At 40.6% G+C, this 72,089-nt stretch overlaps 3 protein-coding genes across 10 annotated transcripts; 1 reads left to right on the forward strand and 2 right to left on the reverse strand.

The window, feature by feature from the left end:
- Window positions 1–2,490: 2,490 nt before the first annotated feature.
- On the reverse strand, window positions 2,491–19,752 carry sytl2b (synaptotagmin-like 2b). Its single transcript, XM_030744446.1, is given in 21 exon segments — window positions 2,491–3,232; window positions 4,735–4,940; window positions 5,027–5,129; window positions 5,936–6,020; window positions 6,190–6,351; window positions 6,452–6,554; window positions 6,828–6,997; window positions 8,447–8,563; window positions 8,651–8,745; window positions 8,849–8,899; window positions 8,983–9,096; window positions 10,557–11,402; window positions 11,405–13,036; window positions 14,518–14,723; window positions 14,805–15,210; window positions 15,297–15,399; window positions 15,519–15,579; window positions 16,497–16,608; window positions 16,875–17,038; window positions 18,484–18,611; window positions 19,651–19,752. Coding segments are annotated over 21 exon segments (5,097 nt in total). The 5' UTR covers window positions 19,735–19,752; the 3' UTR covers window positions 2,491–3,083.
- Window positions 19,753–21,972: 2,220 nt separating this feature from the next.
- picalmb (phosphatidylinositol binding clathrin assembly protein b) lies at window positions 21,973–45,838 on the reverse strand. Of its 8 annotated transcripts, XM_030743686.1 has the most exons (24): window positions 45,254–45,838; window positions 37,086–37,228; window positions 36,878–36,953; window positions 36,677–36,779; window positions 35,588–35,681; window positions 35,290–35,401; window positions 35,059–35,165; window positions 34,928–34,969; window positions 34,408–34,419; window positions 33,789–33,874; window positions 33,545–33,668; window positions 33,307–33,440; window positions 31,859–31,959; window positions 31,511–31,663; window positions 31,039–31,122; window positions 29,455–29,547; window positions 29,134–29,244; window positions 27,574–27,690; window positions 27,432–27,462; window positions 27,230–27,329; window positions 25,254–25,313; window positions 24,518–24,622; window positions 24,038–24,143; window positions 21,973–22,842 (listed from the first exon to the last, which is right to left on the reverse strand). In XM_030743686.1, the coding sequence occupies exons 1-23, from the start codon at window positions 45,381–45,383 to the stop codon at window positions 24,051–24,053; spliced, it is 2,211 nt and encodes a 736-aa protein (XP_030599546.1). In that variant the 5' UTR covers window positions 45,384–45,838; the 3' UTR covers window positions 21,973–22,842; window positions 24,038–24,050. The 8 variants fall into 8 exon arrangements, with proteins under 8 accessions (XP_030599546.1, XP_030599547.1, XP_030599550.1 ...); XM_030743687.1 differs by lacking the exon at window positions 34,408–34,419; XM_030743690.1 differs by lacking the exon at window positions 31,511–31,663.
- A 21,052-nt stretch (window positions 45,839–66,890) lies between these two features.
- Window positions 66,891–71,515, forward strand: zpld1b (zona pellucida-like domain containing 1b). Its single transcript, XM_030745154.1, has 10 exons — window positions 66,891–67,029; window positions 68,003–68,223; window positions 68,337–68,518; window positions 68,922–68,994; window positions 69,774–69,871; window positions 70,164–70,244; window positions 70,535–70,706; window positions 70,790–70,895; window positions 71,117–71,146; window positions 71,343–71,515. The coding sequence occupies exons 1-10, from the start codon at window positions 66,891–66,893 to the stop codon at window positions 71,513–71,515; spliced, it is 1,275 nt and encodes a 424-aa protein (XP_030601014.1).
- Window positions 71,516–72,089: the final 574 nt, after the last annotated feature.

Genomic DNA, 72,089 nt, shown 5'->3' on the forward strand with positions numbered 1-72,089 from the left:
ACTGAAAAATTACAGGGTGGACAGGACAATGACAGGGTGAATAAAAATGTGTTAATTGCTGACATGAATAGATTTATTAAGAGCTTTCTCAACAAAAGTGAACATTACAGAATATAAATATGAACATTTATAAGCTTTTTGCATCACAATTAAGATATATAATAGGGTCTAAGGTGGCAAATGACAAATTGCTTCTCTGGGAGTCACTTCCTAAGTTCTTCATTGTATCGCACTCAAACTCTCTGCATTTTTGTCTTAACTTGTGTGACTGCTTGTGTCCAGTTTCCATTTGACTAACATAATCTTCAGAGGGCAGCACAGTGGCATGGTGGTTAGCACTGCTGCCTCACAGTTACAATGACATCTAGAAGGTCTGGGTTTGATCCCACTTTGGCCCGGGCCTCTCTGTGTGGAGTTTGCATGGTCTGCGTGGGTTTCCTCCTACAGTCCAATGACATGCACTTACTGGGGTTAGGTTAATTAGTCACTCTAAATTGCCCACAGGTGTGAATGGTTGTCTGTCTCTCTGTGTTAGTGCTTCGACAGGCTGGTGACCTGTACAGGGTTTACCCTGCCTCTCGCCCTGTCAGCTGGGATAGGCTCCAGCACCCCCGTGACCCTGAACAGGATAAGCGGAAGAGAATGGATGGATGGCTGGAATCTTGTAGCAACAAGGATGTTACTTTAAAAAAAAAAAAAAAAAAAAGACCTAAATTGCACTGATGCATTTCTCCCACAGCAAGTTAAGGCAGCAGGATACTCGTTTCTCTCTCTCTTTTTTTTCCCCATTTCCCCCCTTCTCTCTCTCACTGAGCTCAGGGATGCCCTTCTTTTTTCCAGTGTTTCTGTCTTTATGCCCTCTCTTCCTCTGTCTGGGGCAGCATCATGGTGTTCCCAATAGTGCCGTGCTGTCTCTGCTCCACCTGGGATCATTGCTCTAAAAAGACAATACAAAACTCACCAATGGCTGACCCTTTTTAGCAGTATGAGTCTAATTTGAGAAAAAAAGTTCAAAGAACTCTTAAATTATCACCATCTCATCAAAATATGTAAAAAAAAAAAAAGATAAAAGAAAATCCCAACTATACAATACAAAGTCCACCCTGTCATGTGGGGTTTGGCGACAGGGTGGACATTTTTTAATTAATTTAGTATCTAAGAAGCACATGATGGACCATCAGCTTTCAAAGTTATTGGTTATTGAAGGAGACCACATGCTGTTTTCAAAATATATTTAAACTTTCTGAAAACTTTTTCTATTAATCAGCTTTTCCTCTGACAGGGTGGACATGTTGAGGTTGACCACACCTAACTACCAACATGAAAATTAGGAAATATAAGTGGAGCTGCTCACTGTAGCTGCTGCAGCTTTTTCAACCTCCATTGAAGAAAGACAGATTCAGGGTGTTGATGTTACTGATTTCATTAGTTGGTCTCTTAAAGGGGCAATTAATCCACGATGACAGGGTGGACAGTAGTTTTCGGGACATGCACAAAATGTTAAATAAAATAATAAAAATTGAGACCAAAAAAAAAAAAAAAAAAAATCAAAATGGTTTGTTTTACCCAAGAATTTGGTAAGAGTAATAAGAACATTTAAAAAGTATTTTCATTTTGTGCCATTTACTGACTTATTACACTGCTTGAAAGGAGCAGACCAGCGTGTGGGACTTAGCAAAAACAGATACATCCAACCAAAGAAAATGGTATAAAATTAGTGAAATTCATTTTAACAAACTTGTTCTTGTACTGATGTGTGTGTCAGTGTATCCACATTTATAATAATACCTAAAATTTTCATTATTTTGAAACATGTTAATAATTTATTGATTCTGATGAGGACACCAAAAGGTACTTCATACTGATATTGACCCGCCTAATCAGCGCTGTGCCTCTGTTATTGATCATATTATACACACAGCTGTTAAATACAGAAAATGCCAACTACAGAAATCATTTTCCTGCATTGCTTTGGCGCCCTCCCCTGTGCGGCGCCCCTATGGATTGCATATAATGCATAACCACTTCTTGCACCACTAATTACACCTGTCTCACACACATTCTGTTCTGCTTCTACAAACTCCTCTATTCTCCAGTGCATACTGCAACTTCTCCAGGCCATCTCCATCATATCAGGCAGCTCTCACTTTACCAGTCAGTGCCTACATTTAAAGTCCCTCCTCTCACCTTTATACTCCTACCTTTTCTCCTGCCTGCTTCCCCCTCTCCTCCTCTGTTTTTGGCCAGCAGTAGCGTACTAGTACATTGTTCACCGATAACCAGAAGTTGAATCACTGGTGGTTCAAAATCTAACCAGATGCTGAGATATTTCAGAGCTTGACAAAAACACTGAGAAAAACTTGTACGTTAAATTCATTAAAATTTGCAGCACAATTTAAAAACAAAACAAAACAATAAATCAGACTTAAAATTATCTGTATTAAATGGCTTTTATTGCACTTGTGGTTAATATAATTAACATGATACTGCAACAGATCTCTGGATTTAATTACATTTTGAAAATACTGTCAAAATAATAGACTGAAAAGCCATGTTTTCTGAAGACTCAGCTAATTAAATGAAGGCTAAAGGTAGTTCAAAATGATACAACATTGATAACTTATAGTATATACTAAAAGGTAGGTTCCTTAAAAAGTCCATTACCTATGAAAAATACATTAACCAGTGTCTTACTAATGTTTGGCAAAGGACAGGTCAACGTGATGTTACTGTACATCATTAGAACAAAAAACTAAGGTCCTGAAATGATAAAAACAATGCTGAGGATGGTTAATCATCTTCTTACCATCCTGAATTTTGCCTTTTTTATCCTCATAGTTGTGTAAGAATATGGGTTTAAATACAGCTCACTCTCCAGAGGTTCCTCTCTAATTTTATTAAAGTGTTCATTCCACCCTTTTGTTGAGTGGCCCCACAGGTTTCTGTAATAATCAGTTTGGCTGGAATTTTCTAATATTTTTGCTCCACTGCCTTTCATTTATTATTAACATGACTTGTGAAATTCCTTATGAAAAGTTTATTTACTGTATTCTTGTCTGTAATCACGCTGCACTTGGACAGGCTCATTTGAAAGCAGTTTTTGCCGAGTTCAGCATTCTCAGTGGGAGCACGGCCTCCACCCATTCATTCGGGGAAGCCATCATGCGCTCCCATAGGGCCGCCTCATAAAGACTCGAGTCCATCCAGTCCACCACTGCTCCATAACTTCTGCCTACAGAGAGACACACAGCCAAACGCAAGCACTGAAAACACAGCATTGGCATTTCTTTCTACCAGTGTGAAACTCAATTTAATGTTTCACAATATTATATCATCTACATTTTATAGAGACTTTGTTTTTCTGCATACTTTGATCTAGAAACATTTCACCCACAAAACAGGTCACTGCCTCATTTCAATCTCAGCCCAGTTCAGGCTTCTGACGTCTTTTATACACATGATGATCAAAGTATTAAAGTATTAAATATTAAAGTTATTTCACATACATATATTATTTTACTCATAACGTAAACATAAAAGCTCCAACAACTGCATGACAGAAATTGTGTTCAGTTTCAATGCCACTGCAGCTAAAAACTATCCCAAGACAATGTAAGTGCTCACATTTATCTAAAACAGTACAGTCCTGCTGAAAGAAAGGGAGGGACTGTACTGTGAGTAATATTTATAAATAAATACACAATTAAAAAAAGTAAACTGGCTTTTTTCCTTAAAGAATCACAGAAAATGAAAAAATTAAAAATTAAAAAACAGCCAAAAATAATTATGACACTTAAAAAGCACAAAGGAAAGCAGAAATGATCAAATTTAAAAAACAACAGAAATGAAAACAATCATTCCCACGTACGTTATGGACACTTCATTAGGTACACCTTGTTAGTACCTGGTTGGACTAAGTTTTACCATCAGAATTGCCTTAATTCTTCATGGCACAGATTCAGCAAGGTGCTGAAAATATTCCTCACAGATTTTGGTCCATATTGAGATGACAGCATCACACATCATGCTTGAAGAAGTCAGAAGATGGGCACACTGTAGTCATAAAGGGATGGATGTGTAGTAAGGCTTTGGAATTTAAATTATGTTTAATTGGTACTAAGGGACCCAAAGTGTGCCAAAAGTATCCCCACACTATCACACCACTTCCACCTGCTTGAACCATCGATACATGGCAGGATGGATCCATGCTTTCATGTTGTTTATGCTAAATTCGGATGGTACCATCGGAATGTTACAGCAGAAATCAAGATTCTGACCCCACAATGTTTTTCCAGTCTTTTTTTGGCCTTAGTTTTCTGTACTTAGCTGATAGGAATATCACCCAGTGTGGCCTTCTGCTGCTGTAGCCCATCTGATTCAAGTTTTGACATGTCTACTGAGAGACGCTCTCCTGCATACTTTGGTTAGAGAGAGTTACTGCTGCCTTTCCATCAGCTCAAAGTAGTCTGACCTCTGACATCAATGATATATTTTTATACAGAGAACTGGATATTTTCTATGTTTCAGACCAGGCTCTGTAAACCCTAGAGATGGTTGTGTGGGAAAATTTCTGATCAGGAGTTTCTAAAAATTAAATGCATTGAGTTGCCGCCATGTGACTGGCTGAGTCAATATTTGCATTAAAGAGCAGATGAAAAGATGTACCTAATGAAGCAGCTGCCGAGTGTATCTCAGTTTGTGTATTTTAACACACTTTTCCCATCAGTATCCTACCTGTTCCGGTTCCAAGCCTCAGGCCCCCCAGCAGGTTGCTGGCGAGCCTGTCTCGGTCCCAGACAGTGAGCTCCACACATGCCTGTGTTAGATCAGCCTCCCTGATGCCGTCGTACACCATCGTGTGGTTAAACACTGGATCCACTGTCCTCCGCAGTACACGCGTCTTCTGGCGACTTTTCCTACTCGTGTCTGGCAGCATGAAGCTTCAAATGAGCGGGGAAAAGGAAACGTGACTGACACAGCAGAACTCCTTAAATGACTTTACTTGGGATGAATCAACTGTGCATACCACTTAACATATGGGTCGATGGTAGCCCTGATTAGAGGCAGATTCTTGCATTCTTTCACCCAAATGTGAATCTCTCCGGTGCTGGGACTGTCTTTAGTTATACCTTTAAAGAAAAAATCTTTTCTGTAAAAATCTCAAAAACTCAACCACACTGCAGTAAGAGGTCACAAGCCATTTTAATGCCGTGTTTGAATGTTGTTTTTCTGCCCAGCTGGCTGCATTAAGTACCCTAAAGTGGTGATCTGGGTTGATTCTTTAACGATCCATCTTCCCCTTGAATGAAATCATTTAAAAACTGCATTTCATATTTACTTGAGTTATGTTGGTCTGTTTAAAATTTGTTTGATGATTTTAAACATTTAAAATGTGACAAATATGCAAAAAAAAACACATTCGTGTTTTGTTTGTTTTATTAAAAGGGGGAGTTTCCTCCTTTCGTTATTTAAAAAAAAAACAAAAAAACAAATCCTGTCCAAACTAGCACTGTTGAAAAATGTATCCATCCAGATGAAATTATGTCAAGCACTGCCAAGAGCCTGCCAAAGCTAAAAGGTGGTGATATAGAAATGTTGGCCAATCAGAAACCTCGAAAAGAACCGATTCTTACATGTGGACCAACGGTGAGGTGAATTTTCCCTTAATATCAGACTGGATTGTAAAAACTCAGGGGAAATACTAATATCCAAGCAGCTGACTGAGTTGCAGAAAGATTAACAGCAACAGTATTTTGTCTAAAAAAGCCCCACAATTCAAACCTTTTTAACTCCTCTCCCTTTAATCCAACTTTCTTCTGATTGGATCTACGTCAAAATAACAGAGGCTTCGACCAACAGGTGGGTGAAGCAGCTGTGCTCACAGTAAATGATGTAAACCCATATTTTAAAAACCAGATCAGGATTACTTGCCGACCTTCGCTGTGGGTGATCTGTGGCAGGAAACGTATGGCTACTTTCATCTCTCCTCGGTCATTTGATGGCGCTAGAGTGGGTGTTGTCTGAGACGAGGAGACAGACAAAAATTTAATCATGTGACATGATATAACCAACTCAGACTCTGGAAAATAAATAAGCAGGCGGACCACATTTTTAAATAAACCACTGTTATGTAAGAAAACAATGCTGTAGATAAAGAAGCCTTTGTGTGTGTGCATCCCCCCTCCTTACTCTTGCTTTCAGGGCTAAGTAGTTCATCTGGGTGTGGTCAAAGTCCCACTTAGAGAGGTCCACGTCTACCTCACCCAGGAAGCTGTTCTTGCCAAAGGTGTCATGATGCCAAACGGAGAGAATGAGCGTCTGGGTCCTGAGATACTCCATGCGAACCCGATACTGTGAGGAAAAGAGAGAGCAGGCTGCTTTTGTTTGTTGTCACTCGAGCTTTACAGTGTGTCAAGATGTGTGCGTTGTCACAATATCTGCATTTTCTTACTATGAGGATCTCGTTAAAAGTTGGGTTTAATGTTTTCTTTTTTACAGATGTTTTCCTCTTTCCAAGGTTAGCTTTGTCAGGTGCCAGGTAGCTCTTGACATACCTTAAAAAGCAAGAAAACATAACTCTTACAGAAAATGAGGAAGTAGCCACAGTTAGGCACTATTTAGACACCTGCATTAAAAAGGTCTAACTTCACAGTATTAAAAAGCTTTGCAGCTATTCCTTCCAAATATGGCAACTTCTGGCTCCAAATAACATGGCAGCATCCACCCCTCATTATTAATTTTACAGTAACTTGCCAAATCCTGACAGGTGAACACACGATGCAGGAGTATAAAGGTTTTCTTTCAGGGGTTTATAATCGAGCACTCACGGGTCCGAGCGGCCCCTCTTTGGGTCGACAGCAGCCAAGTTTCGGCACTCGGCCACAAAGATGTGAAACTCTCTGAGCTTCTGGATGTAGTTGATGGAGAACTGGATGCTTCCCTGAACCTCCACGTTCGTAAAGTCTCCACTGTACACGGTCATCACACTTCCACTTAGCTGAGAGCATACACAAACATGACAGCAAACGTTGTTTATTATAAAACGCATGACCTGATAATGCATGTGCATGTTTGAGCTTTTGGTTGTTGATTTCCATTGTGGGTAACATGGGCAGCAGGTACTGAGAGAAGGAATGTGTGAGGTGAAAGGGAAAAAAAAAAAAATGAAGGACTTCTAGTTCTGCTGCATCAGTGCTGTTCTTAATTTACTTTTCTATACTTGACCATAATTAGTGCTGTAAACTCCCATCCTTAGCCTTGGGAAGTTGCTATGAACTACACTGAGGTGGGGGCGGTATAACAAATTTACATTTGTCAGACCTCACCTTTACAGTCTTTTCTATTAAAGAGCTAAAAAAAAACAAAAAAAAAAAAAACACATGTGACAAACCTTCCCATTAAGGATAAATCTAACTCAGGGTTGCAGCATTTGTGTGCTGTATTGAAACAGGCTCGTTGCAGCTCTCCAAGGCCAGAGAGGGGGTTAAAAAATAAATAAATAAATCACAACACATCTTCAATTTATGCTTGATTAAAAATGTTTTTTCAGTTTCACTAGCGAAGACTTGGAAGACCAGCCCAGTTTTGCTAATGTACATCTACTCACATCTGGTTAGCCTCCCCTGCTCTGCTGAGCTGCGGTGCACTGGTGCTTTGCAGTTTCTGGGATATTTCTGATTCTGGCTGTTATCCCATGCTGGGATAACAGCCAGAATCATTATTGATAGATTTATTTATACCACTCTTAACATTCCTCATCAGTTCCAAATACAATTGCAGATATTTTACTTGGCATATTATAGAAAGTGTAATAAAAACTGATGTTTGGTGTTCCTTATTTTCTGTCATACATGTAATTTTCTAAATAGCAGATGCTCATATTAAAACATGGCCAGAGTCTATAATAATGTATGAGCAGTGCCTATAAGCTGAATGCTCAGGCTTCAGGCTTGTTCTGTACCCTTCTCTCTGCTGTCTCTGCCACAGCTCTGGCTGCGAGCACAGCTGCCCCTCCCACCTGCTTGCTGTTCAAACCTTTTGTTTGCAAAGGGAAGCCTATCAGAAGAAAATGGACTTAAAAGGAGGAAGGCCTTAAACCAATAAAAGGCTTGTTTCAGATTGCAGATGAGTTGCAGGGCTCTACCAAGGCCTAAAATAATGAAGGATTTTTTTAAAAAAAACCCACTGTATTAGAATGCTTAAATAAAAATATAGAGCTGGAAACAAGCACTTAAGCGTCCTTGTAAGCCATGACATGTTTGACACTGTACCAGCAATAGCATGAAATTCTAAGTGGAATGCAGCCATCATCAGTACGCCTGTGTTTTATGAGAAAGGTCTCTCTGAGTATCACTAGTTAAACTTAAAGCCAAAAAGCAGTGTGTGTTTAACTGAATGGGAACCATACTCATGCATAAGCAGTGCATTCGGCTGTGTGTAAACATACAGAAGAGACAGACGGCATGCCAGAGGAGCTGGTGAGGTTAGTCATTGAGCTGCCCATTATTAGTCTTTCTTGGTAGTAAGTCTCCCCGTAGGTGGAGTCAGCAGCTCCACCAGCATCCTACAAACACAGCAAACAAAAAGCTCTGTGCTCGAAGATGCAGTGCAGGCTTTTTCCTACTAGATGAAAACATGCAAGTAGTTTTACCTCCTTTTGTAAGAATGAAGGAACAGATTTGCTCATCTTCTTCAGGTGGTCTGGATCCGAGAATAAGGCAGAGGAGGGTGATGGGATAGCAGAAGCTAAAGAGTGGTTAATTGAAAAGCAGAAGATTAAAATATTGGCTAATCTGCCAGTATGCTTGCAAAAAAAAAAATATAAAATAAGGCTTAAGGCAGTTTCTACCATCGCTAATACGTCTGAGATCAGAAGCTGGGTCCTGTCTTCTTTCTTGTCCTGTGAGAAACAGAATTAAGAAACAACAGTCATCCTAAATTATTTGTACACATGGAAAATTTGGGCTTGAGAGACATGCTTACGTGGTGATACGGATGCTGTGATATCCTCCATACTTTTAGCCAGGTTTTTGGGCCGTGCTTCTGCTCGTCGCAGCGCTTTTCTTATAGGATTTTGATCATCATTTTCATTTTCACCTGCATATCAGATTGATGGTTGTAAGGATGGGTTTTAACCACTGATACTGAACAGTGTATAAAGCAGACATCGTTTTACCTGTAAGTGCTCTTAAAAACTGGAACAATGAGTTAGGAGTACACCAATTACTTCCACCAAGGAGGTTCGGTTAGTTTTTTGTTCAGACTTAGAAGTTTTTAAGTCAATATGGAAATGGATCTGTGACATTACACATATTCACACCACACAGGGTAAATGTTGGTGAAACTTTCTTTGTTTTCTGGTTTTAATGAAGTTGCAACTAAACGTTGCACAGCCCACAAACTAAACACAGGTACAGTCTGTTTGCAGAGATTAGTTGTTGCCAACACAGATAACCCGACACGGACACGATGTCAAGGACACTGCTGGATCGCAGCCACACTGACAAACTGTATACCAGTCTGCACAAAGCAGGAGTATACCCTATATAAGGAGTTAGAGAAATGAGAAAATTTGATACATTTCTTTTCTGTTGATTGATTTAATCTTTGCAAAAATTTTGATTCTTTTTCACTGAAATACAACTTATGCACCTCATGTAAAATATCTGTGATAAATAATACTATCATTTAAAAGTAAATTTCAGTTTGCTGTTGTAACAGCGCAAATTAAGAGTAAAGTCAATAGGTACACAAATGTTTGCTTTTTTATTGTTACACTTTCCAAACTTTTGTTAATTTGGTGACTTTTTAAATGTAATGTTACCTTTGAGTTGTGTTTATCAGGGAAAAAAAAAAAAAAAAATCATTGGATGATCAGTTGTCCTGATTTTTTTTTTTTTTTTTTTTTTTTACTCATTTTGATTCATTGAGCATGTTTTGTGTCAGTGTGAAATTTTTAGTTTTGGTTTAAGTTTAATTTTGTAATTTTCCCCTTTTGCAACATTTATTTAAATTCAACTTTATTTGAAATCATATTTTCTTTTTTAAATATTTTCTGTAATGTAAACATTTGAGTACACTTTACTACATTATCCCAGTAGTATGAAAGTAAAATATTTTATCTTGTAGGCACAAGTGGAATAAAAATGCATCTTATGAGACTTCATGGGCTCTGTTATGTACTGTGCAACACAATGTCTGTGATTTACCATCATTAGCATTCAATGTACTTTAAAAACTTTAACTCCCTTTACGTATTTTCAGAAATAAAAAAAATCTTTCAGTTACGAGTAAACAGGACAGCAGTCTCCTTACAACCAGGAAAACTTTGGTTTCCCGTTATTGCATTGTTCTTTTTGCCCATTGGTTGCTGCAGTTGCTGTCTGCAGAGCAACCATTTCAAAAGGCAATGAAAGCCCAAGATCACTGCATACAGTCGCAATAATTCTGTCTAGGCGTGATGTCCAACCACTTTGTGTAAACTGTCTGATGTTCTTGCTTTGAGTTGCAGTAAAAAGTAAACGTCATGGTATTATAGAAATAAAATTGGTGCTCACGAGTTGAACTGTTCCTTGAGTTGGACCAGGTTTCTGATGTGCTGCTCACAGAGGACTCCTGGCCGGTATCTGAGCTGCTGTAGTTTGCCCACAGGGGGTGCTGACTCATCTTGTTGGCCTTCCTGCTGTGACGCTCCTCAGAGCTCACCGGTGTGCTGGCCCTCACTGGCCCACTCAGGTCAAGTTCATAACCAGACTTTCCCTCTGACCCCTCGTCCTTCACAGCCGGAGCGAGCGAGGTGTGCACGCTGGTCTTATCGGTCATCCCCAGGTAGTGCCGGTAGTCTCTGGGAACAAAGGCCCGTGCACGCAGAGTCAGAGCCTCGGTTTCCTCTGATCTTCTTGGCACTACGCCTTTCTCGGGGTTCTGTCTTTGCTTTCTGCTCTGAGAGTGAACAGGGCTTACATCCATTTTCAGCTGGCTTTGATCTTTTTCATCGGGAATGCTCAGAGCGAACATGCTGGTGGCACGACGCAAAGAATTACCACGACTGCTCGAGTAACTAAAACTGTCTTTCCTGCTCTTCGGAGAACGACTCTCTTTTCCTGAGCTGTTGTGTGGTTTTGAAGTTTTCTCCTCTCTGCTGGAATCTTTTGAGCTCTTTCTGGACAATCTCTGCTGACCTGATTCACCTGTGTTGTAATTAGGCAGGTTGTTTTTGCCATCACCCTGTGCTCTTGACCCTGACCCCATCTGTCTATCATGTGGCGACTTTGATCGATTCTGAGGAGGAGGAGATGATTTCATGACAGCTGGCCTTGTTTTCTCGACAGCAGAGGATAATCTGTAAATCTCTGGATCACCAACCTTTAAGTCCTGAGATGAAAGCTGAGCACTTATTCCCTCTTTCCTTTGGGGCTTTTGGATTTGTCAAAGGAAAATGATCCCTTGGAGTCTGATGTGGCCTCATCCCAGAACTCACGCAGAGTGTTAAACTGGGCCCGGCTCGTGCCAAGGCTCGGAGACAGCCTGTCTATTCGCTGATTCAGTGGTACAATAGTAAAATTTTGATGATTTTTGTCAGCGGTTTCCTCATCACTGCCCGATTCATTGCCAAGTGACCTCAGGTCGTACTCTGACTTTGTGAATCTTTTATTCAGTTTTGCCTGATTCGCTCCACGAGCGACTTTACTTTCTCCGAGAGCTTTAGGTTTGCCGGTATAAAACACGGGCTTGTTCCTCTCCTGCTCCCAGAAGGATTTGAGCTGCTTTATTCTCTCGGCTGTACTGTCTTGATTTGATGATGCCTGCCTATTTAGGTGAGGACTATTAGCGCTGTCTTTATTGGATGAGTTCTTTCTTTTTGGAGACATGCTCGAATGAATGCTTTTATCCTCACTTGAACCTCTGTGAATTTGTGCTTTTGTGGTGTTCTGTACATCATTCCCAGCTTGCTGATCGTCCATATACACATTGTTTCTGGTTAAACAGAGCTCCTCAGAATCTAGACTGCCCCTTCTTAGAAGATCTGTATCCAGCTGAGACACAGGAACAGTCTTTGAGGGCTCTTCTGCCAACAGGGGTTCTCTTGGTTCAGAAAAGCTGTCAGGTTTGACTAAAGAGCTGCTGTCAGACTCTGGACTGATGGCTGCCCTCGCCGGTGCTCTGGTTGTGCATAAAATCTCTGTGTCTGAACCTCTGCTGTTACTGGGTACCAACATTAAATAATCCGAGTTGTATGTTGAATCATCATTGTTCCCTCGGGTCAAATTAATCACCAGATTGTCTGCTTGCTGGCGGTTATTTAAGTGAACACTGTCTCTCAGATCTGTAGTGATTAGCAGCTGCTGCTCTCTTTCATCACATGGATTTGAAGTGTACTTATCATAAGTCTCCTGTCCACTGTATATTCCAGGAACAGACGGCATATCAGACCTTTTCTCTGCTGTCAGCTGAGAAGGTTTTTGTCCTTTGTCGCCAGCTGAGACCGACTTTCCGATGAGTATTTTAGGGCCTGTATTGCTATTCTCCCAGAACGACTTCAGATGAGAAATTTTAGGTGGTTGGCTTTCATCGACGTCATCTCTCACATCTTGTGAATGCATTCTCTCTCTGCTACCCGTCGTCACGTCCTCTTGTGCATCAATCACTTCTTTGCTGCCTCTTCTGTCAGCAGCTCTAAACTCTTTGTCATCATTAGTCTGTCTTTTCAATTGATTCCTATTTGTTTCAAGCGGTTTTGTATCACTTACGATATCCCCAGCATCTTTTATTAATAAATCTTCTGCTCTTAATTTACTGATTTCCACAGGTTTGTCAGGGCTCTTTGTACCCACTGGATCTTCTGAATTTAGCCAATCACTGCTGTCCGTGCTGCGGCTGAACCAGTCCAGCACCTTTGCAATGGATTCTTCATCCTCACCAGTGGGACTGGTAGTCTGAGTGGATAGTTTAAACACATGTGTATGATTTGACCGCTGGGTTTGTTGATGAGACTTATCAATGAAGTTGAGATCATAGGACACAGGGGGACCTGGATCTGAAAAGCAAGATGGGAAAAGAGAATTAGATACTCAGCTGTCCTCTAAGAAGCTGAGTATCTAATTAAGCTACAGTAGTTTAATAATTCATTAAGACAGTATTAGTGTACAAGGTGTGACCAAAGAGGGTTATGATTCACAGAGCAAGGCAAAAACCTCATCTTCAGTCGCAGCCATCTCCCCTTCAAGGTCCTCTCCTTGTGCACATCTGGACCGCTTTCAGCACTCCCGCTAAGTTTAAGACACTCCATAGAAGTCACATTCTGAACACTTGCCTCTGTGATGCTTGCTGAAAAGTCCCCATTTTGACCTTTCAACTTTTCATTTTTAAGTTGCAGGGAGCCAAATCTGGCTCCATTTTGTGCGCTGTAGGCCAGTGCATGATGTTGTCCCTCAGGTGCCCTGGTTATGTTACAGAAGAATTCAACATGGACAGTCTGACCCCAGGGACTGAATTCACAGCCCACAGTGTTGTCAAAACAAAGACTCTCTCCTGGATCAGCTCCTAACTTGATGTGCCACCTTCAGGCTTGGACAATGAGGACTGCTGTTTGATCTCATCACCAGCGATCCTTGATATGAAATTCGGCTCAACTTAACACAGATTTTGATGCTAACTTTCTGTGCAAGTTTGAGGTACTTGGTGAAATCACAGGCGTGTGTGTGCATAAGGTCACAAAAGGACTTCCATGGAGCGATCTAAACACTGTAGTAGTGCTGGAAGATTGCAGAGGTGGAAAATAAGATTACCCTGAATGGGAGATGGACCTCATATAGCAGTAAATATGTGTGTATGAAAACTAAAGTCACTATTTATCTCACTAGTTTGCAGCGTTGCTATATGAATGGCAACGTGAGTCTCGGGGTTGTTTGGTTTATATATTTGGTCTGAAGTAAAAAATTTTACATTTTAAGATGGAACCTGCTGCTTTTGCAAGCCCTCGACTTTTCATTCAGTGCATCATCCCTTTTAATTTTATGTTACATTTTGTTTTTATGGCCAAATACCTTCACATAATCTTATTATCCTAATTATGGTTTAGAGCTTGAATCGTCACACTTTAAAATGATGAATTTTGTGAATATTAATCTTGCTACAAATCAGCATGTTAGACCCACAGCAGATTCAAATGGGATTTGCTGCAATTAGACACACAATCTTCTGTTAAAATTTTGGGCAAAGTGGTAAGAAGGGATTAATGCTCTATCTGTAGCAGATGAAGTGGAAAATACTATAATGTGCAAGAGACATTTGGGGTCAAGATAAATGAAAAATTAAGGAGGAAATAAAGTATTTTCCAATTCTTCCATTTTTCAGACTTTTGTCTGATTTAGCTTTTTAACTTTCACCTTTTCAACTCCACAAATCCTTGAAAGAGAAGCTGCCATGAACGTTAGAAACTCCTGCCTCAGCTGACACTGAAATGATGGCTCAAATTACTTTCAACTAAATACAGTTATGTCTTGTTACTGAACTTACCCACAGTGTTTTGGGCCAAACCCGGTTCCTCCTGCCTCATCGCTGTTCCCACACGGCTGTTGTTTTCTTTGTCCTGAATGTTACTGGTAGGCGGTGTGACAAAATTCAAAGATGCGTGCTCTCTTTGGGTTTGACTGTCTCGTTCCTCACTCCTCTGTGATGCTCCCGTCTCAGTGGGCGCATCACTCCTTGTGTATCTGGCTAGTCTGAAAATGCACAGGTTGTGAGTTACAGCGGAAGGATGGCGAAGTTTAATTACAGGATCTGGGTAAAAGTTTTTCACTGACCTGTCTCTCGTTATAGAAGGTGGGTTTCTTTGTCTCTCCAGACTTGAATTAGAGGAAACCTGAGATACATCACACAGTGACTGCAGGGAATTTTCATCTGCAGATGTGGATGACTGAGCTACCTGATTAGACACTGCACTCCTTTGAGAACTTTCATCTTGGCTCTTCAGGCCGGACTGATTAGAGCTCCCGCTGGATCCCCGCTGTAGCCTCCGTCTTGGGGTAGGAACAATTGCTGTTGACCCTGCCTGAGCGTCTGACCCCAGGCCGTTGCTTTCTGACTGACTGTGAGGAAGTCTAGAGAGAAATGTCCTCTTCTTTGGCACTGGCCTGAAACCTACTGAGGAGCCCTCTGATGTCTGATTGGCCTCACCTGCTGGGTGACTCTTCAGTGGAGAGACGGGCTCTGAAGACAGGAAAGATAAGAGGCTCACTTTGGCATATCCTTTCATAGCCTTACAAAAATTTGTATGTTCAAATTTCAGTTCAGACCTGTCTCCAGTGACTCCTGGCACTGACTGGCTGACATGTAATGATTATTTTCAGGAGGCTCAACAACAATAAGGGAAGCGCGGTTAAAAGGGTTATGCCTCGGCTTGAAGAAAAAAAAAGGATGAAACAGCTTGTTAAAACTACAAAAGACTGCAGCAAGATTGCACCAAAGCAAGGAAAAAAGTACCAAAAAAAAAGGCCAGCATGTTTTGTAACACATACCATTCTCGGGGAGCGGACATCTGAACTTCGATTCTCTTTTTCGGCATCGCTGGGCAAAAAACTGAAAGGTGAATTTAGGAGAAATACAAGGTGTTTAGCTTACAGACGAGCACAGCATCTCAGCGGCATTGTCTTTGTTTTCTCATAAGTAAACAACACTGCGCATGACTGAGGCTCGCTGATTTGTAAGTAATGACATTAAAGAAAAGATGTCTGCCCAGCCAGACATCAAAGGAGCTAACATATGAGAAAACACAACATATTTGGTATATTGTGGCTGTTTTAAATGAATCTAATGTAATTCATTTGACTGCTCATGTGACGCGATAAAGAAAAAAAATGCACTGCAAACCAACACTGTTAGAGTGCAAATACCTGAGAGGGGCTAAGTCAAATATTGACTGTACTACAATAGACGTGTGCTGAATGTGTGGCACAAAGTTACTTCACTACACGGTCAACGGGGGTGACTTGCTCAGTCTAATAATAACATTAAGTTTTCAGAATCTTGCAATAAACAAGTTCCTTTGGAAAAAAAAAAAAATAATCACAACCATTTTTTTTTTTTTACGTAATTTAATTCCAAAACATAACGACATCTCATAATGTCCTGTTCAGAGTAATTGCACTGAAAGCTTTATTGAGTTAAACACTTTGCTGTCGTGTGGGGTACAGTAGCTGCTGCCTGGCTATAAAACAGATGTATTCCTTGCCAGCACCACCTATGTTTACACAGGCTGAGTCACAAGACTCTGAGTACACTGAACACGCACATATTCATGCTAACACAGCGACGGCAGAGAGAAAAAGAGCTGGTCCGCTCTCAAATGACTGTATCAGAATGTGAACCCGTCCTTTAGATGCTTATGAGGGTGCCGCCATTTCTCAGGCCAAACTAAAGATAATCAAAGACATGATATAAATAAGGAAATTGAGAGGTTGCAGACAGAAATGTGAGAATAAGAAACAACTGCATACTTAATCTGCTGAGGCTGTTGTGCCTCCAACTGTCTGACAGGTTTTGGTGGAGGAACGATGTCTGAACCTTGACTGCTCGCGAGCTTGGGTTTGTCAACTCTAAGAGAACCATCTGCAGGAGAGGGGAGTATGGAGAAGTCTGGTGAAGCAGGATAATTCACACTTTTGCCAGATGTTTATATGAAATCCTTTCCTGGCCTCAGCACTCTGTAAGCTTTTGCCCCCAAAAGGGTAAAACATTTAAATCCAGCAGAGAGGCGACATCTGAAGGATGATGGTACGGCCTCTGCAGTGGATAACAGGGTGCTGGGGTCAGAAAGAGGAATTTATTCTTTCTCTGAAAAAAAATGCTTAGTCAACATTACAGAATGAACACACCTAAACTGGCCGCTTTCCCTTGTTTCATGGAGGCCAGAATGATTTCCGAGCCGTGGATCTTGTCCCTGTGCCTGCGTGACTTGGCCTCGTAAAACCACTCTCCCGTCAAGTACTTCAGTTTGGTGTCTGACTGGGAGCCATTGTTCAGTATGTTCTCCAGTTTTCTGTTTGGAAAAAACACAAAACACAGAAGTCACGTGTGAAAATGCTCAAGTGGAGAGGTTTTCTTCCGTATAATTTATAGTTCTTTTATGTGTTAACCCTAGCTGAGTGGCATCTTGCTGAATGGCTGCAGAGACATAAAAAAAACAAAAACAAAACAAAAGTGAGACAATGCTCGCTTTTGGTTGCACTGAATGGAGAATCTGACACCATTTTAATTCACTTTGAGCTGCACTTATCTGCAAATATGGGGTGAAATACAAAGCCAAGAGCAGACAAAGGAGATACAAACTGTTTTAAAGGCATTCACACTAAAATTGCTAAAAAAAAAAAAGAAAAAATCTTGCACAGTATTTTTTTTTTTTTTGGCTTTCAGCTTCAGAAAATGAAAGGCTTCTTGTTCAGCTGGGCAGGAATTCGGAAAACATTTCCATCAAGTTTAAACTGAATCAAAGAGGTAACAAAAAAATTCCTCGAACTGACTGCTCCAACTCATCTTTCTTCCTTCACAGAGACGCGGCGGTCATGTGAAAAAAGGGTAGCACATTATTACAGACTGTTGGCTTAATCCTTTTATACTAGACTGGCTGAGACACAGCGAGCATTCAGCCCCCCCCCCCATCCCCACTGATGAAAAAGTCAGGCCGGAAAATTGCATTAAGGTTACAATAAAAAGCGCACTGTTTTACGACATTCTTGACTTTTGAAAATGAAATAAAAACATGGTACACAGCACTGGGGATTTTCGTTAGTTTACACGCGTGGTTGCAATTTGACTAATGAAGTTTGTGCTTTTGTTTCGGGAGACAGGAGAGGTCAAAGAAGATGTGAGCTTCTTGTTTATCTTCACACGCCCTGAATTTGCACAGTGAGGAAGGCCCAACCCCTCCCAAAAGTGCAAAGAAGAGTTGGGAACCAAGTTTAAAAAAAAAAAAAAAAAAAAAAAAAGCTTAAAAAGATATCAGGATTCTCCTCTGGCCAAATTAATCTTTTTTGGCCATCACGGTCGACACACTTGATGTGTCTCTCATCACTGAGGCCTTTAAGGGTTTCTATTCTTGTCCATCAGACCAGCATGATCCTCACCCACGTGTGGACTTCAGCTTGGCTGTAATCGAATTGCTCATCTGTGCTCAGCTATGGAGGCAGCGTCTGTGTCCAGCCAAGCTGTTACTGTGTTATTGGATTATGGGCAGTCAAATATTATTTTGACAATCCCACAAAGGCCTCTTCTCACAAAACAGGTGACAGAGGGACTTGGGAGTTCTTATTAAATCAATAAAATGACATTAGCTCAACAACATGGCATTAACTTAAGAGTCAGCCTGAAAAATCTCAGCACATGTAAAGAATAGAGCCGTGCAGCAACACAGGAGCAAGCAGCTGCTTAAAGGACGTCCAAACATGACTTCATAGCATCATATGTGATTGAGAGGCAAATTTCAACCTGACTCTTTCTTCCTCAGCCTTCTTCAGATCAGCGTCCCTTCTCAGCACCGTCACGATCATCGCCTGCTCCTCCTCCGTCAGGTGGCTCAGGTCTATCATGGTTCCTCCTCCCGCTTCTCTCGGTTTCTGTGAATTTCGCACAAAGTATGCGGTAATTAATTCACGTCCTGTAAAACCACATTCCTGCCTAAAGTTCCCATATTTCAGAGAAGTGGGCCTTTATGGACAACTCTGGAAAGACATCCTCTTTGGAGGAAAGTGTTTTACAAAAAGGTCAAAACCACAGCCTTCAACCAGTGAACTACACTGACTTCTGTACAGCAGGCTTCCGTAACGTGGTGCCCATTAAACAGCTGCAATACATAAAGCGATAAATTGCTATATTTTCTTCTTTACCCTAATATATCCACAAAACACGTATTTGTAGTTCCATAATCACACATTATAGAGGTAACATCCAGCAGTTCATCCAGAACAGCAAAAAGGATCAGCTTGGAGACCACCAGCACCTTCACCAGCTGCAACAGTAAATTGCTGCTTACACACTGATGCAATTATTAATATTGTCATATAATAATAAATGAGCCATAGCCACGTATTTTGCTCTTGCTGGTAATCCATCTGTGCTTAGTATATGACACACGGGCGCCTGAGGACAGATCTGAGTTGTTTTTCCAGTAGTGGTGCTGAAATTTATCTTGTCTGCACCTTTTTGAAAGTTTGTCAAGCGAAGAAGCTGCTGACACAAACACCTTAACTTCTGAAATCGGGACAGTAACAGGATAAAGCGTGTGGTCCTACGTTGCTTTGTGTGCTGATGATGCCTTCAGAGATAAAAGTGGATCAACAACAGGACGCACAAGTTTTGTTCTGTTTAACAAACTGAACTTAATGAATGTTTCATAGAGTTAAGTTTGGTTTCAGAGGGAGCAAACTGGCTACATCTCAGGTGAAATTATAAAAACGTGAGTGGCAGAAGTTTACCCTGAATCTCCGGAGAGTGTCACTTCCTTCCTTTCCACCTCATACTCAATAAGTGGGAGACATCATTTTTGTTACATTTGCCTACCTTACAGGACACCTCCAGACTTATCACAACCCGCTTTTGTAATCCCCTTCTTGAAGTTTAAAAAAAACAAATGGCACGGGGAAAGAAAGTTTTTACCTCCTCCACAGGTCCGCCGCTGCTGGATGCGCAGGATCTCAGGACGTGCGCGGGGGGAAGGGGGCGGGCACAGTGCTCGTGCATGAGGAGGATGTGATGAGCAACAAGTTGTCAACAAGAGTTTTTATTTGTCTCCTGACCTTCAGTAAATATTGATTTACTGACGGTCTGGACGTTTCATGCTGAGTTCATGCTTTAATTTGATCAAACTTAAAGATTAGCGTGTGGCGCAGTCGGTTCTGTAATGTCAGTTAGTGTCCAGCAGGTGTCTCCAGTTCACACAGGTTGACCTCATCAGTCTGTTTGATAAGAGGGTGTGAGCATCCCCACAGGCAGGCGAGCCTAGGACAGCCCAAACAGCAAATACAAGCTTACAGCAAGACGCTGTTTTCCTGTCTGTCCTGAACTCTGAAAGCTGTGAAATTATTTGGAGGACACAGACCATAAATATTCCCACTGTGACTGTGATATGGTTTCAGGGCACATCCACAGTTTCAGCACCTGAGTCTCCCTCTGGTTTCATGTTTTCAGCTTAGGAAGAGCACAAATACAAACAGTTGGGAAGTAAACTGTAACATATGAGGCACAAAAATCTTGTTATGAGAGGTTTTATATTTGAATAGCCCACAAATTATGTTGATTTTATTTAAAAGTCTATGACATTTTAGCCTGTGACTTCTTAAAACCATACCATAGCCAGAAAATTGAACCTGATTGTTTCCTATTTTTCATTTTATCATTTAACCATCTTGTAACCCCCACAGCAGTTTCTGAAACAAAGGAAACTGTCCTGTGCCCCAGCCTTCAAAAATCTTTGGTAATCATTTTGTAGTACTAATGCAGGACATCATCTGGTGGATGAGATCCTTCAGGTGATCCTAAAGATTCACTAAGCAGAAATCCCCCTCAAAAAAAGCTTTTGAAATCCCATCCTCCTGCATCTTTGCCCTCTCGGTTTTAAGCCCCTTCCACCAGAGTAGTGTGTATGTAGGTACTTCATGTGGTCTAAAAAAAAAAAATCAATCAGCTTTGTGGGATTGCAGCCTTGCTATCCTGGTTGATGGTCTTGTGGTGGACCGTATTTGAGCACTTCACTGGACATCCAAATTGGCCTCCCAGTAGAAATCGGGATACGGTCACATCATGGTACCTAACCTCCAAGCCCAACCCTAAACATAAGGCAAGGATGGGCAATTAATTTTCCCCAAGGGGCCACATGAGAAACTGCGACTGTTGTGGAGGGCTGCACCAATGTGCTTATAAAGAGATCAAATTAACACTGAGCTGAAGTGTGTCCAGCTTATTGGTGCAACAGTTCCAGTTTTCCATGCGGCCCCTTGGGAAAATTAATTGCTCACCGCTGCAAGGTAACATAATTGACCTTGATGATCAAAATAAAACATCTTGTAACATTGTGCTCCAGATTTGGAGAGTAAAATTGTTCCTATTAGTTTGTTACTATAATATCAACTGTATATGAAAGATGGGACATATCCATGATGAAATGACTCACTGGTTTCGGACTCCACAATTTGAAGCCTCTGTCACTTTGGATGGCTCCATCTTATTTATTTTTGGAGCCAGATGTGACTATATTCAGATGACAAGTCAGACTGCTAAGTTAGCAAAGTTGCAACCATAAACCGTATCAACATCAATATACATTTGATAATTAGTGCCAATTAATGGACAAAATACTAGAATTTCATTCACTAAAGCTGATGCATAATAGTTTAATAATAGTTTTAACTATTAATGAACAAACCAAACAATTTTGTGGAAGCTGCTCTTTATTTGTAAAAGAAAGAAAAGACTTCAGTCGTTGTCTGCTACACGTTCTAATTACATAAAGAAAACATCTGCGGAGACAAACGCAGAGAATATCCTGAATCAAACTTAGGTAGAGTCAAATTTGATTGAATTGCTTTCATATTTCATACATCTTTCACGTTTACACTCAAAGAACAGTCAGGTTTTATATACACAGAGCACCGATCAACAGTGCGTCTCTCCTCTGTCACCTTGCCCTCGGGATCTTTTATACATTTAATTTACAACAAATCTGCAACCGTTTCCCCTCCGCTGGACATGCTCCATCCACCCGCCCACCCTCACCCCCTTCTCACTGAGGAACTGCAGTGTGGAAAGATGTGTGCAACATGAAGACAACTCGTTCACATTCAGAGTAAAGGCAGCCTTGATTACAGTCAGTGAGTCAATGGCATGCCAAGCTTAAAGCAAATGGAGCCAACCACCCAGTGCGATGCCTCAGATTCGTGGATGAAGTGGGGTTTTTTGTTTTGCCCCCCCCCCCCCCCCCCCCCCCCCCCCCCCTCGGAAAAACGGACCCATTGCAAAGTAAAACCCTAGGCACAGAATCAACTATATACTGTTAACTGACTTGTACTCTAACCCCTGCACTTTAATTACAATGGAGACTGTGAAATCCTTCACCTAGTAGAAAAGTTTTCTTAACACAAAACTCTGAATATTTAGTGCTCTATCATTCCGCTTAACAGGTGTCATTTATATAATAGCTATTTTTAACTCTACCTCTTAATGATAGTCTGAGATCCAAGTTTAATGCTGAAGCACTCCCACGTGTTCTGTAGTTTTTACATTATTATTTTTTTCCCCCGATCTTAAACCAATAATCATAAATAAATACAAACAACACACAAGGAATGTCTACTGTAAACACCGTAAAAAAGACAAAAACTAAACAGGTGTAAACGTCATTAGCATCACTACTTAGTGACAGTTAAATAACCATAGGGAATAGATGACTGATAATCGGATCAAGAAAGGGAAGGACCGCTCTCCTTTTCCTTCCACCCCCTCCCCTCTGAACATCAAGCCTTTACATCCAACCATAGCATCTCCAAATAGATAACATTAAAGATTCTGAGCACCCAGAACTATCTTTACAGATTGCACTGTAAAACAGATAAGGAGTCCTCTTAAAGGGGGGGGGGGGGGTTAGACAGCAGCATCGCTCGACGTCTCAGACAAGTTACAGAATAATGGGTGTGAGCTATCGCCAAACGTCATCTGGACATTGTTAGCATGGTTTCTGACAGTCGCTGCACCATTGTATGAATGTTTCTCTGAAGACTGCAACGAGGACAAAGTTTTGCTGCTAGGTGCTTTCATCTTCCAAGAGACACTTCCTTCAAATTACATGAACTGCATCTGCAAGAAAAGGTCATGCACAATGTTAGAGATGGGCTAAAATGTCTGTAGAACTAATCCAGTCCAGAGACTGTTTAATAAACCTCGTAAAAATTAAACCTTACACTCCCTCCTCTTACAGGATGTCTGATATATACTAGCAGTGAACGACCATAGGACTGAAGCAAGTACTGAAGAGGTGCCTCAGTAACAGGCCTAGAGACCGGTTGGTGACTGATTGCTAGGTAGAAATGTGTATTCCCTGACCGGTTGGGCGAGTGGTTGCTGGAGTTTACTCAGTGAAATCTGTCGCAAAGAGGGTGCTGCACCAGAAACCTCTTTGTGATTGCTCTGGTCACTAGCAGACTGCCAGGGTCACTTGCAGTTTGCATGAAAACTGGGAAAAGTGTGACACAGATCAGAAACTGAGACCATTCACCTTCAAAGTACAAGTTGTGCCTCGCCACTGTAACCAACAGTGGTGACTTCCATGTAAACTGCAGGCAACCGTGGAATCACAAAGAAATCTGCAGCACATTTCACCTACCAACTGCCAGGGACCACTCACCGACTGGTGGGGAATACATATTCCCTCCAGGGCACTGCTGATTGGGCCCAAGCCCTGTGTGACTGGGGACTGACCATTTTGGTCAGTGACTAAATCCTGCATATCTGCCAACATGTATTTCTATTCCACTCTATATTTGCTAACCCCAGCATTCATAAACACAATGGCTACTTCTCACAATACATGGCTCTTTTCTTATAACATATTAAAACAAAACCAAACAGTCTGGATCATGACAAATTACTTCTTTTGATAAGAGAAAAATATTTTTTCTAAACACATAGATCTAAAATTAGCTTCATTAAGTAAGTACTGCTATAGCTGTCATCTCTGATAGCAAATCGAGCCATTTAAGTCTATTAGTACAGAGCTTAGAAAACATGCAGTTAGTACACCAGTGACTACACAGCTCAGAGAAAAACAGGTTTGAGCAACATGTGGCAATAATGGATGAACTGGGGTTAAGAATGAATATGGCTAAATCTGTCAATCAAGCAAGAAATCCAAGCAACAGGTCAACTAGCAAAATTAGTGAAAACATTACATCTAATCAGATGGAGAAGATGGATTTACACTGAATAAAAATTAAATATATAACTGGACATGCAAAGCATGCAGGTGCATCCACAAGCAAAGAGCATGATGTACCTAAAGAGATGCTCTACAAGAAATCCTTGAGAGAGAGGTGTGCAAACGGGTCCTGTCCAGGGGCTCGGAGAGGACTCTGGCTGGAAGGACTAGAGGCTGCAGAGGGCTATTTCAGGGAGAAATACAGGAGGTAGGAGGACCAGAGGAGAAGTCAGAGTCAGTACAGACTGAAGGAGGGATGAGATTAGTCTGAAGAAGCTGTGATGTATGAGAGAAGGGTTAATAAAAAGGCTTTTTTTGTGGAACAGGGAGTCAAAACAAGGGAGATGATTCACAGTTTTTGTCCCATTCAGCTCTAGAGTGAAGGGTTCATTTGTTTAAACTGTCATCATCCTCAGCAGTATTCACACTGACGACAAAGCTTACACAGTGACTAACCATGGTACACGTCACAGGACAATGGATACACCAGTTTACTCAACCTGATAACCATGCAAACTTTACTGTGCATCACCCTGGAGCGGACTGCCATGCACCCACCTGAGCACTAGACACAGAACTAAATGGGTTGGGTGGCCTCATGACCGGCTGGCTGTACATCATGGTGGGTGGATTCATCATCCCCATAGAGCCCATTTGCGGAGGCTGCAGCAAGTTACACAGTAACAGAGAGGTCAGAAGTGATCACAAATACAACACAATTATGCCATCCTGAATTTCTCAAATCTGTTGATGAAGATGTACAAAGATTGTGCTTCAAATGCTTTAGTGTTTACAGGATATTGAAATATCCACAGGAGCACAGCAGCCTGACTCTCCCATCACAAATTTTGGAAAGAAAAATTTTTTAGTTCAACCCTGGATGGAAATTAATGCTGTGACACTGCATAAGCTTATCGAAATGATGCTGTGTGTAACTTTTTTTTTTTTTGGCCAGGCAGCACGTTAGTCTGCTTCTGTGATTTAAAGAGAAAAAAAGAAAACATTTTTGCCAGCAAAACATGAATATTTATAAACAGAGTATTAAATAAAAACTATTGAGAATTCACCTTTCATTTATTTATCAACCTTGAGAATATTAACAACTGCAAACAATGACTCTCTTGACCCACTGTAAGTGAATTTAAGTAATTCTCCAAATGACAGAGAGCACAGGAAACATTTATCTAACACAAACTGTTTTGACAACATCCTAAATGGATATCCCACGTTTTTCTTTCACGTCAAACCAAATAAGGAGTTTAACAGAAGCTCCACAGACTCCACACACACTTACCATGCCATATCCCATCATGCCTGTGGGTGTGGTGGCAGGGAAGGCCATGACAGACGGAGGCTGAAGAGACACGAACAGGTCAGGTAAGACTACGCAAAGCAATAACATTAAATATGACAGCCAGGATCACAGGCATCGGGAGGGTATGACTTCACAGCCGGTCTAGCTTCTTTTTAATTACCTTCTTCTTGTCACTGCACTCTCATTCTTAAGCTAAGGTTTCCTTTTCATATATAGACTGCAACAAACTGAAACCTTTGAGGTTTTGACAAAAATTAACAATGCTTACTTTATGAGCAGATTAAAAAACTACCGCTCCCATGACAATAATGTGCAGCAACACTTTGTTTTCCATGAATATGACCTTCTGGAGTTATTTTACCATACTGCAGTAATGGCTCTGTCTAAGGCTACGTTCACACTGCAGCCTGAAGTGACCCAATTCTGATTTTTTTGTGAAATCTGATTTTTTTTGCGTGGTTGTTCACATTTCCAAATATATGCGACTTGGATGTGATCTGTGTGTGAACAGCAGACGAACCTGGAAGTGTCTCACATGCACAGTAGAGGACGCGATAACATCACATGTAGCGAGCGTGCTCAACGTTTGCGGAAATCACACGTTTTCCTTCCCGTGTCCGCGTAACAGGACGCAGAATAGTGACGTTTGTCGAGTATCAATGACGTGCAGGTCGGATAAATGCGACCTGGCCGTACATACATAGGTCGCATTTGAAAAAGATCGGATACGTATCGGATTTAGAACCACATATCCAAGTGGCCTGGGTCGCATTTGAATAAAATCAGATCTGCGTTGTTCAGACTGGCACGAAAAGATCGGATATAGGTCGCACGAGGGCAAAAAAAAAAAAAAAAAATCAGATTTGGGTCACTTCAGGTTGCAGTGTGGACGTAGCCTATAGCTCTCCAGGCTTGTGGGAAATGTCCATTAAAGGCATCTTGAACAACATAGCAGCTTTTCGCTGCTGTAACTTTGCCTCAACAATGTTCAACAATGCATTGAAATAAAACAATCAAAATCTGACTGAAGTGTAGACAACAGCTTTAATTCAAGGGGTTTAACACAAATATTGTATTGATGTGGCTGCAGTAAAGACCCGACGATGCATCTCAAGGGAGGAAACTCAGCATTTTCTAGTGTTCATGGCATGGTTTAGCATCTAAGTATTAAAAATAATGCCCATATCTTTATGTTAGTTTGTCCAATTATTCTGAACCTATTAAAATGGATGTCATTTCAGAGCAGTTAATCCAATATTGTCCAAACCCTTGAATAAAAGCTGAGGACTTGCACTTCAATCACTTTACTTCAAACCCATTAAGGCCCCGTTTGCACGAGAACAATCGTTTTTTGTTGTTTTCGAAAAGTGACGCATTCAGACAGAAACACTTTAAAAACTATCTCTGTCACATGAAAACACAAGACCTTGAAAACACTGTAGTTCCCATTGCCAGGCCACAAGTTGGCAGTGTGGGTATAACAGTTTCAAACATAGTGCGCATGTGCCAGTACCCCCTGTTTTCAAAAAGCAGCATTTTGGCCATTTACATGTAAACAGAGACCAGAAAACACTCCACTGTGGAAGCTGTTTTCAAAAAGTATTGTCTTCAGGGACTGGAAACGCTGCTCTCGTGTAATCAGGAGGTCAAAAAGCATCAAAACTTTACCATTTTCACCTGAAAACATTCTTGTGTAAAAGGTGTTGCAAAGAAGCACAATTACCAAAAACTGCATCTTTTCCCAAATACATATGTACCTGACTGCAAATAGTTGTAGACTGATTGCTTAAAGCACCAGCTACGTGTTCCCAGGTTCCATTTTAAGAGATTTAATCAAGATTTACTATTTCTGCAGCAGAACTCAGAGGTTCTGGTTTCATGTCAGCTCTCTATTTGACAATGAGAGGGGACCCCCCCCCCCAAAAAAAAACTACAGTCAAGTTTGTTTATATCACCATGGAGACAGGGTTCCAGGTCGTAGTGGGCGCCGCCTTGGGCTGCCAGTTGGTGCCGCCGGTCATCCTCTTCTCCCCTGGCTGGCTCCAGTGGATGTCACTGCGGATTAACACAGCCAATGTTAGCACCAGCCCTAAAAGCACAGAGCTAATGAAGCACACAGGCACGCGCGCATGCACACACACACAGAGCATCACTTACTTTTTCATCGTACCGTTTCCAATGCCAAGGTCTGAAAAGGGAAATACAATGAGCAGCTATTGGCCTGCAAATGTTTTTTTTTCCCCCCCTTAATGAACACATGCTTTAATTAGAGCAGCTAAAAGCAAAGCATCATACTCACTGCCCACAAGGTTGGCCAGGGAGGAGTCAAGGTCATCTGACACTAGCTTCTCTGGCTGCTGATTGGATGGCTGGTTGGAGCCGGCAAGAGTTGGCTTCAGGATGCCTCCGGTAATATCTGACAAGACAGAGCAGACGATTGGCTCAGAAAGCTATTAGTCACAAATTGTCTTATTATAAATTCTATTTCACACACATTTTAATTCTTTATTTGAACAAAAAAGGAGAGAAATTATAGCCTTTTAACTCAGCTTTTGGCCTCTACTGACTTGTGACAAAAGATGTGGACATGGCTGCTAACATCTGAAGAGGTTAAAGCTCCAGCAACACTTGTAGTATACAGAACCACTTTATTGTCTAACTGATGCATTTTGGCTAGCGTCCTTGATCAGGGTCTTTTATCCTCTTTTCCTCACACCTTGGAGCCAGCTGCCAACGGTATGTGTTAGCAGCACCAGCTAATAGCTAACTAAATTATGTATGTCGGCTGTTTGGTGCTGGCCACATAGCTTTGAGTGACATTTAGAGAATTATTTATATAAAAATAAATAAATTAAAAAGCAATATGAGAGCAGAGAAGGGCTAACCAAGTAAAGTCATGATGACTTCAAACAACAGAGTTTTAGATTCAGGAGAAAATTCTCTATAAATTTCTCCCCACAGCAAAAACATTTTATGCTAGAAGTAGCTGCTTTAAATTCAAGTATCCACTACCATTGGGTGAAATAGTGGATTTTTATACTTGGGCAACCAAAAACCAATGAGTGCTAAAAGTCTGTGTCTGTTTTGGACTGGTTATATAAATGAAAAGAATATATTTGGATATTTGTCTTAACAAAGGTGATATTTTTTGTTAATTTAGGGGCACCGACAATCACTTTCTGTAACCTACAAGGCTTCCAGGAAACTGTTTTCATTCTCTGTTCAAACCGATGATACGAAGAGATTAAGTGAGTTTGTCTCATCTTACAATTAGTGGATGTTTCTGCAAGCTCTATAAGTTAGCACTTTAAAAACAAAACAAAACCTAATTTAAACTAAACTCTGATTTGAGGTCTATTATCTGTCAGCTTTTTCACTATATGCAGTTTTTGGCAGCTTGCAGAAACACAGACAGTGTGGGGTAAAAATAGCCCAGAAGACCAAAAAACAACAGTATGTTCCTGCATTGGCGACTTGCAAGATGGGGCTGAGCGCTGCAGGTGTTTCAGCTGCATCTGACGTCAGGACCAGACACAGCTTTCTAAAGCAAATAACACAACTTAGTGTGGGTCTAATGGCAAGATTTCACTGTTACTTGTTCAAGCAGCTAAAGCTGAGTGGACATGAGAATCATAAAATAATGAACTTTAAAAAAAAAAAAAAAAAAAAAAAATAGTGGACCATATTAATAAAGTCCTTCAGACTTTTCTCCTGGGAAAAAAAAAACTGACTTTCTCTAAGCGAAGGATAACTTCTGATCCATGATCTGCAAACTAAAAATCAGACATTGTCTACCTCACTATGAGACAAAAAGCTATTGCACTGGTGTTGCCAGTTCACTTGAATGTGAAATCCTCACCATCAGAATTGAGGCTACTGCTGCCTGTTGCTTTGGCTCCAAAAACGGACTCAAAGTCCACTTGGAGTCCCCCCGCCGATGGCTGTGGAGGGGCCTGTGGCGTTGAGTATCCTTCAGAGAGAGATGAAAGACAGCTGCAGTTACAGAGTTACAAGATGTGAAATAGGCTAAAAACTGACCACTGCTTGGACCTATGGTTTCTGCACCAGCACTTCTAAACACATTTAAGCAGAAAGCAGAACAACACAGCTTCCTCTACACTATGGAAAAATAGCATTGATCTACTGCTGAATGAGGCGGTGAGATGCCTTCGTACTCTACCTCTGAATAGACCTGCTACAGAAGAGGGCTCAGTGGGGAAAGGAGCCTGATGTGGGAGGTGCTGGGCAATGGACACTGGACCACAGAAGGAGTCTGACACGCCACAGGAAGCAAGAAGACGACAAAGAAGAGAGAGAAGAAAGAAAGCAAGCATTTCAAGGCCAGGCCAGAGAGACAGGCGGGAACTGACAGCAATCTTACATAAAGAAAGAAGTGAGCTAACATGTGCAAACGTTGTTAAACTTGTTTTTTTTAAGCATAATTTAAGGAGAATAATGTACTGCAGCAACCCAAAGGGGAGGATTAAAGGAACAGGTTGACATTTTGGAAATTAATACTAATTAATACCAGGTAACAATTAGATTGGACTTGCATAAGTTAAGCAGCCACTCAGCATGAAGCTTGGAAATAGGTGGAAACTGCAACAAAATGGTTGGTGGCAGATTGGATCAGCTGGAGGGACATATTTTCTTGTGATTGCTGTGGGCATTTGAAAAGGCCGCACGGCAACTAACTGGGTCAGCCTTTGCTAACTTGCTTGCTTAATGTCAAACTGCTTTGCTGCTGATGAGTAGCACAAACCAGTGAATTGTGATTTTTCACCCTGATTGAAAGGAAAAATGGTTTCTGCATGTTTACAGAGAGCATCAGGTGCCACTCCTGTCAGCTAAGAACAGAAATCTACAGTTTACACAGCCTCACCAAAATTGGATAACACAAGATTGGAAAAATGTTGCCTGGTCTGATGAGTCTCAATTTTCGCTGCGACACTCAGATGGCAGGGACAGAATTTGCCGTGAACAACATGAAAGCATGGATCCATCCTGCTTTGTATCAACAGTTCAGGCTGGTAGCATTGATGTAATGGTGCAGGGGATTTTTCTTGGCACACTTTGGGCCCCTAAGTACCAACTGAGCATTGTTTAAACACCACAGCCTACATGAATATTGTTGCTGACCATGTCGATCCCTTTATGACCACAGTGTACCCATCTTCTAATGGCTGCTTCCAGAAGCTAATGCGCCATGTCACAAAGCTCAAATCATCTTGAACTGGCCTATTGAACATGGCACTGAGTTCACTGTACTCAAATGGCCTCCACAGTCACCAGATCTGAATCCAATGGAGCACCTTTGGTATGTGGTGGAATGGGAGATTCAAATCATGGGTGTGTAGATGACAACTCTGCAGCAACTGTGTGATGCTATTCAGCACCTTGCTGAAACTATGCCATAACAATTTAAGGCAGTTCTGATGGCAAAAGGGGGTCTAACCTGGTACTAGCAAGGTGTACCTAAGAAACTGGCCTTTAGATGTGCAGGAAGTCAGATACAGCTAAGCATAACGTATCAGAGCAGAGAAACCCTGTCGCTGATCCAACAGAGCCCAGCACTCACCACTAACCTTTTGGTTTCTGGGCAACATAATGAAGAGGCATTTCCCAAAATGTCAGACCTTTCCTTTAATACTACTTTATGCCTACATGTCTACCATAAATGATAAAATAATGGCTCTGGGAGAATTTGCAAAGGATCCTATGTTTGCCAGGAAACATAGGCTGAGATGGTGAGCCATCATAGTACCTGAGATGGAGTGTTCTATCCGCACTGTGCGTTTGTAATTGGTTGAAACGGATGAGTTTGTGTCAATAAAGGGATTGTAATGATCTGGAGAATCAAAAATAGTGTTGGTAAAAGAAGAACATAATTTCCACTTAAAGCTCTAAGGCAACTTTGCACTACAATGCAACACCAAACTGTTCATTAAAAGAGGGTGAAAGTTAGCTGTACAGCAAACTGCCTCTATAGCAGGACATCGAGGACCCTGTTTGGTACAGGAGAGGAATTAAGATGCTAAGAATCTACCATAATTTGAGCTTGGAACAGGAAGATAAGAAAAGAGCTGAGAAAAGAACAGACATGTGCACAGACAGGTAATCAACATTCAAACTAAAGCAGCACAGGAAAACATGCAGGCTACTCATGCTCATAAGAAGCTACAGAGAAATGAACAAGGACGACAAGACTTCTGAGGAGAAACGAAATGAGTCATTACCACCAAACATTTCATGACCAGATGTCCTAGAGGAAAAGCTAACACCGTCTGAAGACACGACAGGTAAGTGAGTGGCATCGACAACGAGTTTTGAGAGGAAAGGGTTAAGGTTTGGCATGGAATCATCTCCAGCTTCAGTAGACGTGAAAGGATCTACGCAGGCAGAGGAAAGAGAAAGAAAGAGAGAGAGAGAGACAGAGAGAGAGAAGGAAAAGAGAGAAGAAAGTGGAGAGTAAAGGAAGACGTGGGTATCAGAGTCAGACAACAACAAGAGAAGGAAAGCATGCAAAACAAATAAAGTCCAGAAGCAGATGTTTGTTGAAAGGTGATGAAGATGCAACAGTTTACCTGCCCATGCTGTTGCCGCTGGAAGCCCTGTGGTGCCTGATTGCATGGAGGGCTGAAAAGTAGACTGCAGGTCAAAAAGGTCGCTCTCCATCTTCACTGCACTGTGGAGAGAAAACAGCCTGGTAAACAATCCCATAATACAGCCCTGGAAACTGCTTGAGTGTAGAGCTTATCCTGGTCTCATCTGAAAATAACTATTTGGAGTTTATGGCCAAAAAGGCTGCATTAGTGTGACACAAACCTGATGGGGTTCATGTCGCCTTTTTTCTGTTTTTTTTGTGTTTTCACAGTTTTTGTCATCTTTAAATATTAGTTCTGAATGAGGCATAAGGCTTTTTGTTTCAAAACAGCGCATTCAGCTTCATCACTGAGCTGCCTAATCGCCTAATCCATGAATACAATGTGTTATCAAAGTCACTGACCACAAGTACTGTATTGTTATAATACATTTCCAAGCAGAATCAGCCAATTACATGGCAGCAAATCAATGCATTTAGGCATGTAGACATGATGAACAACATGAAACATGGATCCATCCTGCCTGGTATCAATGGTTCAGGCTGGTGGTAGTGGTGTAAAAGTGTGGGAATATTTTCCTGGCCCCTTAATATCAATTGAGCATCATTTAAATACCATAGCTGACCTGAGTATTGTTGCTGACCATGTCCACAGTGTACCCACCTTTCTGATGGCTGCTTCCAGCAGGATAACGCATCTTGTCACAAAGCTCAAATCATCTCAAACTGGTTTCCTAAATCTGAGGAATGTTTCCAGCACCTTGCTGAATCTATGCCATGAAGAATTAAGGTAGTTCTGAAGGCATAAGTATGTCCAACCCAGTACTAGCAAGGTTTAGTTACAGACTGTGAAGGGTGAAAAGCATGGGCACCATCATGCTTTCCCAGAGCACATCTAAATTTCATTTTCTGATTGGTCACCAGTCTCAAACCCAAAATAGAAATAACAAAGAAGCCAAAGAAAACAAAAAATTACTTAAAAAAATTTTTTTTTCAACTGACTGCCTTATTAAACTGTTTCAGCTGTGCTATCACTGAGCATCTTGTCATGGCTGGCTGGATGCTTTCTCCTGCAATGATTTTGTTGACAGCAGAAAGAAAAAGTTTGTGTCATAAAATTGCTCACTAAGTTTGTGGATTTTCTGAGTGAGTAAGTTGTGATTTCTGAAGAGCAACTCCTGATGATTTTTTAAAAAATGTATCATTATCTTTGTTGTCTAGTTCCATTACATTCAAGGGACAGCAAAACATTTCTGTAGCAGACATCTGAAAACTAGGAAGTTGCACCAAAATATTCTACATCAATAAACAGCTGCTCAACTGTCACCAAATGGATTTAAAAATATGATGCAAGATGGCAGAGGCAGGTTAAAATGAGTCATATGGGCATCATCAAAGCTCATTCTTGAAGTACAAGATCTAAGCAGGTACCCATTGGAGCAGCTGGGTGTAGAGAAGAGATCAATGGCTGGTGCTGTGCTGATAGTGCCCCCAGTGGTGGAGATCGGTGATGTATCAGTGGTGGCAAATGAAGGCCTCTTGGAGAGCTCTTTAAGCCTTTGTTCCTGATGAGTAAAGAAGCCCAGTCAAAAAAAAAAAAATGCCAAGACTGAAGATTTAATGCACGCATGTGGAAAAATGGTTAATATTTTTTCAAAAATGCATTAACCTTGAGAGCTTTGAGTCGAGCCTGTTCCTCTTCGAGAGCTGCCTGCTTCTCCCGCTCATCGACTTTAGTGAAAGACATCCCTGTGCTGGCCAGTGATGACACAGCATTGGACAGAGTGCTGGCCCTGCAGGGAAACAAATTCACACCAGATGCAGTGCAGCACAGATAAGTCACTATGACTGATCTAATATAAATGTTGAGGCAGTCTCTGTGATCCAAGGGAAATATAAGAGGATTTATGTACCTGCTGGCTGCAGTGGAGTCTTTGACCTTCTTGCCCTCTAAAGAGGCCAAGTGTTGCTCTAGAGCTTCGAGAAGGCTACTAGGAGCCTGTTGTGACAGAATACAGTCAGTGACTTCCTGAGACAGAAAATGCAGTCTACATAGACACGAATACCATAAAAGACAGTGGTGAGCAACAAAGACGGAGTACAAAACACTACACCATAAAAACCCAGGTGTAGACTGCCAATTTATGGCTTTGATCAGCATGTTTCTGGTAATTTTAAGCTATTAGTTACCCACCACTGATCGATGACTACATTCCAGCCAAAGAGCTACTTTGGATGAGTGTAACATCTGTGTGGGATGACATACTGCACCACAACACTTTCAACAACATGGGCATTGTTGAAGTGGCGGTGTCTAAGCACAATGGGGCAGCCATTTTAAAGGAGATGAGCTACGCTGGCTTACACCTCAAAAACACGACCAAAGTGAACAGAATTTACCACGGCGAGTGTTTTTTCCTTCAACTGTTTTTCCACCACGATGTAGGAGACAGAGTTAGAGCAGAGGCATGCAAAAAGACAACACTGAGGCAAGTCACGGACAAAGAAGAAGAGTGGAATGATAGTACTTACACAAACTGTGAACTAAAGTGGAAAGATAAGGGGAAAATACAGAATATAAAGGTGGTGACAGTGAGAGGAAACGCTTCTTAGCTGCAGTTTTTAGGGGTAAAATATTTACGTAAAATTGGCCCCCAAAGGTGAGCACAACAGTGTGTGCAGTTTACTGTAAATTATGAAAGACCTGTCGCTGTGCAAACTTCAACTACAGTGTGAGGACTCCACACCTTTATTTACTGTTGGAAAAATCAGAAGGTGGTACTAAGGGTAAGAAGAAAAGAAGGAGATTCAGAAGCAGAAGAGAAAGAAAAACAATTAAAAAAAAAACGGGAAAAGAGGACCACCTCCTCTGGCAGGCATGCGCCCAAGAAGGAAATCATGCAAAGTGGTTCATTTTAAAGATTATGCGAGTTGGGTTTGCTATATTCTAGCCTGATAGAGACAACACTAAAGAAAAGAAGAGCAGTCAGAGCTGGCAGTAACAGAAAGAAAACAAGACTTCCTATTAAACCTCAGGTTTTCTAATACCTACCTGTGAAAGGTCTGGAATGTCTCCTCGATCGATTCCCACCTGCTGTTAGAGAGAAAGAGAGCAAGTTGTGTTTGCTTCACTGAACTTGTGACAGCAGGCGAATCTGTGAAGAAAAATGCAGTCTAATTTACCTCTGCTACTTTGAGGAATTCTGATATCCGGGTCATTCGAGTGAGAAACTTCTTGTAGATGTCCAGACCTTCTTTACACTGAGTCTTCTTCATGTCAAAATATTTCTCTGTTTGGGCATTTAAAACAACAACAACAACAACAACAACAACAACAAAAACAGGGTTGTGTTTATTTGGAATGCCCATCCAAAGGACTGAATTTACAAGCAGATGAGTCCACAAAGGTCTTACCGAGCAGGTTGATAATGCCTTCATTATAAGCAGCAAAGAGCCGAATGGAGTCTTTGAAGAGCAGCATGAAGGCTGCATTGATGACTCCATTAGTCAGCTCGTTGGCATTGACCTGAGGGAAAGCAATCAGCCAAGACATTTACTTGTAAAGCTTCTGCACAGTGAGTTGTTGACACACAAAAACGTCTGCATGTGAATTAGGATAATGCAGCAGCCTCAATGCACTCTGTACACTCCAGATGAGCAGCCTCTTACTACATGAGCTGCAGAACTATAGGGGGCTTCACCTTAAACTCACATTGAAATCGAGAAGGGCGTCCATCTGGTTCTGAATAATGGGGATAGTCTTGAGCAGCTTCTCTGTATTCATGGTCCTCATTACGCCGTCCACTCTGTGTGGACACACGCAGAGTTGGAGCAGGAGAGGGCACCGAGGAGAGACGGGGAAGCAAACAGTGCAGATATTAAAACAGACTGACTTATAGGTTTACACCGATGATAGTGCTGCACATAGTTACTGATTAATCTGTCAGCAGGCTCGGAAATGTCAAAAACAGGAAAATGCTGCTGTCATTTTTCACAGCTGAAGGTGACATCTTTAAATGTCTTATGACTTCCCAACAGTCTGAAGCCAAGAGATTTTCACTTCATAATCATATACTGCAACAAGAAATAAATCCTTATACTTGAGAAGCTAGAACAAGCAGCACCTTTTAGCATAAAGCTCTAATGTCCAATATGCTGAGTGTCATGTTCCTCCATTACAACAAAAACAAGAAAAGTAATACATTTGACTTAGAAAGACAAATAACAGACAAATTACAACAATTATGTTAACTGTTGCAAAATCAAAGTGTGGAAGTATAAAATGGTCATCAATTAATTGTTTGTGAATCAACTGATCAATTTATCGTTAGCTAATTGGTTTCATATGCTATTTTTTTAAGCAATGGGATATTACTTCACTTTAATAATCAATGCTACTGAAATGATTTATCAGTCAAAAATGCAAAATGATTGTGGTTACCAGCTTCTCAAAAAAATGTTACAATTTGACGTTTTAATATAAATATAAATTGAATAATTTTGGACTGTTAGCCAAAGAAAAGAAAGTATTTAAAGACATCTCTGAGCTGTGGGTAACTGGGATTGCTATATTACACCATTTCTGAAGAATAAGTTGATGAATTTTGAAAACAGAGCATTAATCAACATGAGCATTTTCGTTTGTTACAGGTGTAAAAACAAGCACTCTTTCTTTTAACACACACACACACACACACACACACACACATATATATATATAATGAAAATAGAATGAAAATATATTTGCAGCTTTTATTGCAGACTGCATCATCAGAGTAGAAAACCTGTTGTGAGTGCTCACCCGCGTTTAACTTTTGTGAAGTCAAAGGCAACCTGTCTGTATGAAACGGCCTTCTCGTTCAGGTATCGACTATACCTCCGGATGAACGTAGACATGTCATAGCCTGGAACATAAAACAGAAAGTTGTAATTTAGCATTTATCATAATCTATGTATTTTATACACAACTGTTGAAACTTCCAAAATAAGCAAAAAAAGTTACCTTGCAACCCACTTTTGTCCAAAAAGTTACTGAGGTTGAAAAGTGTGTTCCTTGAAGCCAAATACTGGACAAAACGCTGCAGGAGGGGTGACAACAGTTAAATAAACACCACTAATGCACCAATTAGTCAAACATAACCACTCAAATATTCTGCTCTGAAGGTGAAATCAGATCATTGCTTCGGATTATAACAGAAACTAAGTCTCACCTCATTGCCATAGACCATGAGGTGGTGTGTAGTGATGAGAGACTTAAACACAACCACCCAGCTGGTGTTGGTGGTCCTCTCAAACAGCGAGTCAGCCAGTTGGGGAATGTTCACGTTCATCTCGTTGGTGCAGTGGATCAAATCTTAAACAAAATAGATTTCATTCAGTTATATTATTAGTGTTTTTAATAACTGGAGGTTGCCCAGTGTTGTCTACTGCAATCTGAATAAAGCATTTTACTGTTTTTCTAGCCTCATCTGCAATTTCACTGTTCAGGCTGTCTAAAATAAATTACTCTACCTGCTGCCTTGAGGACTGACCTGTGGTCTGAGATACCAACAGTTCCTATTTGTCTACTAATTTTGAGGCATTTTATGCTAACAAACATTCTTTACAATGTTCATTAGGAATCCATTCCCAGTGTATCATAATTTTAGCCGTCAGGCAGGTCTTATGTTGAACTACTGAACAGACCAACACCTGCTGCTGTCTACATGACAAAGTAGAAACTAACACCACATACTCAATCTAAAAAAAAGTTTCCAGTGTTAATCTGATTCACATGTTCTCCACTGCAGCTCACTGTTCTCACAGTAATGTGTTCAGTTTGGTCACCCCCTCCAAAACACTCGCAACTAACCCCAAAAATAACAACACAGACTGATTCTCATTACTGTATTTTGCAAAGTGGAGATGAGCCAAGACAAAACTGAAAATGATAAAAGAAAAAAATTTCAAAAAGAGATAAAAAAAGAGCTATGAAAATGTTGTAAAAAAAAAACAAAAAAAAAAAAAACAACACTTTCATTGCTGTTTTCTGATTTAATACAGTGTCATCAGTTTAATGTAAGACATCAATGAAAATACTAGTCTATCAGCTAATGTAATTGATCAACTGACAGGAAAATGTTCTACAATATTTCTGGGTAATAGAATGTTTGCCAAACAAATGTGGCAAACAGCTCTTTAAAATGTCAGCATTTCCCATCTTATTTAGTCATTTCAGTGTGTTTAATTTCATATTATTTTACATAAAACACTTAAATATTTGGTCAAGAATGTCAAAGTCCTATATGTGTGTAATCATAAATCCCCCAAATTTACAGAAATACTACTCTGTATCATTAATAGCCGCTTTGACTTTTATCTACTTCACTGAAAGTCTAAACAGGTAATTAACCAATCAAACCAATAACTTATATTAACAATATTTATTGGTAGTCCCACAGTCCTGGTATTACTCTGTTCAAAATCCCCAGAAACACTGAGGCAAATGGGCCAAATAAGGTTTTTTAAAAAAAAGTGTTTTCCACATCAAATTTACATGATAATGAGTAAATCATCATACTGTTGTGCCAGTGCAATCAGGGATCACTGCAGCAGAAACCTGAAACTGATACTGTTCATAACTGGGAGCGAACCACCCTTCTATCAGACCAGCATAAAGTGCAGGGCATAAGATGTTAACCATACATGTTCTGTCCCACTTCCTCTGATCATGTGCTTATCCTGCACCCATATGCTGGTTGAATGATGTTACTTGAAGCAGCTGAGTCCATCAGTGCTAATGACCCTGCCATTCACAGAAGCGATCAGACTGACGGGGTAACTGGGCCTCCCTTTCTGTCCTATATTTGACTTTTGAAAAGGCGGGGGACTCTAAGTAGGACAGGATAACCTTCCACAGAAGCAGCAGCAGAGAAGTTAGCATGGGTGGCTGAACTGCCCAGAGAAGAAAATGACGACGGAGAGGAGATAAGGCAGGAAGAAGAGGAGGAGGAGGAGGAAGATGGGGGAGGAGGATGCACTGACAGAACTGTCATGTTATAATCAGCCTGCTAAATGTCCACAGTGGCTGACATGAACGATTTCTAAGTGAATCAATTCACAAGACACAAATGTATTCATGTAACTGTCATGAGAATGAGTGATGCTGCTGAACTGTGTTGCATTAAAAATAAATCCCTATTTAATCCTCATTATGCGAATTAAATCCATGTAATGACAATCAATGTAGGATCAGCTAGAATATGTTAAATGTGACTTTATTTATAAGAATATTTATAGTACAGAGTACTGTTACACAGACAATAGTAGATACTATTTGAGCACAATGAAATATGAGTATTTTTATAACACTGATTTGTGTCTGTGACCCAGAAATCAGTTTTTGTGTGCCATCTTAAACATGCCTTTAGTCCTAAAATGCATGTGGAGGGCAGTAACTAAGTGAAGGAGTTATAAGAAAGGATATACAAGTCATATTAGTTATTTAAGATGATCATCTGTGTGATCTAACTCCCTGTGTGAGATTTTATATATATATATATATATATATATATATATATATATATATATATATATATATATATATATATATATATATATATATATATATACACACACACACACACACACACACACACACACATACATGCACACACACACACTTTCACCATACTAATTTTTAACTGGAGGTAAATAAACATTTTAATACTAATCTGACATGCATCATAAAATAAAGTAGCATGCCCTAACATCTAGGCCCATTGACTCAGCTCCACTCTTTCCTCGCCTCCACTACTCACATTTCAGGTAGGAGGGACTAAAATGCTAGGAGAGGAGGGAAGGCAAGAAATCAGAGATGAACAAGCTGAGAAAGTAGAAGCAGGGGAAAATGTATTTTAAGATTCATAATCTTAAAATCTTACTTATAAGGTTTTTAACACAAAGATTTTTTTTTAATGTACAAAATGTAGACAGCAGTGCAGCATTTAGCACAGTAACCTAAACAGAATCATATTGGTACTAAGGGATCATTCACAATTATCGACATTTTCCAAAGCATACAAACCGTATGATGGGGGAGGGGGTTAACAGCCAACGTACGCTTTTTAAATACTTAGAAAATGCCGGTCGGAACCATGTAATTTGAGCACTGTCGCCTGACCGACAATGCCCGAGACATCTACTGTCGTTCAATTGTACACCACTGCACCATTTTGAATTCACACTTTGAATTCTCTAAAATAGGCCATCGATTCACAACATGACTACTGACGATATTAGACAGGAACAAGCTGCGAGTGCAGCACAGCAGGTGTGGAAAGCAGCTGGAGATAAATTCAACAAGGAAGTGGAAGCATTGTTCCAAAAATGTAAACCGTACACAGTAAACCACAGAAAGTGATGGATTTTATTCAGAAGGTATGTTCGTTAATTCTACATGCAATCTATGCTGGCCCATATATTTGTGTGTAATCTGGTGATTGGCGGCCGGCACTGTTGACAACTTTTGTGTAAGAAAACTTGCTGTCGGCTGTCTCAAAAATTGCTAGAAGTCACAAAAGGACAACTCGAGGTCCGGGGGTGGGGGGGTGATGCCCCCCTTGGTGTCGAAGAGAGGTCTGGGCAATGCCATAACGCACGAAGGGACACAGTACGAGCACTGTATGTACACAAAACAAGGCAACAGTGGAGTTTTCAGGTTTCCGGTGTTATGCCAATAAGTGATTTCTGATTTTTTTTTTATTACTATCTTTATTTATTATTATCTATTATCTTTATTTATTACTGGTAAATAGACTGTGGTGCACAGGATTTATGAAGGGCTTATATATAAAAAGAAAAAATTATTTGTTTTGCAAATATTTTTATGACTGAGTTATTGTATCTACATTATAATCAATCCAGTCCTTTTTGGCTACTCTTTATAGAACTGTAATGTTATATTTGTTGCAATTTCTGCAGCCCTCTTGGCCAGATCTCTCAGGAAAAAAAGACATTTTTAATGTCAATGATAGTTTTTACCCTCATTACTAAAGAATATATTAAAGTCACTTTGCCAAGAAGTGACTGCAGCTTCTAACTTGTGACAAGAGTGTCGTTTCTCCCTCAAAGTGATGTAATATCATTTATGAGAGATATGATTAACACATATTTCACAGATTTAAGGCCAAAAATTAATCTATAGCAATTTAAATACAACCAATCATTTTTTGGCAAATTCAATTAAATTCTGTTCAATTTTATTTATATAGCACCAAATTACAACAAACAGTCGCCTCAAGGCACTTTATTTTGTAAGGTAAAGACCATAAAATAATTACAGAAAAAAAAAAACAACAGTCAAAATGACCCCCTATGATCAAGCACTTGGTGACAGTAGGAAGGAAAAACTCCCTTTTAACAGGAAGAAACCTCCGGCAGAACCAGGCTTAGGGAGGAGCAGTCATCTGCCACAACCGGTTGGGGCTGAGGGGAGAAAAAAAAAGACATGCTGTGGAAGAGAGCCAGAGATTAATAATAACTAATGATTAAATGCAGAGCGGGGTATAAACAGAGTGAAAAAAGGTTAATGAAAAAAAAAGTGCATTATGGGAACCCATCAGCAGCCTAGGCCTATTGCAGCATAACTAAGTCTAAGTAAACCACCAGTCTGAGAGCGAAGTGCTCTATTAGGGTGATATGGCACTATGAGGTCTTTAAGATGACATGGGGTCTGATTATTCCAGACCTTGTATGTGAGAAGAAGAATTTTATATTCTATTCTAGATTTAACAGGGAGCCAATGAAGAGAAGCCAATATGGGAGAAATGTGCTCTCTCTTTCTAGTACCTGTCAGTACTCTAGCTGCAGCATTTTGGATCAGCTGAAGACTTTTCAGGGAGCTTTTATGACAGCCTGATAATTAATTACAATAATCCAGCCTAAGAGTAATAAATGCATGAATTAGCTTTTCAGTATCACTCTGAGACAGCATGTTTCTAATTTTATAAATATTGCACAAATGCAAAATAAGTCCCACATATTTGTTTAATATGTACATTGAAGGACATATCCTGCTCAAAAATGACTCCAAGATTTCTCACAGTGTTACTGGAGGCCAAAGTAATACCATCCAGAGTAAATATTAGGTTTAATCTGTGGGGCAGAGGACAAGAACTTCAGTTTTATCTGAGTTTAGAAGCAGGAAATTAGAGGCCATCCAGACCTTTATGTCTTTAAAACATTCCTGTAGTTTAACTAATTGATGTCTGTCATCTAGCTTCATGGATACGTAAAGCTGGGTATCATCTGCATAACAATGAAAACTGATGGAGTGTTTTCTAATAATACAACCTAAGGGAAGCATGTATAGTGTAAATAAAACTAGACCTAGCACAGAACCCTGTGGAACTCCATAATTAACTTGATTGTATGAAGAAGACTCCCCATTTACACGAACAAACTGGAGTCTATTAGATAATGTGATTCAAACCACTGCAATGCAGTATGTTTAGTATGTATGGCATGCTCTAATCTCTTTAATAAAATGTTATGTCAACAGTATCAAAAGCTCCACTGAGGTCTAACAGGACAAGCACAGAGATGAGTCCACTGTCAGAGGCCATGAGAAGATCATTTGCAACCTTTACTAATGCTGTTTCTGTACTGTGATGAATTCTGAAACCTGACTGAAACTCTTCAAATACCAGAAATCACATTTTGGCACCAGCATATCTCCAAAACACTCCAAAGGTGATGTCACTGGAAAAAGTCACTAAAGTTGTTGCTAGTTGCTTTTTTGGAGAAAAACGTCACGGGGGGTGGGGGGGGGAGAGATATGCTTGTCATTTACAACAATATAAATACCAGTAATAATTTTTTGGCCAAATAGCAGAAATCACTTTTTGGCAATTTTTCAACACCAGGATCTGTTTTTAATACTTCCTATTACATTAAAATACCAAAGAACCAGGTGAAAAATTAAATATCAAGGAAAAAAGATCACCATTTTCATTTTCTTTGTACACTTTTGGGGAGGGGGATATGAACAAGAGTACACTTTGTAAAATGTTGCTAATTGTGAATGACCCCTAATATCAATAACTAATACAATTAGTTGACTGAAGTTCCTCTCTGGTTCCTGTGAGTAAAATGTGAAGGTTACTGCTCATCTTTTTTTTTTTTTTAAATAAATGTGACTTAAACTGAAGGTTGGGGTTTGGACTATTAGGTATTATTTGCCATTTCTGGACTTTTGTGGACCAAATAGTTATTGAATCAATTGAGAAATGATTAAATTATTCCAAAAATTGATCGTTATGAGCTTGATATCTTATTAGTCAGAGGCTGTCACATAAAAGGTGGGTATCAAACTTTTATATTGTTGTGGTACTGACTGAAATGGCAAAAGGACTGGTATTTATACAACACTTTTATAGCCTTACTAGACTCAAAACGCTACTACACTACAAGCTACATTCACACACCTGGTTTTTATTACTGTGCACACTTTAAGCTGTTTACCCATTGCATACATACACAAACACAAACTGACGAATGTATCAGAGTACTGAAAACTGAATATCCTGAACATTTGGCTGTCCTGTTTACTTACTCTTTGATAAAAAAGCTCCTGTCCCGATTTCATTAAAAATGTTGACAACTTTAAAAAATGCTTTATTACATCTGCATTAACCTGGATGATATTTGACATTTAAGAATTTTGGCTTTCTCATTACATTTGAAAAGGCTTCATAAACAAGTAAAACTTGGTTATTCAATCTACTATATCCATATTTAGAGATGTACCATTTCAAAAGGTTCAAGAAGTTGTAATTTGTTTGACTAAATAACCACTTAAAGCAGCTTCTCAAATGTGCAAACATAATGATTTCCTGTTTCTAAAATATTCACTACATATCAGATTTCTGTAATGTTTTCTCCACAGTAGTATCTGCACATATCTGGAGCCTGATACTTCTTTACAGTCATCAGTCACATATTGTAAAACTTTGTTAAAATATGTGAATCTGAAAGCAATCTGAGATTATAAAGATTTACAGCAATAAACTTTACAGATAAGCTAACTGTGGACTCTTTAACCCATAATAACTCAAGCACAGATAAAAAATAAAATAAAAAAAAAAGCAGCTCATATTGTCTTGGTCTGCCTCCAGTCATTCGCAGTACTTTCAACTCTCTAGTAAAAGCATATAATCCTCCTAAACATACTCAAAATGCTGAATATTTGTGTCAAAATAAGAGATTAAAAACAGAAAACATAAGCAGTCGGAAATAATCCCTTTGACTGGCTGCCAACCCAACCAAGCAGCCTCTCCTAAGTGTCAACCGATAATAAGAGGACACTGTGGCATTATGTACACATACAGGCTGTCCTGTGTGCGCTGAGACACACCTCAGTCACACTAGATTTCCAGCTGCTGTTGGGATCAGTTCAACAGAGTGTCACTGCCAACTTTCACTCATGTCACCTCAGGAGATTCGCCTGAGCAGAACAACAGGTGTGGTACCTGTAGCTTTACCGTCAACCCAAAATACTCACAAGTAGCCACTCATCACAGTTTCAGCTGCTTGAGTCCACAAATCACTTGACTGGGTTAGCAGCCTGAGACACGTCCCCCCCCCCCCCCCCCAAACACACACACACAGTTCTACTGAACTGTTCTGATGATCCAGGGCCTTCATAAAACCACTTTCATTCTGCCATTTGTGCAGATCGATATCCAGAAAAATCTACCATTGCATCTTTAAGTACACCCAAGCAGTGACGCCTCCGACTGAGTGCATCAGACAAGGATTTAATCTCCCCTGCCTGCGCCAGGGTGTATACGTACACATCTGTGTCATGCCCTGTCTGTGTCCTTTGTGGTACTCCAGGCAAAAAGTGTGATATATATATATATTTTTTTGCTCAGCAGGTATCACATTCCTGTATTCCTGTAAATGTTGTCCAAGGGCCCACAGGTTCCTGATATTATATTTTAAAGGGCTTCCTGTATGAAACAACAGTCATTTCAATGAATCACTGCTACATTCAAGCTATGAGTAAATTTGGGAAGTAGAGCCAGCTAAACAGGCTAAGTTGACAGCAACTTGTGTTTAAAAAAAGAAAAAAGTTATCTGCAAGCATTAATAAAAACTGCCATATCTTAAAGATACACCTGATTACATTCAAAATTATGCCTACAGGGCCTGTCGTCAGTGTTAAAACAATATAGCTAATCTCCCTGTCAAGAGCGAGCGCTAGCATCTTAGCCTATGTAGCCTGTGCTAAGGCTTTAAGGCCTTGTAGCTCCACCACCGCCATAGCTTTAGTTTCTACTGAAAAAGCAACAATGCTAGTTTTACCCAAAGACTCGTGGTGTTGAAAGATACTCACAATCCAGATGTTTCTTTTTCGGGCCCATTATTTCGTGCGTGGTGGCCTTGCATACTGTTTTCGACACGGCGGATCCCGTTACACTGTGCTGGGCTGCAGTTATCCTGTCCGTAATGCTCTGCCCCGACATCTTCGCTTCCACTCAGTGCAACAAAAGGCTGTCAAAATGTGAGGCTCGTCTGGGTTTGCCTTCGGATATGAACTCGTCCAAAAACAACAACAAATTTAATAAACCCTCCACCTCCTCCTACACCGCTACCTCACCGGACCCCCCGCTTCTCCCACCTTGGTGGAAATAAAAATCTGAACTAGGCTATGGCAGACGCAGACCGGGGGAGGGCGGAATAATAAAGACAAGCGGAAAATGACAAAAAAAAAAAAAAATGTTAGGTTGTTTGTATGTTTTTGCGCCGCTCCGCTCCCACCAGAGTCATTCAGTTTTTACGGATGCCGTGATTGCAAGGTCCACTCGCTGACTCACTCGACCCCGAACTCAGTCTCGCTCTCATCCCGATGTGGTACACCAGATCCCTGCTTCTCTCCTCCTGCTTGCTTGCCTGCCTGCCTCCGCCGCTCCTCCCTCCTTCTCCTCTGCCTCCTCCCGCCGTCGCCGCCGCCGCCGCTTGGTTTTACAGACTAGGACAGAAAAAAAAGACCACTAAGGAGGTGAAATGGCGGGCCTGCTCTCATCTTTTCTGTTATGAAGGGGGGAAATACTTATGCACGACACACTGTGCTGCAGATCTGGAATCAGATTTGGCCCTTCAGATACGCCACTAGGTCCGCTGCCGTGCAGGTGTGCACGAACTGACTGCAGACCAGCTGGAAAAAAAAAAAAGCACATAGGCTCTGTCACAGAGGCCTGGATGAGAAGATGAAGCCTGTATTTTGATTGAGGAGTGGACGTTGCAGTGAGAGTTGGATTTTTGTGTCTTTTTTAAAATGTACACAGCCCAAAAGTCTATCCTTTTTGTCCTTTCATAATTTTAGATAAAGATAAACTAACTTTAAAATATCTATAAACCAAAAAGTTGGAGGTGCTCAGAAATGATGGTGTGACTATTATCCAGAGAAAATAAATACTTGCACAGATGACCACCTTAAAAAAAAAAAATTACTAAAACTGTGCTGGTGTGCTGGTGGTTATCTAAATAACACAGACTTTATATTACATGAGTCCTAGGCCATTTATTCAACAATTGGTTTGTTGCAGGGTGACATTTTTGACATGTTTTCCAGTCTGCCTAATTTTAGGGGAGAGTAGGGTAAATGCATCCACCACTTGTACTGAGGCAACCATGCACACTTTTCCTCATTTGAACCTAAATTTGGTTTTAAATAGAATAGAATAGCTTTATTGTCATTATAGGTCACATATAATGAAATTACAGAATGTCCTTTCTTTATCTTGCTATGGAAATACAAATCTTATGAATGAAGTAGATAGCATTATATTTCCACAAAAACTATTATTTCCTGTAAAAGGCTTTTTGGGCATCGGCTTTATGTTTCATGTCAAAACTCTTTTATTTCATGTTATAAAGTTATGTCACATCTGTGGAAGAAGTTATAATGTGTAAAAACTCATGACTGCATTAGTCAAAGTGTAACTTTGGTTTGCTAGAGTAAGCACTTTTCCCAGGAGTGGAGCCCTCTGGGGCAAAATGAGCCCAAGGCATAATGGTAGGTTGAATCGGTGCTTCATCTTACTTCCAGACAAATATGTGGGTTTACCATTGAATAATGATACTGCTGTGGAAAACAAGTCTCGCTTGACTGAGTTTTCAAGTCCAAAAGTCTACTTTATTTACACAAAGACGTGGGGACGGTCTGGGCTCAACAGAGGAGTACAACTGCTTGCGCAGAGATAGAACAGTTTTATACTTGTTATGACAACTTTCTTCTATCCTTGAGAAATTCCTATAATCACTGCTGAATGACACTAGCCTCAACTATCTGTCTTGTCGACTAACAATCTTGTCTCAAAGCCTAGCCATCCTGTCTCCTCACAAGGGCTTTGCTATCCCCAGACATCTCTAACCCTCACAAATACGATGGTGATTATGCATGAAACACACTGAACTAAATCACATAAGTAAATCATGTAAGCAAATAAGGTTATGCCACTTGTTTATTAAGAAACATTCTATCACAATATATTTAATGTTTCATATGTAGCATAATTCAGTTCAGCTTTATTTTCATAGCGCAAACTCACAATAACACAATAACAACCATCTCAAGGAGCTTCATATTGAAAGAGATAAAACTTCACTTTTAACATGACGAGACCTCCAGAAGAACCAGGCTCAAGGAGGGGCAGCCATCTGCTATGACTGGTTGGGGTGAGGGGAGATGAGAACAGAACACAAATTATGGGGGAGAGTAGACAAAAGTTAATGGCATACAGATGTAAAATCAACAGGAATAAAGGGAAGGGAGTGAAGAAGAAGAAGTGCTCAGTACATCATGGGAAGTCCCCCAGCAGCCTGAGTCTAAAGCAGCATAACTCTGGGCTACCTGATCCAGCTCTAACTATAAGCTTTATCAGAAAGGAAAGCTTTAAGTCTAGTCTTAAAAATAGACAGGGTGTCTGTCTCCTAAACCCAAACTGAGAGCTGGTTCCACAGGAGAGGGGCCTGATAGCTGACGGCTACCATTCTATTTTTGGAAGCTTCAGTAAGTCTACACTTTGAGAATGAAGTGCTCTGTTGGGATAATACAGCACTATGAGGTCTTTAAGATATGATGAGGCCTGATCATTTAGGGCTTTGTATGTATCTCCCTTTCTAGTCCCTGTTAGTATTCTTGCTGCAGCCTTTTGGCTCCACTTAAGGCTTTTCGGGGAGTTTTTAGAACCGCCTAATAATAAGGAATTGCAATAGCCTCAAAGTTCCAAATGTATGAGCTAGTCTTTCAGTATCCCCCTAAGACAGGGTTCTAATATTGCTAATATTATACAGATGAAAAAAGGCATTTATGGATATTTGTTTAATGCATATTGACGGACAAAAAAGGTAAAAAATGACTCTGAGGTTCCTAAAAGTAGTACTGGAGGCCAAAGTAATGACATCGGGTTTTTAGGGCCAAATACAATAACCTTAGTTTAGTCAGATTTTAAAAGTAGAACATTATAGGTGATCCAGGCTGTTATGTCATTAAGACATTTCAAACACTATGGACATCGTGAGTTGGCTGGAGGCCGTTACCACTATGGTAGAATGACACTCTGGCAGAGACCAAGGCTAACACCTGGACCTTAAATGCCGGGCTAATCGCTGCACAACAGGAAACAGGTGTGCAGGATTACCCAGCTCAGACCTCAGGCTCCGCCTTGAAGTAGCAAAACACAGCAAGACCTGCCCCCTAGAAAAGGAAGAGAGAGAGAGAGAAAACCACCACAACAAAACCCCTGCATCCTTACAGTAATATTACCCAAGAAAAGCATGTCTACCATAAAAAGTACTGGTCCCAGAACAGAACCCTGTGGAACTCCATGAATTTAATGTGTGAAACATGAACAAATTGGACTCTATTCAAACCTCCATTGGTACCTTTATGCTGCGTTTCCATTAGTACCAAATCGGCATGGGTTGACCTGACTCCGCACGACTCGCCATGGTCTTGTTTTGTTTCCCTTGCAATAGACCCATTTACTGTTTGTAAACAATGATGATGTAGGTAGCAATGCACACGCATTTTGGAAACGGAAGTACGGCGGAGTTCAATAGCGTTTCAATGTACAAGAAGGGATTATCAACGAAAGATTGTGAAAACTACCTGCAAAAATTAATTTTGACCACCAGCAACCAACTCCGATCCCTGTGGTATGTTAGCAAGCGGTCCAGTATCCGTGGGCGGATATATACGTGTATTTAGTGGAGAAACCCAGCATACACACTGGAGAGAAGTTGCAGCGCATATAAGTCACTGGATGCTTACAATTATGTTTGCGGCCGTGTACCGAACATCAAATATCCTGACACAGACTCGGAGTTTTGTGTCTTGAAGGCAGAAGTTCTTCCAAGTCAAAGACAAGGAAACAGGAGCGCTGTGTATGAGGCTCGGGTCATTGTAAACAAGTCAGAGAACTACGTCCTCACAGCGGATTGTACCTGCATGGCAGCGTGAGTACTTCTCACACTGCTTTTCTAGCTGGTTAAGAGTTTTCCAGCTGCAGATATTATTGATTTACAATGAAAAAATATATATATACTGTTCCAGTCACACTGTGAGACTCGCTCAACCATTCATATGTGAGTCTACTCATACTTTTGACTGGCACTGCATTTTGTAATCTATAGTGCGATTAAATATTAATTTAAAAATCAGGACTCCCTGAGTCCTGATTTTTAAATTAATAGAACTTCGACAGAACTTCGACAGCATTCCGAGGGAGGCTGAGGACATTGAGTCCGAATGGACCATGTTCCGCACCTCCATTGTTGAGGCTGCTGCTCAGAGCTGTGGCTGCAAGGTGGTTGGTGCCTGTCGTGGTGGTAACCCCCGAACCAGATGGTGGTCACCGGAGGTGAAGGGAGCCATCAAGCTGAAGAAAGAGTCCTATTGGGCTTGGTTAGCCTGTGGGACTCCGGAGGCAGCTGACAGGTATCGACAGGCCAAGCGGAATGCAGCTCGGGTAGTGGCCAAAGCAAAAACTCGGGTGTGGGAGGAGTTCGGTGAGGCTATGGAAAAAGACTTTCGGACGGCATCGAAGCGATTCTGGCAAACCGTCAGGCGACTCAGGAGGGGAAAGCAGTGCTTCACTCACACTGTTTATAGTGCGGGGGGGTGCTGCTGACTTCAACTGAGGCTATAGTCGGACGGTGGAAGGAATACTTCGAGGACCTTCTGAATCCCACTGACACGCCTTCTGTAGTGGAAGCAGAGTCTGGGGACTTGACCATCACTCGGGGTGCCACCAACTGCCACCAAGGAGTTGTTTAACTACCTCAGTGACCTCACTGAGGTAGTTAAACAACTCCTTGGTGGCAGAGCCCCTGGGGTGGACGAGATTCGCCCTGAGTTCCTGAAGGCTCTGGATGTTGTAGGGCTGTCTTGGTTGACACGCCTCTGCAACATCGCGTGGAGATCTGGGGCAGTGCCATTGGATTGGCAGACCGGGGTGGTGGTCCCCATCTTTAAGAAGGGAGACCGGAGGGTGTGCTCCAACTTTCGGGGGATCACACTACTCAGCCTCCCCGGTAAGGTCTATGCCAGGGTGCTGGAAAGGAGGGTGCGTCCGTTAGTCTGGCCCATTGTTGCGGGCCATTCAGTCCTTGTACAACCACAGTGAGAGCTTGGTCCGTATAGCCGGTAATAAGTCGGATTCGTTTCCTGTGGGTGTTGGACTCCGTCAGGGCTGCCCTTTGTCACCGATTCTGTTCATAATTTTTATGGACAGAATTTCTAGGCATAGCCAGGTGACGGAAGGCTTCTTCCTTGGTGGCCTCAGAGTCTCATCTCTGCTTTTTGCAGATGATGCGGTTCTGTTGGCTTCATCAGGGGGGGGCCTCCAGCTCGCAGTGGAACGGTTCGCAGCCGAGTGTGAAGCGGCTGGCATGAGAATCAGCACCTCTAAGTCTGAGGCCATGGTCCTCAGCCGGAAAAGGGTGGAGTGCCATCTCCGGCTCAGGAACGAGTTCTTGCCTCAAGTGGAGGAGTTTAAGTATCTCGGGGTCTTGTTCACGAGTGATGGGAGAAGGGAACGGGAGATCGACAGGCGGATCGGGGCTGCTTCTGCAGTGATGCGGACGCTGCACCGGTCCGTCGTGGTGAAGAGGGAGCTTAGCGTAAAAGCGAAGCTCTCGATTTACCGGTCGATCTACGTTCCTACCCTCACCTATGGTCACGAGCTTTGGGTAGTGACCGAAAGAATAAGATCGCGAATACAAGCGGCAGAAATGAGTTTCCTTCGAAGGGTGGCTGGCCTCTCCCTTAGAGATAAGGTGAGGAGTGCGGCCATCCAGGAGGGGCTCAGAGTAGAGCCACTGCTCCTCCACATCGAAAGGAGCCAGTTGAGGTGGCTCGGGCAACTGATTAGGATGCCACCTGGCCGCCTCCTGGGTGAGGTGTTCCGGGCATGTCCCACCGGGAAGAGGCCCCGTGGTAGACCCAGGACACGCTGGAGAGATTATGTATCTCGGCTGGCCTGGGAACGCCTTGGGGTCCCTCCGGATGAGCTGGAGGAGGTGGCTGGGGAGAGGGAATCCTGGGCTTCTCTGCTTAGGCTTCTGCCCCCGCGACCCGGCCCCGGATAAGCGGAAGAAAATGGATGGATGGAAGGACTCCCTGAGTCCAGCAATGCCTCACCTGTAAATAGCCAGCCACACTACAGTTTAAAAGCCAAATAGCCTACCAGCTGATACTGTTTACGTTAGATACCTGACATCCCCGTATAAACAACGGAAGATAAATATCTTTACCTGATATAAAATGGGCGCTTCAAACGTGAGCATTTCTTTTTTTTTTTGCGTTTTTGGCCACTGCAGCTTTTGCTAGCAGTGGAGAGAGACAGGAAATGGGGGAAAGATACAGGGGAAGACACGCGGGTAAATTGGCGACAGGCCGGGACGCAAACCCGCGCCGCAACGCGGCATATATATGTGGTCGCCGGCTTCACCACTAAGCCACCCAGGCGCCCAAACGTGAGTATTTCTGATCCTCTCCTCAGTCCTGATTGTGTCCTCAGTCCAATTTTTATCAATACATTTGATGGCTTGCAACCACAGACGCCTCCGTTTTCTCTTAAACAGCCATGATCCCGTGGGATTCGGTACAACTTCAGTCCACTTTTGGTAGAGTAGAAATTCTAACAGCCAAACATGCAACAGCAGACATTTTGATGCTGATATCGCTTTTAAATCACGTTTAAACGCTGCGCAGTCTCCTTGTTCTCATTGATTTGAATGGGGTAGCAGTTCACTTCTGTTGCCAAAATGCGCGCGCATCTTTTGATGAAGTTCACTTCTGTTGCCAAAATGCGCACGCATCTTTTGATGACGTAGGCTGTAAATGGGTCTATTGAGTACCACCTCAATGTGGGTGGAGTCGATATAGCAACGCAGGCAGTAGTCTCTTGACATAATTTGTATGCAACTCAAAACACAACACAACAATGGATGAGATAGAGGCAAGCTAAAATAGCTAATGCCAGTTTACTATTGTTATCATGCAAAAGTCCCCCGTACTATGTTTTAATGGATGATGGTTATCATTGTTAAGTATTAAAATATATATTCTGTGTGTACCGTTCAGATGGCTCTCTTGTTGCAAAAATACCAGTGCATCGGTCTAGGTATTCAACAAGCCTCCCTGTGCTTTGTGTGTCTCCATTTTCTTGCTGTCGGTTTTTGAAAATGGCATGGTTGATTCTGGTGAAGGAGTAGCTCTCTTGACTCAACTAGTAACGACACTCCCTGGCCAATCAGTGGCATGCTGTTCTTCCACGTCACATCTTCAGATCGCCTTGGACCGCTTGGAACCCAGGCTAAGTGGGTACTAACAAAGTACCTGGTACCAGGTACTAATGGAAATGCCTACAAACCGTGCCAAATTGAGTCAAACTGCGCTGAGTAGGTAGTAATGGAAACGCGACATTAATGTCAATGGTGTACTCTGCTGTCAATTAACTGAACTGAATGCTGCACTGACACCTACCACGTCAAGTTAGAGATGACTTCAGTGTCTGAGGCCATAAGAAAATCATTAGTACCTTCACTAGTGCCTTTTCTGTGCTATGATACACTCTGAATCCTGAATGAAACTCTTCCAATAGACCATTTCTCTGCAAATGATCATAGCTGATTTATGACAACTCTTTAGATAATTTTCTAAATATAAGGAAGGTTGGAAATCAGTCTGTAATTAGCTAAGACAGCTAGATCAAGTAGGCTTTTAAAATAATGTTTTAATTAGAACCACCTTAAAACCCTGTGTTATGTAGCTTATTGATATGAACTGAAGCAAAATTGAAGCCATGATTAATGGTAAGACTTCTCTGAACAGCTGTTAAGCCACATAATGACATAAAGAAGAACAGAGAGGGGTTCCACGCCCTTTTTCCAATATGGATACCAGTATATATATTTTTTCAGTATATTAAGTATACCATTTTTTCATTTTGAATAGCATTTTCTGCACATGCAGCATTTTATGATATGTTGGTGTTTCTGGTCAAAAGGCTTGCTGTCATGACAAACGTGCAGTTAGTGCATGCTGAAAGCATGGGTGTTTTTAGTGTGCATAGATGTAAAAAATGTAAATATATATTTTTAGAATTACCAAAACTCTTCAGATGCAGTGGAACGAGTTTCCTTATGTAGTCTGAAAGGAACATAAGCTTTAATAAAGTGTCTTCCTAAAAGGATAACGGGTGCCTGGAGGCCATTGGGCTTTTAGACAATTTGACATTTTTGCAGTGTGGCTCTCATCATTCATTTATGATAAACAGATTGTTTACTCGGGGATCAACATGTTAATATGTACCTGTGGTTAGAGGTTACGTCTCACTGATCTGCACTATAAGTTCAGGTGAGCACTGCTCTTTTTTCTGGATACCAGTTATAAGAGTTCAGAAACCATGATGCATTGTTCTGTTCACCTGCTTTTCTTTACCAGTAGTTTTATGGGAAAATAGGACCTTGTGAAATGGGTGGTGGGTGACTGAAGCATGGTAATGAGGAAACATTTTAGCCCTCAAGCGACCAAGCCATTCAATGACTAAAATGAACAAGTGGGGTCATTTAAGACCCCATTATGCTGTAATGTCTCTATTTGTCACAGCACAGAAACTGCCCTCATTGAGATGATAAGTGACCTTAGACCTCAGACTAACTTACAGTGCTAACATTTTACTTGACTTAAGTGCAGTCTTTGACATGATTATACAGTTTTCACTGAACAGGTTTTTCTGATAATGTTCTTGAATGATTAGCTTTTTTCATCACCTGTGGAGATCCGATAGCCATCATTTCATGTGGTGTTCCACAGGGTAGAGGTATGGGTCCATCACATTTCTTATTATACATGGCGACCTTATCAGACAGTATAACATCCACTACTATAGTTCCATGGATGATGGACAAGAGACCCAGAACTAGGCACTAGGTTTAACCTACATTAACAAACAGATGACTGGAAATGTTTTAAAAACTTAATGAAGACAAAATGAAAATTATTGTAATTGTCCAGAAAGCCAAATACAATCTGCTTATGCATACATTAGAGACATTAGTTGACAAGGTACAACCACAAGTTGAAAAGTCATAGATTCTGACTTTAGCATTAAACCCCACATTGACTTCATTACCAATACAGCCTTCTTCCATCTTAGGAATATCTGTCATGAAACCAGGATGCATCTGAACACAAGCATGGGACAGAGAAGTAAAAGTTGAACAGGTTGAACAGAGTCCTGACCTCAACCCGACAGAACACCTTTGGGATGAATTCAGTGGTGGCTCCAGAAATATTTTTCTGCAGGTGCTAAGGGGGGGTAAACATTTTACTGAGGGTGCTATGAAGGATCGTTTGTTCTTTCAGTTCTCAACACACACAGACACGAGCTATTTTCTTGGGGGTGCTACGGGGGTGCTATGACTTTTCCAGGGGGAACTATAGCACCCCCTAGCGCCGCCACTGGATGAATTAGAGCAGACACTGCGAGCCAGGACTTTTCATCCAACATCAGTGTCTAACCTCACAAATGCACTTCTGGAAGAAGTGAAAAATTCCCATAAATGCATTCCTAAACCTTGTGGAAAAGCCTTCCCAGAAGAGCTGAAGCTGTTATAGCTGCAAAGGGTGGGCCAATTTCATATTAAACCCCATGGGATGTCACTCAAGTTCATATGCGTGTGAAGGCACAGGAACTCTGCCTTTGGCAACATAGTGTATCTGTGACAGATATCCAAAAATGTTCAAATGTAATTATTAATTGTGGTTTTCAATCATTTTATTCAAAAAGGCATTAACCTGTCTTATCTTTGAGTTTTTGTGTTGTAACTTTGGGCATTAAGTATCTGCCTCAAGGATCCTGCAGCAGTATATCTTGTTACACTGGATCTATTTGCCACGGTTCACTAACAAAACATAATGTAGAGATTAGAAGTTGGAAATTAAAATAAAATCAAGGCCCATAATATCAAAGTAAAAAGTATTTTTCCAGGGTTATAAATGCTGCACACAATCATTATAATCATTATACTTGCCACGCCAAAACTTGTATGAGAAGTAGACAGTTACAGTTTTATGATTAAAAATATCACATGACCCCACGCAGTCACTTGAAGGTTATTGCAAGACGTGTTTTTTTTTTTCTTTTTTTTTTTTTTAAATAGTTTGATATGAAAGTGGAACCTTGATCGTTAGTGCACCTCAGAGCACCGCAAATTCAAAAAGTTGGAAAGCTCAGAAAATGTAAGGCATCCTATTGGGTAAAATTTTTTTTTAGTTGATGAGCTTGAAAATAAAATATAATGAGAATTACATGCTATATGCACTATGGGGCTGGAGTTAGTTATGTACTTATTAAGTGAACTCAAGTATTTTTAAAAGGTATAATAGAAACTCAAAATATTTAAGTAAGCAAAATTTTGAAATGTTTAATTACTTGAGCCACTTGGGTTTGGGTGGAGGTTTGCCCCACAGGCAGTCCATCAGAGGGGCAACTTGCTGACATGGGAGGCTGGTGCCAGGTTATAAAAGCCGGGTCATGTGCTCGCTCTTGTCTCATCCGTCCATCCACTCTGAATCAACCTTTTTTTTTCTATTTGCAACAACTCCAAGGCACACATGGCACAAATGCATACCCTGTTTTTGTGATTATCACAGTCCTTCTTTCCTTTGTGTTGGAGTTTTAATAAACAAAGTAAATTGATCGCATCCTTTTGAGCCACATTTTGACAGCTGTGAGGTTTTCCATTAGAGAGCCTGATTCTACATCAAACTAATGAGCCTTTTTTTTTTTAAATAAACCAGATATTTTATATGTTTATTGACATTATTTATTTAAATTCACTCACCACATTTTGCAAGAATAAAGCTACTGATCCATTTATAGAAGGGAGATGAGAAATAGAACAAATGAGAAAAGAAAACCACAAATAGGTGAATATACAGTACCAGTCAAAAGTCTGGACACACTCACCCATATATATGAATGGGTGAGTGTGTAGTAAAGTTGTCATGGGTCCTCCAGTCCTCCTGTGCTGACTCGCCCATTCTCTCTCTGTCTCCTCTTCCTCTATCTTGTTTGTTTGCATGTTAAACACACCTTATGCATCAGGGCTGGGCCATACCTCTGCTCCTACCCTTCAGTTACTCACCTGCTGTTAATCGACTGATTTGCTGAGCATTATTTAAGAAGAGGGAAGACTGATGGTTAGACTGGTTATTGTTGTGCTCAATTCTGTCTGTTTAACCTCCTCATGTTTAGTGTCTTCATCTTATTGCCTGCACAGGAACCCTGGGTGTTCTAAGGGAGTTTCTGCGAGAACGTTTTTTTTTCCCTGTGGAGAGACCCGCCTTTGGCTATGCCCTGTTTGGAGCTCTTTTCCTGTTCCCATTCAATCTTGACTGTAAATAAACTTGATAAACTTTTAATTCCAAGTTTGAGTCCCATCCTCACCATAGATTATGAAAAAAATTAATAAGAGGGTTGCATCATTAGATTTTGTTTGGTTCAGGGAAATAAGGCATTTCATGTAACTCTTTTATACTGTCCATAATGATGGTTGAGTCCAATATTTAATAATCCTGCATGTGAACAATCACCATTATTTACTCCCATTACTGAAGTCTAGGACTCATTTTCAGGGATGTTTCTAAAACAGTGAGACTTCATTCCAGATGCTTATTGCTTGTATATAAATCTGACTTTTATTAAAGGAAATCTGAGCTTATCTTGAAGAAAGGTTGTATTTCCTTTTCTTTAGTAAATGAATTCATTAACAACTGGTTAAAATGCTGAGAGGACCACATTTGTAACCCCCAATCTAGCCATGATGGAGTGAATGATTTACCTATTGCCTATTGGAATCTGTAAGTTGCACTGCAAACTAAACTCAAGAAATTGTTTTTTGCCACTTATTTTACTTAAAAATGTCCTAACCATTAGTGGATGTTTTTTATTTGTCATTTGAATGTAAATATATTTTCTGGGTGGCTAATTATATTTTGGAGGGGGCGCTGGTGCCACCCCATGTTCCCCATCTGGGCACACCCCTGTCCAGATGATCAGGGTTGCTGTCAAAGATAAAACTAAAGATTCAGAAAAATTATTTAGCAGGCACCATTTTGTTGTTGTTGTTGATTTTAAATATACAGCCCTATGACAGCTCGAACAGTTAAGAATATGGATGCACAGATTATTACTATTATAAATATTCAAACATTTAAAATGTTAAGAAATGAAAAATTTGATGTCTAGTTTTTATGTATCAGAAATATTATATATAATATTTAAATAAAATATATGATACACCTATTTCTTTGCCAAAAACATAAACATTAAGTGTAGTTAAATATAATATGGCATATAGATGAAGTACATTATAATGACAATGAAAATTGTTTTGGTGGAATATATAAAAATAAAGGGTGATAAAAGAAATGAGTCATTAAAGTGATATTTAACACAATCACCCCTCCGTGTAAGGGAAAGATTTCCTGGAGTTTCATCAAAAGTGATTTGGTGGTGCTCTGAATGGATTTTAACATTCTGTCTGTAAAAAGACAAGTAGATGTCTAGTTTATAATTAGCTGGATTCTGAGTCTACAAAAGGTAAATAAACTGTAAAACAGGAAATCTGAGAAACAGATTTTTCTGTATGATCAATTTGGGTTGAAAAGCACTTCTTTGTAATATACGAATGCTGTACATATAAAGTATTATTATTATTATTATTATTATTATTATTATTATTATTATTATTATTATTATTATTATTGATAGGTTTCTTACTGTGTTCAAAGACTGGGTGTATTTAGGGAACTTGTAATGAAAACTGTAAATACAAAAGTAAATCTAAAAAAGGATTTTAAAAAGATTTTTCTTTACACAAGCGTGTACAAGTATAAGTACAAAAAGTGAGTGAACAATGTACAGTCAGTCCTATTTCATCATGTTACATCTTGTTGCACCTGGACCCCAAACAAAGGGCATATTGTTAATATCTGGCAACAAAAAGTTTTAAAAGATGTTTGAAGGAGCAGCTTTTCAGACAGGAGTTTATTAACTAAAATCTTATTGAACTACCGTATTTTTCGGACTATAAGCCGCTACTTTTTTCCCACGTTTTGAACCATGCGGCTTATAGCCCGGTGCGGCGTTTCTGTGGATTTTTCTTTAACCACCAGGGGGCTCTTTAGCAGGATATGAATCATGGGATGTCAAAGTTGGAAATCGAAGAAGAAAGCGCCAACAAGTGCTAGCAGCAGGCACAAAAGAGATTTTTTTCAAACTCCCTCATCATGGAAACCACAAAAAGAACTTCCTATGATGCCGCTTTTAAGTTGAGGGCTATCGACCTGGCACTACAGGAGGGAAATAGAGCCGCTGCACGTAAGCTCGGCGTGAACGAATCAATGGTTCGGCGTTGGAGACGGCAGCGGGAAGAACTCATGGAATGCCAAAAGACGAGAAAGGCTTTCAGAGGACATAAAAGCAGGTGGCCTGAACTTGAAGATGTTCTTGAGGATTGGGTAAACACTCAGAGGGCAGGCGGCCGAGGTGTATCCACCGTGCAAATCCGTCTGAAAGCCAAATCGATTGCCTGCCAAATGAATATTGACAATTTTAATGGAGGACCGTCATGGTGTTTCAGATTTATGAGAAGAAAGAACCTGTCCATCAGAGCACGGACAACTCTCTGTCAGCAACTTCCCCCGGACTACCAGGAAAAAGTTACAAATTTCCGACAATTTGTTGAAACAAAGATCGCGGAGAACGCCATCGGACCAGACAACATTATAAATATGGATGAAGTGCCATTGACATTTGATATGCCTCTGACCAAGACTGTAAACAAGACAGGTGCATCATCCATTTTGGTGAAAACCACCGGACACGAGAGGACACATTTCACCTGTGTCCTGGGCTGCACCGCGTCTGGGAAAAAGCTCCCCCCGATGGTGATTTTTAAGCGCAAAACTATGCCGAAAGACCAACTCCCGAAGGACATTGTAGTTAAAGTCAACCAGAAAGGATGGATGGTAGAAAATCTGATGATGGACTGGTTAACGGAGTGCTACGGAAAGCGCCCAGGAGGATTTTTTCACCGGAAAAAAGCGCTGCTTGTTTTGGACAGTATGAGGGCCCACATCACCGATTCGGTGAAATCAGTCATCAAGAGAACCAACTCAATTCCCGCTGTTATTCCTGGAGGTACAACAAAGTATTTGCAACCCCTTGACATCAGTGTGAATCGAGCGTTTAAAGCAGCACTCAGGGTTGAATGGGAGGCTTGGATGACTAGCGGGGATAAATCCTTCACAAAAACTGGCCGAATGCGAAGAGCATCATTTTCTGAGGTCTGCCAGTGGATCCTAACAGCGTGGAGCAGAGTGAATGAATCCACCATCACCAATGGGTTCCGAAAGGCTGGACTGCTGCGTGAAGAGGGCACCACAGCTTCGGAGCCAGCTTTACCCCGGGATGACAGCGACACGGAGAGTGACACGGACATAGAGACAGAAAGGGTATGTGACGAAGCTGTTCTGAGGCTGTTCAACTCCGATACCGAAGAAGATGACTTCAGTGGTTTCAGTGTGCAGGAGGAAGATGAATAAACCAATCAATAACTTTTCTGTTTTGTTCGATCAGCACTTTTACTATGTTACACGCACCGTAACATAATCAGTTCAGGTAAAGCTAAACTTGTCATCTTTTTCTTCCTTTTCGATCAGCGCTGTTACTATGTTACATGCACCTTTCGGAAACTACCGTAATCAGTTCAGTTAAAGCTAAACTTGTCAACTTTTTCTTCTTTTTTAACCTTAATAAATTTGTTTACAAATTAATGTGATGGTGAATTGACTTGTTATAACTCAAATTTGGGGTTGTCTGTCCCCCTCTGCTGAGTGCCGAGTAATTGTGGAAAACCGAGAGCGGCGGAGATACCAGCGGCTTATAGCCCGGTGCGGCTTATATATGTACGTTTCCAGTTTTTTCCAAAAAATTTGTAGGTGCGGCTTATAGTATGGTGCGCTCTATAGTCCGGAAAATACGGTAAATAAAATACAGCCTCACAGCAGCTGCCACCTCCTCTCACCTCTACTACTCAATTCCTGCACTTATGCCTTCCCATCCTCACCACTTATCCAGGTATGGACAGGGTTATCACAGCAACCAGCCAAATATAAAGATAATCATATTTCTGGTTTCTAATAACAAAATTTTTACATATGGGTTCTTTTAATAGAAGTACACAGTATGTCCATATGAATAAATTATGTCAAGTAACTACAGAAACCCATTATCCTACTCTCCCTCCTGTGTCCCAGTTAGTCACTACCTTGAAACTAATCATGCAAACCTGTCTACTCTGATTTCCAGGATTACAGGTGAGCCATAGAAACCATCAAAACATTGAACTCAATCTTTTGACCAAGTCAGCAACCATAATAAACATTGACACTCGTAATGGCACACCATTCTGATAATATCTGGAAACTGGGCAGTGTGAAAAGGGGAACGAATGATCCCTTTCACGCATCTTTATTTAAATTAACATTTATCAGAGAGGGCAGCGCGGTGAGCTTGAAAGTCTGGGTTCGAATCCACCTTGGCCCTTTCTGTGTGGAGTTTGCATGTTCTCCCCGTGTTTGTGTGGTTTTTCTCCAGATACTCTGGTTTCCTCCCACAGTCCAAAGACATGTAGTTACTGGATTAGGTTAATTGGTGCTTCATAGGTGTGAATGGTTGTCTGTCTCTCTGTGTTAAGTCCTGCAACAGGCTGCTGACCTGTATAGGGTGCACCCTGCCTCTCGTCCTATGACCGCTCGGATAGGCTCCAGCCCCCCTGCGACCCTGAACAGGATAAGTGGAAGAGAATGGATGGATGGATTTATCAGAGTAGCTGTATGCAGTGTGGCACAAAGACCACTGGAGAGCAGCACAGAGCCATGATAATGACCAAACATGAAGTTTGTCATGTTGCTATTTAAGGGTTTGGTATCATAAATTGTTTTAATCAAATAAAATCCCAATTTATGACTAATTAATATGAATGAATGCCATCAGTATATATAATAAGAAGTAGGATTATTCCGGGGCGTCCTGTCAGTTTCACTGTGGTGTAAATCAACAGGCTTTGTTTTATTGACTCATTATGAAATAAACTTGATGTTAAATCTTAAATATCTCCTGATTTCAATTTCGGTTTTAGGCCATGTGAAATGTGACATGTGAAAACATGAATGCAAGACAAAAAAAAATAAATCTGCAGTTTCCTCTCAGTGATATCCTTGACAAGGTCATGAAACTGGAAAGCAGTGCTCCTCAGACATTGCTCTCTAAATATGAGCTTGAGATTCACACACAAACAATAATTCATCCTGGTATTATGCCACCTCACCGGGGATTTTTCACATTTTCAGCCAAATAAAGGAAGCCGACAACACCCTCTGTAAGCGTATACTCTCTTCAAAACACACAGCTAGTACAGTGAAATGATTTCCAAACACAAGCTCTTAATTATCTGCATTAGCAGAGTGTTATACATAATTATTGACTATGTTCGTTTTCATTTGTACTATAAATCACCTCTTTTACCTATACATTATAAGCTTGTCCATTGGCTGTGGTTAAAAAGATTTTTTCTGGCTTTTGCAAACATTACTCACAGAGGATCAAATCGCAGCAGGGCCTTTGATGAAAGCTTCACTTTTCTGCCTGTGTTAAAACTGGAGCATCAGATTACAGCCACACTCTCACAGGTTTTGTGCTTCAGCCCAGATTGTGTGATTTAGATGCCTGTTTGTTGAGTCTGGATGTTTCAGCCTGATCAGATAGAGATGGCTCTTTCAAGCAGATCTAAGTTTGGCAGGTGGTCCTGAGCCATTAAAAGTTTCTGGGCATGTTGACCTGCAGAAATCATTCACAAAGCGCATAAGGGTTGCACAGAAACTTATGGTTTTATGGTAAGGATGAGAAAGTTTATTTCCACAAAAAAAAAAAAAAATTGTAGATGGGGTTTAACAAAGGGTGATTTAACACCATATTTAAAGAGAACCAGCAGGTTACACAGCAGGCATGTTTTTCCACACGCTGGTGAAAGATATTTAGTTTACTCTTACATCTTTAAGAAAGAACTATATTGAATGCACAGTGCATTGGCTAAATAGGTCATCTGTTGGGTGGGATTTGTAAAATAAGCAGGATGCGTGGCCATCTGATCTTGTTTGCTCTGGATTATTAGGACTTCATATTTTATTTCACAACTACCTCATCAGAAAGGCAGGTGGGATAGCAAACACCTGCAGCAAGCTGTGTATGGCTGTGAGTCTGGATCAGAGTCTGACACAAAACCACAGACCAGGATGTGCCTGAACCACGTGACGTGATGGGAACAATATTGTGGGCAGGAGGTGAATTACAGTCAAAGCATATACTGTTCCCATGAGCTCATGGGCTCATGGATATACAGTTATGGTAAAAGGAAATTACACCCTCTTAAATTAAGGTTCTGTGTTTGAGGTCAGTAATAAAAAACAGTCCGGTCCTTTGTAGCCCAATGCTAAAGAGGAAAGATCAGTATCGATCTAAAAAGCAATCAATTTGAGCTACATCTCAAACTCTACAGGCCTCAGTTAGAATGTTAAATGTTAAAGTTCATGACTGTGAAATTAGAAAAAGACTGAAAGTATGTCTTGTTTGGAAGAGTTTTCAGGAGAAAGCCTATTTGCTCTAAAAAGAACATAGTAGCAATATTCCATCTGAAGAAACCACAGGACTTGTGGAACAAACAAGACCAAAGTGGAGATGTTTGGCCATAATGCACAGCACCATGGTCATACCATCAGGTATGGTGCTGGAGAGGTGATTTGGGCTTGTTTTGCAGCCACAGAACCTGGGTACTTTGCAATCACTGAGTCGATCATGAACTCCTCGGTGTACCAAAGTATTCTGGAGTCAAATGTGAGGCCATCAGTCTGACAGCTAAAACTTGGCTGAAATTGGGTCATGCAACAGGCCACTGATCCCAAGCACAGCAGCAGCTCTACAACAGAATAACTGAAAAACGAAAGAAAAAAAAGAAGAAAAGAACCAAAGTTTAACAATCCTCAGTGAACTTAAACAACATCGTAAATAAGAGAGGGTCAAAATTCCTCTACAAAGCCAGATAAAGTCAAACAGAAAAAAATACATACTTAAAGTTATTGCTGCTTCTGTAAGACACTGAATCATGGGCTTACTTAGTTCTTCACATGCTGCATCTTCGTTTTGGTTTAGTTTTTGTTAAATAAATAATGACACCGTGTAATATGCCATGTGTTGCTTTTCATCTCAGTTTGTATTTAACTAACTGAAGATGTGCTAAAGGTAAAAACCTTAAAATTGAAAGCAGGTGTACTTTCTACAACCATGGCTGTATGTGCATGTTTCTTATTAAATTTAATCTATTAGTATTTTACCGGCTGTGTTGTATTGACCCAAATAAATGTAAATAAAAGAATAATAACAACAAAATTTACAGTTTTGTTCTTTTAAATGTTTGTTTTCACAGAATCCTTTTCTTTACCAGAAACTGGACTCTAAAACAAACCTGTGGAGTCAAATCAACAAAAACAGTGTAACTCAGTTTGTTTCAGTTTACTTTCGCCCAGTATGTAAAATCTCATAAAAACTAGCATTGCCACACACAACTGCATTGTCCCTACAGGGAAAATGTTGACTCTACAATGTTGACTCTACAAAAATATTGCCAGAGAAAGAGATCAGTCAGACAGTTTGAATTTTTCCTCACAGCTGCTTTTTTATTGTTTTTTGAGGGGGCATTTTATCTTAATTAGACAGTGACAGCAGACCGACAGAACATCTGAAAAGGGAGAGCAGGCCTGACATGCAGTAAATGGTTCACTTGGCCAGGAACTGAAGGTGTGATACTCACGGCATTTGGGTTCAGGATTGACTATCAGGTTAATCATACAGTTTTTGATTCATGCAACACATTAGAATTCACACTCAGTGTAATAGACTGATCTATGTTACCCCAGGGATGGCCAACAACACAACGCCCCTCTTCAGACATGATGCCAGGACTTCCTAGATATCCCTACTCAGCACACTAATGGTAAACTGACAGGTATTTATTTAATGCTTTTCTACTCTGAGCACTGAAAGTGCCGCATTCACACCGCACTTTATCCTGTGCCATCAAGTGCTTTCTAATTATCATGCAAACTCAAAATCCAACTTGAGACAACTTGGAGGTCAGGACACCTTGACAAGCAAACTGGAGACGATTAGTAGATCTCTACCTCCTCGGCCACAGCCACCTACTGCGCAAATACAGGAGTTGCACTATTACCACAATGCAACTCGTGCTGCATTAAAAATTATTGCTAATTTAAAAGGACTTATTCAGAGAGGGCCAGCTTTACTTGTAAAGCTGTTGTTTGACACAAGTTGTTGCTGTTAGCATTAAAACAGTATGTTTAGTCGAGTTGACCCGTTATTAAAGCTTGCGACAAATATACTGAAAATCATTTTCAAACTGTCTCTGAGACTCCCAGTTAAAGTAATATTTTATTTAGTATAGGGAATTTCTGTTTCGGGGAACTTCATAGGCATGCATTTTATAAGCAACTTTCATCACAAAGCAATGTGTGAAGGAAGGAAGTATGTGAAGGTTTCAAGGCCCTTTAGAAACCATTCAAAGTGCTTCTTTGAATGGTTTCTAATGTTTGTTTGTCATTACACAGAAGACAGAAAGGCACAGAAAAGTTCATATTGAAACATCTACAAGGCAATGAAACTATTTGTTTTAGCATTTTTTGTCTTTTTTTCCTACAGAAAAGACACCACTGGAAAAGAAATAATGAGAATGAAAAATAGAAAATTGTTGTCACGTTGTGTGTAAACTACCGCAAACCAGACTTTCATTGATTGTGTGTAAAATGAATGTCAAATCGGATAAATTTTTAAGCAATTTCATCTCAGTGGTTTGTTCACAAGTATTTTACAGTCTGCCGATGTTCCAATGTATCAACCTTCCTATTAACCACTTCCATGAAAACATCAAAACCCCAGCATGCTGTAAAGTATGGGATGATTGCACTGATTGCAAAGTTCATTGAGTTACTTTATTTTTATCTACAAAAGCATTAAAACACATTTGAGTGAAACAGCCTGTGACTACAGATCTGCTGCTAACACCTACTAAAACACCAAACCCCATAATGAAAACAATAAAATTCCCTCGAAAATGTTCTGTTTACACCTGTTATAGAATATGATGCTTGCTTGTATTTTAAGATGAATTTTCATATTTGTGACCTACTTATGTCATCATGTTTTCAGTAGGCACCCACAGGCTTGAGCTCAACAACGCCACTGAAGGCTCCAGCACCACTTTTTACACCTCTTTAAATTTGAGTAGATCATCTTAAAGGTCAAGGAACTCACAGTCTTCAGAAGCAGAAGTTCTGTGTTCTGCTACAAGTACAACATAATCATGTTCTGTTAGCTGGACTGCAGTAAAAACCAAGGTGAGCGGGTTATCTCGAGGCAGAGAAACACAGTGTAAAACACACTCAAGAGTCCACTTTTACCTTCTGCAATGCTGAATGCACTGCGCCGTAGCTGTGTACACCACTGAATGCCTTTACTCTAAGTGATGTCTTGCGCATCACAATTATCCACACACAGCTCTGCATCAGACCGTGAGTTGACTTTTATGTTGATGTGAATGTGGGCCGCAGCAGCAGTCGATGACAGCTTAATTCCTGAGCTGGGCCCCCCCCCTGCTGAGGCTCACCGTTTGTGTGATCTGACAGACAGAGATCAGATCGAAAGATGAGTGGGAACCCTCTGAGTATGCTCAGGTTTCTTGGCATGGTAAAAAGATTTGTCTGGTCCATTCAGATCTGATGGAGTTTCCCATATTCTGCACGGCAGCTGGTTTTTGTTGAGGTATCTTTCTCATCTGTGCACATACAAGAGGTACATGTGAGGATGACATGTTTGGTTTAGGTCCTCGGTGCCACCAGAGCTGCATGCCGCAGCGTTGAACTTTTCTCTCATCACAAACCAGGTGAAGAGGGGTTCCAGCCAATTACTTTGGAAAAGGCAGGAGGCAGGTAAACAGGTGTGGAAAACTAATAGATGTGGCAGTGGCGAGAGAGGGGCGTGGGATGAAATGAGCTGTAAAGAGGGATGACCTCAGTTAAAAAGGGGTTGGGTAATGGAGGCATTAGGCCAACATGAGCAACTGAGGTAAAAGGGGGCAGAGGGAGCAGGATAAGAAGGATTAGGGGACTTGGGGAAAGAAGGCTGAACTACTTTGATAGAGGTCAGAGCGTGCAGCAGTCAGGAAACAAAGAGCATTGTTTTTGAACATCTAATTTTGAGATAAGTGCTGTTTTTTAACACGTACCCCAGGAATGTGGCTAATGCAGTGCTGACCTTCTGAAGATGACAGTGGACAAACTTCTCTCAGGTGCCAAAATGACACGAATGGGTTTAATCTTCCTGCTGATGAGTAACGCCCTGCCAGTTTCCTCACAGTTTAATGGCTACAACTGTGATGCCAGCTACCACAGCAGGTATCCAGGTGAGAATCTTCCACAGCAGCTTCTCTTTTCAATCCACACTTCCACCAACAGGCGTGAAGCACAGGCAGATTTATGACAAGCAAATGTAGCAGCAACATTAAAATTGCTCTTCTGGTAATTTGGTGCTTTTTCTGATGGTGCTTTAACTAAAAATCCTTGCACTGTTGTCTTCATATGTGAAGTGTAGTTACTACTTATATACATGTACTTAGAAAAGGAAAGAAAAGAAAAATGAAAAAGTTTTCTATATATATTATCTATGTATTCAATTCCATTTTTTATGAATCTATCTATCTATCTATCTATCTATCTATCTATCTATCTATCTATCTATCTATCTATCTATCTATCTATCTATCTATCTATCTATCTATCTATCTATCTATCTATCTATCTATCTATCTATCTATCTATCTATCTATCTATCTATCTATCTATCTATCTATCTATCTATCTATCTATCTATCTGTCTGTGTGCGTGGGCTGGTATTTTCCACATTCCACATTTCCAAAAAAGGCTCCTGTTTCATGAATTAAAAACATGTGAAACCCATAAATAATTTAATGCACCAAATATTTTTATGCCCTAATATGACAAACGTTTCCTGCATTTTGAGGCAATGATCCACAAAATGATATTTGATTGTTTAACTTGGTTGATTTTGCCTCCAGCTCTGTTAGTAGTTTCATATTGGTGTGAAGATTCACAAACAAAAATGAATAAAAGTCTTAATTACAAAAATAAGCAACTTCGGCCTTTCGCGAATTGGCTTGATGCTGCAAATCTTGATTTTTATCTTTACTCCCATCAAACACAAAACTCGAGGCTCATACTTGAGCGTGCGCCAGCAGTTCAGGACTCTAAATATTAAATCTCAAGTAGGAAACATGCAAGCAGTGATAACAGATTAAATTATTATAGTTATAATGTCAACATTTCTCTCTGAATCTCCTTCCTGTGTCTTCCTTCAGGTGAAAGGGACATCAGTGTGTACTGCGGGGTTCAGACCATCACCTTGAAGATCAACTTCTGTCCCGTTCTCTTCTCCGGCTACACAGATGCAGATTTGGCCCTCAACGGCCATCACAGTGAAGCCCAGTGTCGTGGCTTCATCAATAACAACACCTTCCCCACAGCAGTTCTCTTCAGCATCAGCCTCAGCACTCTGGAGGCCTGCGGCAACAGCCTGGTGGTAAACATCCAAATACTGGCACATGGCTTTTTCATGATCAATAGCCAACTTCATCATGTTGTGTATTGACTTTAGGGGAAAGCAAAATGACTGGTTGATGTTTCTCTCTGCAGGTCAGCACAGCCTATGGGCCCAATGCCTATGGGAACATGTCTCTGGTACAAATTGGGAATATATCAGGCTACATCGACACCCCTGACCCACCGGCTATAATCAGCTATCTGCCTAGTTTGTTGTATAAATTCAGTTGCAGCTACCCGCTGGAGTACCTGGTCAATAATTCACAGCTGGCATCGTAAGTTACTGCCAAAAATATCCATCAATGTCCAAAAGAGAGCTCAACCTTCCAGGAGTTGCTCTGCTGAGTCAGTCCTGAAAGGTTTACTTTAAGATGTATTCATTTAATTAAGAGCTTTACATATTGTCTTTAAAAAACTGTGATAACAGCTAAATTCCCAGTTTAAAGGTCTCAGCAGATTTGGGTCTTGCGGTATTTTTTTAAAGCCATTTGTTTTATTATTCATATGCATATATATTATTCACATATATTATTCACACATGCTTTCCTCTGACCTTCATAAATCAGATAAGTATATAAGTAAAAGCACAGTTGATTTATAACGATACTAAATAAACACCGCTGCTTCCAAGATGTTATTTATTAAGCTAACACTCACAAAAGCTCCATCTCTTCACAGATCCTCTGCAGCTGTGTCTGTCAAAGACAACAACGGTACTTTTGTGAGCACGCTCAGTATGATCCTGTACAATGTGAGTACAAAGCAGTGTTAGAATTATTATATGTAAGAATTTCCATTTCAGCTTAAGAAGTGCAGAAGCATTTGCATGAAACAAAACGGACTTTTCTAGACATTTGAATTGGCCCATGACTGAGCATTTAAGAAAAGAGATGGATGTTTCCTGTTTGGTTTCCTTTTAGTTAGTCCATTTGATATTCAAGGAGTTTGCATGTTCTCCTCGTGTCTGCGTGGGTTTTCACCGGGTACTCTGGTTTCCTCCCACAGTCCAAAAACATGCACTTACTGGGGTTAGGTTAATTGGTGATTGTAAATTACCCATAGGTGTGTGTCTCTTTGTGTTAGCCCTGTGACAGACTGGCATCCTGTGCAGGAAGTACCCTGCCTCTTGCCCTATGACAGCTTTATTTTGAGAATGACATCCTGTTGCTGTAATTATACAAGGACCACATGTATTTATCTGCCACCAAAAATAGTCCCTAAATTATTTGCTATTTAATCCTGTTCTCTTAGAATATTCTACAGCCCAACTTTTAAACAAAAATAACAATATACCTCATATATTTGTGCCCCCCCCCCCCCCTTTTTTTTTTCTAAAAGGTTTATCTCACATATGGACAAATGCATTTGAACCTACAGACCTGTGCATAAATTGCTTTGGACTTTATACTGAGGCAGCAGACAATAGCGACAGAATAAAGAATAAAGCCAGACTCTGTATTTCTTTTATGAAGTCTGGTTTTGAGTGAATAACAAACATTTGTTTTTCTTTATCGTCTAACTTTATTCCAGGATTCAGCATACAATCAGCCTCTCTCTATCCCGATGGCTGGACTGGCTCTGAAAACCAGGGTATTTGCTGCTGTGAAAGCCACAAACTTAGACAAACGGTACCAGACAAAGCTCAGTTATTCACTACTTCCATAATTTTCATGTCATAGATGTGGAGACTTTTTTACTATAACAAACCTATTACTGCAGCAGAAAGGATATTTTGAATATAGTTCTCCACAGCATCTTTCCCACTATCATTTTTACAGATTTAGTCCGATTCTTTTTGCTTTGCCTACATTCATTATGCCATTATGTTATTATTCTACACGAAGGCGCCAGTCTGCAGCTTTCTCATGTGCAGTTAGATCTCTATCCTCCATCCCATCTCAAAGTTTTGTCCCTTTGCAGGTGGAACATTTTGATGGACTACTGTTACACAACCCCCTCAGGGAATCCTAATGATGAACTCCGCTATGACCTTTTCTTTGGGTAAATCTTCCTTTTTTTTTCTTCAAGATAATGACTTGATAAACCACAAAAGGGAGTCATTAGCTATTCAGGTTCTCCACATGGCTTATCCTCATTGAATGCCAGTTTTTATTCATCCTAAAGAGTGCTTAAGTGTACTTCTAGACATCAAATCTGTCATTTCTTTTTGGGTTTAAAAAAAAAAAAATATATATATATATATATATATATATATATATATATATATATATATATATATATATATATATATATATATATATATATATATATATATATCTGTTTCCATACAGTTGCTATAAAGATCCCCAGACAACAGTTTTGGAGAATGGGAAGAGCCAGATGGGACGTTTCTCCTTTGAGGTTTTCCGTTTCATTAAACACAGACACCAGAAGATGTCAACTGTGTTTCTGCACTGCGTCACCAAACTTTGCCAGGCCGATGACTGCATCATGTTAATGCCTGTAAGAGTGAAAATCACAGTTTGTGACTCACTGAATGTCTCCTCACCTTACTGAGGACTTAAATCTGATGATGTGGTTGACAGATCTGTGGACGGCGACGCAAGAGGGATGAAGAGGAAACCCTTGATTCAACGCCAGTGGCATCAGGGAACGCCATCCTCTCTGCTGGTCCAATCATTACCAGGAGTGGTATGAACTATAAACTGAAACTGGAATATAAACTAAACTGGAATACATTTGGGAGACAGGCTTTCCTGCTGAGTGTATCTATCCACTCAAAAAGAAAAAAAGAAAAAAAAAGAAGCTACAGCCTGAAATGTCAAACTACTAATTTAAAGTTAAGTTAAATTAAATTAAAACCACTGAATCAAAATTGAGTCTAATAAGTGCTTTAAAAAATTTCTTTACAGATGAAACTCCTGTCAACAACTCCCAGCTTGGTAAGTGCCATCACGCAGTGTTACGAAACATAAAAGGATTTAAAATATCAAGACAGCAGATTCCCTTTGAAATGACTGTTTATGACTGTTTCAGTGCAAAATGATTCCACTTCTTTGAAGCTCAGCTCATGCTAAAAACCAGATCAGAGAGCTTGTCTTCAGTTTTTGCCTTTTTTCTCCCCTTTCCATCTTCCAGCCCCTGGAGGCCTCTCCCAGCCAATGAACCCAGTGACCAGTGCTCTGATCTCAGGTGTGGTCATCCTGGGTGTGGCCAGTGTGGGCTTGTTCCTGCTGTTGCTCCGCCTCGTGCTGAAGCCCCGCCTCCCAACGGCAGCAGCCCCAGGTGTATGGAATCCAAGCTTTAAATGAATAAACATCTGCATATTGTGCAACATGTGTATTGTTTAAGGTGTTGTATATTTATTGCCTTCAGTACCTCAAAATGTTTAATCTTTTTTTGGGGGGGAGGGGTAGTAATTGTGTTTAGAAACTGTGTGCTTAATGAAAATAACTCCTCTTTCCTTCTTTCTTTCTTTCTTTCTTTCTATTTTTGACACACACACACACACACACACACACACACACACACACACACACACACACACACACACACACACACACTTTTTCTGCCTTATACCTTTGGACACACTTACCCATTCATATGAATGGGTAAGTGTGTCCAAACTTTTGACTGGCACTGGATATAAATCATAGAATAGAGGCACCATTGTTTGCATTTGTTTTCCAGTGAAATGTTCAAACCCTGTACAATAATCACACAGAAATAATGATGCACTGAATTCAAGCAGGTGGCTTTATGTTTGAATTCAGCTTCCAGCTTTTGTTTGCGTTATTGAGTTTAAAAGATGTTTGTAATGCATAAAAATTCTGACTTTAAAATAAAAGTTGTAAAACTCAAAAAAAGTCTACCAAAATAAATATT

This window comes from Archocentrus centrarchus, chromosome 13, assembly GCF_007364275.1.
Source record: "Archocentrus centrarchus isolate MPI-CPG fArcCen1 chromosome 13, fArcCen1, whole genome shotgun sequence".
Classification (NCBI taxonomy): Eukaryota; Metazoa; Chordata; class Actinopteri; order Cichliformes; family Cichlidae; genus Archocentrus; species Archocentrus centrarchus.

Excerpts from the sequence above, each read along its gene's own strand:
- picalmb (XM_030743686.1), bottom strand. The coding sequence starts at position 45,383 with ATGTCGGGGCAGAGCATTACGGACAGGATAACTGCAGCCCAGCACAGT. Across the intron at positions 29,245-29,454 it reads TGTAGCAGGTCTATTCAGAG|GATACTCAACGCCACAGGCC; the intron begins GTAGAGTACGAA and ends CTCTCTCTGAAG. Across the intron at positions 27,463-27,573 it reads CCTGGCCAACCTTGTGGGCA|ACCTTGGCATTGGAAACGGT; the intron begins GTGAGTATGATG and ends TTCCCTTTTCAG.
- zpld1b (XM_030745154.1), top strand. The coding sequence starts at position 66,891 with ATGACAGTGGACAAACTTCTCTCAGGTGCCAAAATGACACGAATGGGT. Across the intron at positions 68,224-68,336 it reads CCTGCGGCAACAGCCTGGTG|GTCAGCACAGCCTATGGGCC; the intron begins GTAAACATCCAA and ends TTCTCTCTGCAG. Across the intron at positions 69,872-70,163 it reads GCCACAAACTTAGACAAACG|GTGGAACATTTTGATGGACT; the intron begins GTACCAGACAAA and ends GTCCCTTTGCAG.